The sequence below is a fragment of the Cupressus sempervirens genome, chromosome 8 (genome assembly GCF_028749045.1).
Source record: "Cupressus sempervirens isolate cs-2001-9-10 chromosome 8, ASM2874904v1, whole genome shotgun sequence".
Lineage (NCBI taxonomy): Eukaryota > Viridiplantae > Streptophyta > Pinopsida > Cupressales > Cupressaceae > Cupressus > Cupressus sempervirens.
In genome coordinates this window covers 627810199-627882287 of record NC_143125.1, presented here as the reverse complement: position 1 = coordinate 627882287, position 72089 = coordinate 627810199, and positions in this window count along the sequence as shown.

The window sequence follows — 72089 nt, the reverse complement described above, 5'->3', positions numbered from 1 at the left end:
ACCATTTTATCTTCCACTCTTTCCACAATTAAGATCAACTACTAAGGATGTGGCGAATATAGTCTCACAAATGCTTTTACTATTGGTGCTCTACCACTTGATCCACATACTCTAGGATGCCTAACACATCAAGGGCCAAAGGTAGATACTACCTTTCAACTCAAATAGATGAACCCTACCACATTCATCACCAAAGGTATCCTTGATGGCAAAGAAACTACTCCAGATATTAACACATGGCTATACAAAGAGCCACCTCCAAAGAGTGAAGAGTTACTTGATCACTTTAAACAAGAGTACCCATGGTCACATTGCCTGCCCACTAAATAATGGGATTATCAAGGAGGTGGTCTAGTAAGTTTGGAAACAAGTATTAGGCAACCTATAGAGGCATACCAAGAAAAGAAAAAGAAAGGCTTAGGCTATGGACTCCCCATAACTGGGGGCACTACAAAAGAAGGTTGTGCCTTCACAAACATCCAAAACAATCTCATTGAGGTCAAAGACATTCCTAAGGAAGTAGAAAGAAATCTTGTGACTATGTTTTTTTCTTGACAAAATTATCCTAGGAGCATCTATGCTCTACCAATTATCCCTCAACCTTATAGACCTACCACTCACTCACCCCAAACTCATTGATTGGGACCAATCAAGTGTTGTCCATGTTGATGAATTCTCTACTAAGCATGCACTCCTTAAATTCATGGGAGTAGAGACACTGCATAAATGACTAGCACCACCATCTGCATATGTCTACAAACTAGATCTAGTAGGTTTCTTTGGGGAGGAGGAAGTCTCCAGTCACAAGACTGAATTCAAAAAGGAAACAAAAAAGAAAAAAAGAAAATGCAAAACATCCTTTGGTGAAAAATCCTCTGGGGCACCATTGGATGACCAAAAAAATGAAATAAAAATAAAGGATGTATCTAATGGCAAAAACCTCTCTGAGGAACCCAAAGATGGAGATTTCATCCTTTCCCCATAGGAGCACAGGCCTCCCATATCTTCAATCTTGACAAAAGAAACTAGACCAGTCAATATCGGTTTGATTGAAATACCACATATCACACATATTGTAGCATCTCTACCACCTAAGTAGGCAGATCTTCTCATTGAAGTCCTCTATGAAAATGTTGGTCATTTTGCATGGTCCTATCAAGACATGCTAGGGTTGGACCCCAAGTTAGTAGTAAATCATCTGGTCATGGATCCAAGTGCCAAACCTATCATGCAAAAGCTTCACAAGATGCATCCCAAAGTTCCTTTGTTAGTTAAAGCAGAGCTAGAAAAATTTCTAGAGGCAAAAATCATTCACCCAATTGATTATTTTGAATGGATTTCTAACATGGTACCTATTACAAAACCTTCTGGTGATATCAGAATATGCACAGACTTCAGAGATCTCAACAAAGCTTGTTTAAAAGATGATTTCCCATTACCAAATAGAGACATGATTGTTGATCTCACTGTAGGCCATGAGCTCTCATCACTCATGGATGGTTTCTCTAGATATAACTAGATTTAGATAGCAGAGGAAGACCAACATAAGATGGCATTTACCACACCTTGGGGAACATTCTATTATAGCATGATGCTATTTGGGCTAAAGAATGTCGAAACAACATATCAGTGCACCATGACAGTCATCTTCCATTACCTAATCTATAAGACTCTTGAGGATTATGTAGATGATATTTTAGTCAAGTCTCTTAATGCCCTTGATCAATTAACTCATCTTGAGGAAGTGTTTGTTCGATTGGCTAAATATCATCTCATGTTCAATCCTAAGAAATTTTTCTTTGACATTACCTTAGAAAAGCTCCTAGGATTTATTGTATCATGGTGTGGTATTGAGATTGATCCTAAAAAGGTCAAGGAAATCATGGATATGGATCCTCCCAAGACACCCAAGCACCTTCATTCACTTCAGGGGAAACTCCAATCAGTCAAACAATTCATCTCCCAACTTGAAGATAAATGCCAACCATTTACACATCTACTCAAAAAGGATCAAAACTTTAGATGGCACCCTACTTGCCAATGCAACTTTGAGCTCATTAAGAAATACTTGGATAACCTACCTATTTTGGTTCCTCTAGTTGCAACACATCTTCTCATATTATACATTACAACTACTCTTACAGCACTAGGTGCTCTTCTAGCACAACTTGATGATGTAGGCAAGGAAAGGGCTATTTACTACATCAGTCATACTCTAGTGGGATATGAGCTCAATTACACGCCAATAGAGAAAGCTTGCTTAGCTATGGTATTTTCCACTCAGAAGTTGTGTCATTACATGTTGAGCCACACTATGCAACTAATATCCAAAATTGATTCATTAGAATACATGTTATCTCACACATTACTCATAGGAAGCTTGGTTGAATGGGTCATTCTTCTTAGTGAATTTGACATCCAATATGTTGACAGAAAGGCTATCAAAGCTAGCCTATTGTAGATCACTTGGTAGATGCACCCTTGGTTTTAAACCACCCTCTCATTATGGAATTCCTAGATGAACACCTTTGTTTGATAGAAGAACAACCATCCTAGAAGTTATACTTTGATGGCTCTTACACATCTCATGGCTTTGACGCAAGCATACTCTTGGTCACACCTCATGGAGATTACATTCCTAAATCTTTCAAGCTACACTTTCAATGTACCAATAACATCTGAGTATGAAGCCCTTGTTTCAAGGCTCAAGATAGCCATTGAATTGAATATCACAGAGCAATATGTCTATGGTGATTCCCAACTTATCATCAAACAAGCCCTAAATGAATATCAAACCAAAGATGACAAGCTATTACCTTACAAAAAGCTGGTTGATCAATTAAAGGAACATTTTACTCAACTCCAATTCATACAAATACCTAGACTACAAAATAAGGCAGTGAATGCCATGGCTACTATTGGTTCCCTTTTGGAAATACTACGAGAGGCTACACAGTATGAATTCTTGTTCGAGAAACCACACAAACCTACATATGAGAATGATGAGTCAACATGGGTATGCATCTTGGTTGGTCCCCAATACCCATGGTACCACAAAATTCATGCTTACCTACTAAATGGTATCATATCTCCCCATCTCACACATACCCAACACTAGAACCTTATTCATAAAGCTTCCCGTTTTACTATCATCACCCAAAACCTATATCATCATGGTTATCATGATACTCTCTCTCAATGTCTAGACCAAAATGAGGTTGTAATGGCTCTCAAGGAGGTACATGCTGGACTTTGTGGTGGTCACATGAGCTAGATAGTTCTAGCTAAGAAAATCCTTTGACTTGGGTATTATTGGCCGGCCTTGGAGCATGATGCATGTAAGTTTGTGAAATGATGTTTACCCTATCAACAACATGCTAATCTAATCTGGGCCCCAATTTAGGATCTGCAACCTATAGCACCACCATGGCCTTTTTCCTATTGGGGGTTTGATCTTGTTGGTCTTATCGCACCATTTTCTTTAGGACACAAGTGAATAATCACCACCCTTGATTATTTTACTAAGTGGGTCAAAGCAGTTCCCCTTGTCACTACCACAGGAGTTTAGGTGTCCAAATTTATCCTATATCATATCATATGTCACTTTGGCATCCTGGCTACCATTTTTATTAACCATGGAGGTAATTTTGAAAACCTAAATATGTAGGAATTGTGCACTCCCCTTCACATCCATCACCTCTTTTCTAGCCCATACTTCCCATAGGGTAACGATCAAGTAGAGGCAACTAATAAAACCCTACTTAAAATACTACAAATCAATCCCACGCTATGGGCATACTATACCTCATTCTGTACATCCACTGGCACAACCCCATACTCCTTGTTCTATGGTTTTGAATTAGTATTACTTATTGAGGTTGCACTCCCATCCCTTCACATTTCTCTATGGGGCCAAATAACTGATGAAGAGTATAGAGTGGCTCAACTTACTTAGCTTGATTTGCTTGATGAGAAAAGATAATAGACCTATGATCACCTCATGGTCTACCAAAATTTCCTCAAGTGAAATTTTAATAGGAAGGTCCATCCACACAATTTTCAAGAAGGCAACATGGTCCTCAAAGAGAACATGAAGGTGCAGACTAACCAAGAAAAGAAAGGCAAATTTGAGCCCACATGGCTTGGTCCTTATGTTGTCACAACATCTTTTGGCTATAGAACCTATCAGCTATCTACACTTGAAGGTGAAGTCCCGAATGATTCTACTAACATCATTCACCTTAAGAAATTCTACACCTAAAAACAAAGTTCTTAGTCAAAAACAAGTAAATAAAAACAAGCATCCAATGGTGAAAACTTAGCAATTCAAGCACCTTGGATAGGCTCCCTAGTAGAAACCTACCAATTAGGTGCCAAGTGTACTTAGCCTTTTTATTATCTATCAATGACACATGTCTCCCTCATCACCACTCCATATCACATCACCCATCTCCCTATTTTTTTCAAGGTGTTCCTCCTAGCTTTACTATTTGCACTCCCACCATGCCTCGCAACATCACCTTCCAGCATTTCGCACTTGGAAACATCCCACCTAGTTGTCGTATTATAGCTCTTGTTCATATATGCCCCATGTATCATATTTGATTTACTCTACCATTGAATCTCCCTCATCTATCATATCAGATTTACCCTACCATTATACTCTACCACATGTATCTTATCAAGTTTTTTCATCCTTGTACTTTACCATATATATCCTACCTAGCAAGTAGTATTCTGTGTATCATATCCTTGTACTAACAATTATATCCAATTCATCATAATCTTGTAAACACAACAATATCATAATCCTCATAACAATAGTTGCATTGTACATATCATGCCCCTGTAACAATAATTGTATTATAACAATGCTATCTCCTCATCCTGAGCTTTCCCCCTTCATATACATACCTACTACCATATTTTATCATATGTTCCCATGTTCCCAATCATTTTATAGTCGTGCTTGTACATATTGTTTAAATATTATTGTGACACCCTATGTCCCTAGCCCATCGTCTATAGAAAAGAAGTCATTGTCCCTTTTTATCAATATCCTATGTGTCTTAGCCTTAAAATCCTTTCCAATTGTATCTTCCATGTTTTTTAGCCCGTCAATAGCCAATCATCCTAATCTCTTTAGCAAAAGGTTACTTTTTCACACTATTTTTTTTTGTATATTTTTCTTTGGTTTCTTCTATGTAATATCAGTTGTTCCCTCCTCAAGGTTGCCATGGTCTTTCATATCATGGTGTGTTTTGATAATAGTCTTTTTCTACTTGTGAGTTAGTCAGATATCACCCTTTCATATTTCAACCATGTTTTCATTTATGATAACATGATGCACTTGGGAAATATCATTTTCTTCTAGATCCCCTAGCATTGTTCCCACACTAATCTCTCCAAGACTCATGTGTGATGCTGGGGCAATCCTTGCATGCTTTTTTGAGTCATTCCTATGTAATATTGGGGAAAAGGCTTTAATGTTCCTAGTAACCTTGGTAGGTCCCTAATATTCCTATATCAAATAAAGTGCTCACACTACATGGTGGTACTTCCTCACAAAGTACCCTACACTCAAGCTTCCCACACACCCCACATTTGTTTTCTTGTAACTTTCACTCCCTTTCCTATCATAACCCATGGCATCCTATTCCTTTACATCACCTATCTCTCTCAAAGCATCAAATTTTTCCACTATCCAAATCTTTTCATTCAAAATCCTTATCATAAAACATTGACTTGTCTACAATATCAGCTTTTCATCCTTAGGCTACCATGTCACCACCATCATAGATGATCCTTATCATAAGTCACTATCCCAACTCTAATCTCTACTATCATGACTACAAGTTTGTTGGTCACTCATTTTCCAACATCACCCTTGTTAGAGTCACTATCTCCTATGATTATGATCATTTTTTTATCATAGATCATTATCCTAATTCATGTATTGATTTTCCTATCTCACCATCCTAGTTCATCTTGTATCTCAGAATTGTCATCATTGCCTACATTTATTCACTATCTCCCTACCTCCTAGAATCTTGTATGTTGTATTATCATAGCTTATACCCTTTTATTATACCTTGGCTCTCTCTCATATCCTAGGATTCAATCTATCCTTCACTGATCACTATTTTAGCTCACTTCGCATATATTATCATCAAGCACTTATCATAAGTCTCACATTTATCTTGTAGTTTGTGTTCATTTTAGCTTGTCATCAAACTTATGCAATGGTAGTTTGTGTCCATTTCAGCATATCATAACTTTCATGTTCTTTTTTTAATTTTTTTTATGTTCTTTTTTTAATCTATCATTTTTCCTTTTAAACGTTTTCATTCATCGTTAGTTTGTGATTCATTTTACCATTATCATTTATCATTAGTTTGTAATTCATTTTAAGGTTGTAATCCATCTTTAGTTTGTGTACATTTTAACATATCATAAATCTCATGTTTTAGCTTGTTTTCATTTTAACATATCATAAGTCTCATGTTTTAGTTTGTGTTCATTTTAAAATATCATAAATCTCATCTTTATTCTTTAGTTTGTGTTCAACATATCATAAATCTCATCTTTATTTTTTAGTTTGGGTACATTTTAACATATCATAAATCTCATGTTTAACCTTTAGTTGGTGATTCATTTTAAATCTATCATCCATCCTTAGTGGGTGATTCATTTTAAATTTTTCAATTATCTTTGTGTCCATTTTAAATACTATCTCAGTATTCTCATCATCATACAACTACCTATCAAATACTAATCAAAGGAAATCACATCATCAATGATCAGATCAAATTATATTACATCATATCTACAATATCATAAGAAAATCACATCAAAGCCTATATCCCATCATGTCAGCACTATCATAGCAACTCACATCATCAAAATCACACCAAAAACATATCACATCACATGTGCACTATCATAGATAATCACATCCCATGCTATCAATAGGATCCATCACATCTTGCATCATAAACTATCAGTAATATCATATCTATCCTTAAAAGTTCCATCCTGCATCGCAAACTGTCAGCCATATCATCTCTCATCAAAATCACATCCTACATCACAAATCATTAGAAAATATCATATCTCTCATCCAATATTACATCCTACATATCAAACATATTAGTCTCCCATCTACATCTACACATACATATAGCTCACATCATAACCATACTCATACAATCATAAATCCATGACACATATCCTACCCCAAAGAATGATCTGCTCTATATATATCCCTCTCCTCCACAATGAATAAATTAAAAAAAAAAGAATATAGTCCATCAAAGTCAAAATATATAGTATCCATTTCATACATCTCACTACAACAAGTCTATGCCCACACAAAAATATACATAGATCTCAAACTTTGTCAATACATATAAAAAAATGCTAATCATACAAGTGAACCAAGCACTATCATTGGTCCCCTTGATCTATCGTTTTTGTATATGGATCCTCCTCTATATCCCTCCCTACCCATAGTTCTAATGGTGGTGGAGGTGGTGACCTCATCAATCCTTCTCCTGTCCCCAAACTCTCTACCTCATCCCTCCTCTCCCTCATCCCTGTGTCTCGCCTTTGGCTTTGTCCTGTCATGTGACTATGCCCTATATGCTAAGACCTGCCTATCCTCTATAAGTCCCCAGTGCTCCATCCACTCTCCCCTCCTCCATGCATCCTTGTATGGGTCCTACTTATCCCTGACCGTGTCGGTCACCTATAGTGTTCTATTTGGTCTGCTAGGACCACTACATGGTACCTACCTCAATAGAATCCCACCCTCTACCTTAGATCCTCCACCTCTAACCATAGTCTTCTCAACTCCTCCATCCCTCCACCTACCACCTCCTATACTCATAGGGTCACCACCTCCACCACCAGTTAGTCTTGCTCCTACTACAAGGCATCTAGCCTCACCTATACAGCTTGCCTCTCTATGCTCACCACATCCAGCCTCCCTCCATCCAACCCAACTCCATCTATAGTCTCCTCACCTCAATCCCTACCTTATTTGTCTAGCCCTATTCTACATCTCACTCCTACCATAGCTAATCTCACTCTATCCTAAGCTGATCTTGCTCCTACTATGTGTCACATGGCAATTAGTTGGTAGCATCATGAGTCTATTGTAGTGATGTGTAATGGGCTTCCCATTCGTCATCCCCTCCCCCTAAAAATAACCCTCCTCCATCACCTTTTGCTGGCCTCTATGGCCTCTACTCCCTCGCCCCCTACACTCCCTTCTCCTTTTCTATCTCCTCTCCTCTCTCTAGTTGTGCCTTTCTTTCCTCCCTCCCTACTCTCTGTCTCTACCTAACTGGCCCCTCCTCTTGTGCAATGGCCTCTTCTTCCTATCGTAGCCCTCTTGCTACATATTTCCCCTACCACACTCCCTGAGCTAGCTCTCCTGCCACCACCACTACCCTCGTGACCTATGCTCAGCCTACTATTCTTAGCCACTAGAAACCATCTTGGTACTCCTAAGTGGAGCTTGCATCTATTGCTCCACTAACTAGTCCCACTACTATGGCTCTAACTTTAGCCAGCCTCGAAGCAACCCCTCTCTCCACAGTGCAAGTCCATACATAGACACAAGCTCATGTGTCACTCATTGATACTAGTTTGGCTCCTCAAGAGCCACTTATCTCCATCCAAACTACTATAGTGCCCTATCTAGCTAGTACTTCTTAGCAATGTACTCCCACCGACTAAAAATGAAACACGCAGATATAGTGTAGGGCAGTTGTTGTCCCTTCTCTACCCATGGCCCTAAACCCATGTAAGGTCTCCATACAACTATTGCAATCTCATCCACCCAAACTATCTAGTAGTCCACATCCTCTATGTGGTGGTATGTCAATGGCTCCCCCCAAATGTATGATACTGTCTCCTCCATCTACCAGTCTCTCTGTCTAATCAGCCTAAATACTGCAATGTGCTCCCAAGCCCATACTTGTAATAATATGGGGAACCTTATGCTCCTCCCCTATCAGCTGGCTCCCTATACACTATCTGGTGTAGATCTCTATACAACTCTACCAACATCAATGATCCCCATGTAGCAGGGACTCCTGCATCTACTATCTACATGATCACTGGGATCAGCACTAATGTCACTCCAGTCCCTCCTATATCTAGGGCAATATATCTGAGACTAGCCCACACATGTAGAAATAAATGTGTCTCTCCAAGGCCGCTCGATCCAGATGCTCATCTAATTTAAACTATCCCCTCTGATTCTACAATGGTACCCCTAGACCTACCAATACTTGCACTTCTACCTCTGGGGTCATTTCCCTCATTGCCATCATTGGTGTCCCCTATACTGGTAGTCTAAATATTTGGTATACATCCTCCAGGGTCACCATCATCTCTCTTGTCTATGGGTGGAAGGTGGTTGCCTCACTGTGCCACTACTCACACAAAGCTATCACCATAGCCATATAGGTCTATGTATGGGGTAGCCTCACCAAGTATCCAAGCCCAATGCCCTCAATTATCGCTCAATCCACGGCCGTCGGTTGATCTCCTACACATAGCACTACTACTCATCACTCACGCAACACCAAGGCATCCAGCAACCACTACACACCACAAACCCAATCACATATCAATATTATATTCTATACTTTTCCTACCTTAAACTTTTCACACCTTATCTTAGCCAAACCCTATTTTTTCTACTTTTTTTCCCTAACCTCATGTTCTTGCAAATGCATTCCTGTGAACCCTAAACCTTGTGATCCTACTAGCATATATTCTCATGGGATTACTCTTTGACCTTGACCACCCTTGTCCCATTTCACCTATGTTCCTGCCTACATACTTGGCTACGTTCCTGTGCAAACTTACTCTAGCAATCTCGTAGCCCCTTGTTCTTATGAGATTGCATTTTACCCTTTCTTTCCCCTATTCAACCATATCTAATTCTCACATTGACCTCATCCTTGTCGTGGGATTGCATCCCCATAGAATTATCCATGTTTTCTTTGGGGAGACCATGATCTGGCCTAGATACCATCCTTCCCTCGTAAAATTTCCTCGCCAAATCCACAATCCTGCAAACCCTACTTAATAAGCCAATTTTACCCATTGTCCTAGCTATTTTTGTGGGATTATGATCCCGCACACTTTCCTATTGGAATTGAGTTTGCGAGAATGTGATTTTGATTTCATGAGAATGTTCTAACCTACTGAAAAATAAAAAATTACATAGAGGTTTTTGACCCTACCGAATGATTGGGCATCTGCCACACTCATACTCATCATACAACATCATATCAATGCTCTTGTCATCCAATAGTCACCATCATAGAATCCAACTTAAAGCTTCAGGTAGCAATATCTCCTCATCTATCTAAAACCAAATGATCCCTTCTAGCCTTCTTCTAGCCACTTATAGGCCCCCTTGGGTGCCTTAGCTCCCTCTTCAACTCCTCTAGCAACCCCCCATTGTCCCCCACCCTTCTTCTTCCTCTCATCTCTTCTCTTTTTTACGTATTTTTCCCTCTTCCATGTCATCTTGTCCCCCACTAGCTTACTACAACATTTTTAAGAAGTCGTCGTGCCTCGTATTCTTTCCCTATCACCTTCCTGAGGGGGCATCACCTAGTCCATTCTCTTCTTCTCTACTTGAAATTGGGGCAACCATGTTGCTTCAAAAAAGTCTTATTCACATTGTTTACATTTGAGCTTCTTTGAAATAGTGTTGTTTCAACACTAAGTCAAAGAGGGGCAAAATGTAGACACCTAAATTTGATTATACAAATAGGTAATCATATTTAGTCATTTCCTAGGACATTATTGATTGAATATTTACTATTTAATTAATTAATCATCATCCCCTAGTTTATTTATTTATTTATTTATTTATTTAACTATAGTCTAATTGATAAAATCAAATGATAACCCAAAATCAATTTATCAATTAAATCCCTATTCCTCTATTAAATTAAATAAATTCTCAAATCTATTTAATTTAATCTCATATCCCTATTTTATTAAATAAATCATTTAATAAAATATCTAAAACCCTTAAAGCACCCCTAAACCCTATCCTAACCCCTAATCCAACTCATGCACCCATACTAACCTCACTTGGCCACCTAACTAACCCATCCCATCAAAGCTAAATCACTTACCCCCAACCCCCTTTCTAAAGCTAATCCTAATCCCCCTCCTAAACATGTGCACAACCTTAAGCAATTGTTAAGACTTGCTAACCCAAGCTAAAGTCAAAATATCTCCTCCCCTCACCCTCCAACATTTATGGCTCTTACATCCCACTTTATGACTCTTACATGCCTCTTACATACTCAACCTCCCTCTTTACTCCCTTGACCAACCCTAATCCTATCCTCTCACACTCATACTCCTTGTGACAAGTGTCACTTCTCTATTGGCCCTAAACAAGCACAATCCATGTACTCCCTTTTGAGTGCATCTTGACCCTCCCTTACTACTTTATCATCCTTGCATCTTAACCATCCATCTCTCTACCCTTGGCCTATAAATGCAACCCTCTCCCTTCACAAAGATCATCCACCTTTTCATGCAATGTTATAATGCTATTTTGAGAGCTTGAAAACTACCAAAATACCATTATAATGCTGAAATCCCTCCATACCTCTATTTTTGAAACCATCCTCCATGCACACCATCCATCCACTTGAAGCTTGAGCACAATCATGAGCACACATCTCTACTTATGATGGACAAATCCACTTCATCATGGGTTATAACATAAGGAGCCTACCATTCTTGGTTTGCTTCCTTTTGTGGTGACAACCATTGAGTCCTATCTTAAGGTCCTATTTTAAGTGTTAGCTTTGTTTAGTTTTGTTAATGCTCTTGTTAGTATTAGTATTCATGTTACATTACTAGATATTAGGTGATACAAGAACAACTTTGTGATTTCAAATAAGTAACAAAAACAAATAAAATGTTTCAATGAGGGGTCATCTCCTAGAGTTTTGTTGGTTAGTATGGATTCACTCCATCATTATCTCTCCTCCAAATATTTTTTTCCACAACCAATCCAATTCCATGCTCTATGACTATTGGAATTAAGTCCATTTCAATAGGCCAACATCTACTACAGAAAATGAAGATTGAAAAGAATTTTAGAAAACTTTGGGAGGTTTTAGAGTCAGCAATTAAGGTAGTGGGAAACTTGGAAATATTGAACTATCTATGCATTTATTACAAAGAACAAACTTGACTCAAAGTTGATATTATCATTTGAGGCATGATCAACAGTCTTTCAAAAATATGATTTTCTCTTTTGCACATTGTTGATCTTCTCGATCACTCAAAAATTCCAATGGAGTTGACCTTTGGTTTGGACTCAATTGCTTTGGTGTCACCATAGTGAGTAGTCCATTTTTCATGGAAGCTTTCACTTCTTCCATATTTACATTCTCTAGTAGTTAATTGCTGCAAAATCTATTGTGTGGGCACTCCCTAGTAATTTATAGGATCTATCTATTCTTCGCTTCTTTTGGCACCGCCTCCTCCTCCCCCAATTTTTTTGGTGCTAGAAATCTACTTAGCCATAAATTTTGGTCTTGTGGATTTAAAATAGTAAGTTTACCTTTCAACAAAAAAGTCAATTTTCACCAAAAAATTTTGGCCACCTATTTTTCCTCTCTCTTGGTGTGAGGAATTGATTTTTACCCATAGGTTTTCCCAATAAACATAGCCTATTGGCTAACTATCAGCTAATTATTATAATATCAACTATACTATAAGTATATTTTACTACATAACACTTGTTAGTTCATGTAACATGTAGGATACTAGTGTAATCATCCAATTCTATTAAATGCCAAAATATTAACCAAACAACATTGACAATTAAAATATGTTCACCAAATTTTTTAAGTTTACATTTTCAAATTTATTTTTAACTACATAAATTATTTGTATCTATTACTCTATTGGCTAATAGTGTACTACACTCATATTAGTCACCTTTTTAAAAGTCAAAGCATCCATCAATAAGCAAGAAAAAATATATATTGGTTGAAGTTCTTAATATTTGCATTTGCATGTATAATGATTTTACTATTACAAAACAATGACTAGTTTGTCCTATTTCATTTGACAATATGTTGATGATAAATCCACTTGATTTTTTTTAATAATAATAATTTAACAAATATCTACAATTTTATCTATCAAGAATAAAAAAATTAATGTCTTGTTTTAATGGACTCATTTAAGATTATTATTAGTCCCTACCTTATATAATATTTTCATTAGAACCCTTAAATTAATTTACATCACATTCTAAAAATGTAAGGTTTTGAAAAGATTATTTTTAAAATTTATTTTTTAATGTATAATTTTCTATTTCTTATCAGTTGGAGACAATTTTCCTAAGAGTTATTTTTTTCATTTTTAATATATAAAATAGTTTTAAAATGACAAGATAAATATGTATTTACTAGATTGTCAAAATTTATGTAATGACCAATAACCAATAATAACATTTGGAAGCACACTAGAGAATAATAAATAAATAAAAACTTTCAAACAATAGAGAATAATAAATAAATAAAAACATTCAAATAATTTTAATACTCTGATGAGATTCAAACACCACCCTAAAAAGTGATGATTCTTAGCAAAAGAAAAGTTAAAATGTGATACTATCTAAAAACTCCGACAAATAATTGTTTTAAAAATTTGTTTACTCAACAACCCCTTAATGTGTTGTAACTCCAAACTTAGCGCAATAATCCAAAAAGGATTTTTATAATAATTTTACGGTCAAGATAGGGAGATTATTCATTTAATGATCCCAAAGTAGAATCCCTCTTCTTGAAAATAGATGAGCTTAATTTAAGATATCATGCATTCTTTGGCTTGTGGAAGATGACTATGTTTTTAGGCATCTAATAACATGGTCCCACAAGCACCATATATGGTTAGCATTTATTTTTGTTTTAAAGATATTATTTATTGATTTGAACAAGATTTGTAAATTTGTTAAATTATTAGGTATGTATATGTTTCTTTTTGGACAATTATCAATTATAGTTTCTTTTAAATTAAGGTATGTATATGTTTCTTTTTTGACAATTATTAGTCCTTGCCTTGTATAAGGCAGGGAACTATTGTTTTCTTTTGACCCCCTCAATTTCTTTTTTTTCTTAAACATGCATCATATGTTCCTAAAGTTTTTGATTATATATTTTTTAATGCATTTATCAAAACAATAAAAAAAATTATTATTAGCTTAGAACTATTTTTCTGGGGTTTAATTATAGTTTTCACTTACAAAAATCAAACAAAAAATAATCATTCATTAATTACACTAACTCTTTACATAGCAAATTTAATGTGATAAGGATGTAGTAATCAATGTCCAATTAAATAATGCTATCTTTAATGTTGCTACCATCAATCTACATCATGACATGTATGCGGTTTGGTGAAAATGAAGGTTTGTGTGAGAAAACCTCCTCTGTTTGTGCTAAAGAAACTTTAAAAAAGGATGCTTTAAAAATAAATTAAAAATCACTGAACTAGCTAGAATGTAATGGTAATCATCACCATTAGGAACAAAGTTTGATTGAAAAATCTTTCCAACTTTCATAAAATCTTTCACGGCCTCCACCTCATCTAGTGTTAAATAAAGTTTTAATGTTTATGAATTAATGTCTTGAAGTGAGGAAATGCCAAGTTTTTTTGGTTTGTTCTTAAATGGGAGTGATAGTTGTGTTTAGTAAAGTAAATGTCAATTTTTTTTTAAAATGCTAGATAGATTTTGTAATTTTTTTCTATTCCATGTGTTGTATAATATGAGGTTTGATCGTTTAAGATCTTGCATTACTTCATTCCTATGCGAGCCCATGCTCAATCCAAGTGGTGGTAATTAAATTATTGTTTTCTAGCATAAGGATCATTATAAATGTTAATGTTTGATAAAAAAATTATTTTTGAAATTAAAAGCGACCAAAAACAAGGGGGTCAGACCTTACAACCAAAATGCTGGTAACCAGCACATCACTAGCCAGAACCAATAGAGGACATTACAAAAAAAAAAAGCAAACTAAGAAGTAATACTTCTAACCAACATACTCCTATGAATAGAAACAACTAAACTATATTAGAAGTCCATAAAGTTAACTATACTACTAAAGTTCACAAAAAAACTATTGGCACAGTCAGGCCAATCCAAGTCTGAGAAATAGCTGGATACTATTAGAGTAAATAAATAATTAATTGTTAATTATTTATTCCATTACTTAAGCTTACTTAGGTTAATGCATGTAGTTGAGATTAGTTGTTGACAACACGGGAGTTTGTTCCCTTTAGCATACTTATCTTTTCCACCTCTTGTGGATGTGTGCTTAGTTGTCAACCTTATCTCCTACCTCATTCCAACTTGTTCTACAAGCTTCCATGAGACCTTTTTATTTGGTCTCTCACTCATTGTAAATTCATTCCATTTTCACATAGCAATTCTAATTTCCTATTGTGAAATATTCTCTTGTGCGGTAATTGCTTCAAGCTCTTTGCTCCCTAGGTTTCTCTTCAGCAAGCTATTTGCATTGCAGGTGATCTTGGCGCATAGTGATGAGTTGTTGAAAACATAGGAGTTTTTTCCCTTCTAGCATGTTCCACTTTTTTGTGGATGCTTGGTTGTCAACCTTATCTTCTACCTCCTTCCAACTTGTTCTACAAGCTTCCTTGAGGCCTTTATAAGCGATCTCTCTCTCATTGTAAATTCATCAATTCACATAGCAGTTTCATTTTCCTATTGTGAAATATTTTCTCTTGCATTGTTTGCTTCAAGCTCTTTCTCCTTCGGTTTCTCTTCAGCAAGCTATTTGCATGTAGGTGATCTTGGCAACTACGAAATTGGATTTCATCAAATCCTACATGGTATCAGAGCAAGCAATTCTTGTGATTGTGAACCTGAAAGTGAATCCATTAACCGATCACAAAATATCTCAAATGAAGGCATCCTGTGTCTATCACCCAAGGCATCCATAGTGGAGTAGAAAGTGGAAGAGAAGATCTGATACTATCCCCTCAACTTTCAGAGTATCAAAAAGATACACTCATCATCTATCTTGGTTTTCCCACACCCCTGCAAAAGTGTATGTAGAGATTTGAATTTCATCAAGAAGTCCTCAATGGTGGGAAAACTATTAGGTGTCAAAGAAGTCAACTCTACATCTAGTTGAAGTGCTCGAAACTCATTTACTTGGCCAAAAAAAGTCTAAAATTTTGCCATGTAGCTTTTCTGATAGGTCAACACTGACTCAAAAGTTTGAATAGTCACTCAGCATGTGACATGTGGCAGGTCTACCACATGGCACTTTGCCACGTGGCCCCTGCCACATCATCTATACTTGCCACATGGTAGTGACGGCATTGAAGCCGTCAATTTTTTTGTAGTGAAATGCTGACATCAGCATGATGTCAGCACTACATCATCCTCTTGCACCTCTCTAAGGTCATTTTGACCTACCTTTAGTTTTTTGGCCATAACTTGAGCATACAGAGGTATTTTTCAAATCTAAAAGAAGTGCCAAAAAGTTGGTTCCAAGATGGAGACACTGGTGTAGGTATTTTTAGGTTTTTGTACATTTTTATTGCCCTTTTTTTAGTTGAAGTCTGTTGGTAAATAGATTTGTTCTTTTTATCTTTCGTGAAATTATGACTCTTAATGCCCAGATTATGAACAATATCTATTCACAACAGTTGAAAAGCCATTTTATGGTTATTGGCTTTTCTCTGAATTGATAGGTAGAGCTCCTTATATGAATGATATTCAAAGAATTTTGTTTGTTCCTCCTATCTAATTTGGGGTATTTTCTTGACCCGAGAATAGCAGAGGTATAACCAAGTTAGACTTAGACAAGACTTAACTCAGGCGAGTTTGAGTTTTAAGCATCTAATTATTTTTTGTGTATTCACAATCTTATGAATTCACAAAACCTTCAGATATCTAACTATGAAAACTTGAAGCTAAACTACTACTATTAATTAATTATACTAAAGTTTCCTCTTTGAATGAACAATAAAAATGCTTATTACATTCACTCACTGTATAGTGAACAAGAGAAGTAAAACTCTATTTATTCCTCATTCCAATTCCAAACATCTAAGGAAAATGCTAACTTCAACAATTCTACGGAACAAAAAATAATTGATATTGAGTACTCTCAATTGTCTCTGCAACAAAAAGCATCTCACACCAAAAATTTGCCAACCTTTGATTAACCATTAAATTTCATACATGTAGGATTTGAGAGATGACCGTTATAATAGGAATATCAATTAGTTCATCTTCTCAGATGACAAATGGCAAGATGTCAGTTTTTCAAATTTCAAAAGTTTACAAAAATTTATAACATTTACATCATAAAACAAAAAATGAGTATCGAATAAGTCATTTAGACTTCTTTCCCTTTTTAGTTTTTTCCCTATATGTTTTGGCAGCCACTATAATTGGGATCATCTCCTCGTGACTAGGCACATGTACATTGGTGAATCTTAAGAGCCACTTTGAATGCTCCCGAGCCAATTCCTTTACTGCACCCAGCTGACTTGTCAACTCTCCAGCAGCCACATGTACGCATATGTCGAGTGTTTGCAATTCTACCACCCTATTTTGATTGCTTGAAATAATCCCAAATAGATTATTCAAGTATGTAGAGAAGTTATCCTTCATTTCCTCTATCCCAATGAGAGCCTTTCCTTGCCTGCTACTTTGTGGATCTGTGTGTAACCCTTGCATGAGCTCAAATGCTCTGTTTTGGATCTTCTTCACCTTTTCCTTTGTTTCTTTGTGTCCTTCCTCTACCTCTTGAATCATTTCTTGCTTGAACTACATGTTCTGAAGCCATTCGAACAGAGGCTCAATCCCTTTTTTCAAAATATTTGCTTCGATTGCCTCTTTTGCCTTCATTTGAATGACCATATTTAGGAGAGAAACACATTCCTCACACCTTGTCTTTTTTGCACCTAAAGTGTTATGATTAGAAGTGATATTATCCTTTTCAATTTCTAATCGAAGGATAACATTTCCAATCTGATCAATTAGAATAGCTCCATCTGTATTGAGCTTCTCAATCCATTCCTTTTCGATCTGGCCAAAATGTCTATCCTTTTGGAGTTGTGAGATGAAGGCTTGCACTTCTTCTACAATAGGGTTCTCAGTAGCAGGTACACCAGTAATGGTTGCCAATGGAACAACTAGTTGCCTAATGAATCTTTTTAATTCCTTAATCTCTGCTTTCATTCTAATTTTTGATAATTTGAGATCCTCCAATTGTTCCTCTATCACCTCGTTACTCGATCTCCATAGGCCAACTTTTGTATCATGCCTAGCTTCTTTGAGATCAATTGAATGCAGAGTGAAGTCTTCTGGCATCATATCTTCAATTTGCCCTACCTTGTTTGGCTTCACCACCTCCAGAGTTAAGTGTCCTATTTCTGGATCCTGTCCTAGAATTGACAAAGTCTTTTGCTTCTTAGCTTTCACCATGGCAGATCCTGAGCGAACTGCTTGGGATACAACATCTTTCAAAGGAACACCTTCATCTTTCCTTTTTCTCTTCTTTGCCAAAGTATCGTCGAGCCAAGATTCTATACTAATCACTTTGGAGGCTATTCCAAGTGACTCAATGTTGAACATCTTCCTCTTCACTAGAGTTGTTGTTGTTGTAGTTGTAGAAAAGGGGGTCTTTGGATCCTGAGAAAGAAGTCGAGATGAACCTAGAGCTTTCTCTTCTTTTTGGGCTTTCTTTGCAACTTCATCAAAATCAGTAGATTCGCTACTACTACTTTTATCACATCTGACCTCTACTATTTGAATAGGAGAACTAGTGGACTTTAGAAGGGGAGCACTTACAGATGGTGTAGGGCTACGATGAGGGGATAAGATAGGGGTGACATGAGGAGATGGAGTTGGAGAAGCTTGGGGAGATGGGGGTAAAGCGGCGTGTGGAGGCAAGATTGGAGTAGGGGATCCATCTTTCTACTCTTTCGTTCCCTTCTCAGCTTCAACTTGAGTTCCAATAACTTGTAGCAATCCACCTTGATAGGTTGGGGCTATTGGAACATGCTTCTCTGGGGGTTGATCACCTCCTCCTGCAGATTGGGCTGGTCTTTGAGCAGCTATGGCAGTAGCACTGGGAGTAGCACTTTGAGATGAAGTAGGAGTAGCTACGGCTGGAGAAGCTTAAGTATCTTTGCTCTTACTTTGGCCTTTCTTAGCTATCCATTCAACCCACTTCCCAGTTCTTTTGATAATTCTTGCCATCATGACATTGAAATTTTCTTCTATGTCAACATATGGTTCAGAGCTAACGGGATTATTCCTCAATTTTGTCAAATATGTATTACTATACATATTTTGACCATCATCCTCGAGCCCTTCCACATCTAAACTTATTCCATATGTCTTTATTTGATCAATTGTAAATCTGGCAAAGGCGCGGTCTCGGCTCTCCAGCTTATCCTTACAATCTACCCAATAATCTTCCATGGTTGTTACATGTTTGATCACGCTTCCAATCTAGAGCACATCCCTGGCATATCCATTAGGGTCAAACAAGGGCCTTACTACTTCATACTCTTCCAATTTGTATTTACTCTCAAATGCTTTGAGTATATTCTTTACATCTGATCTAGTTTTGCAAATGTATGCTCCAACTTTTATAGGGAATTCGTACCCTTTCTTCTTCAGACTGGTGCTCAACACGTTCACTTGTACAACTTGCCTCACGATCTCCATGAGTACGATCATATCATCTGGATACCTGGGCAGCTTCAGTGGGAATCTGTCGAACACTACAAGATGCAAATAAGAAAATGATGAGAGCTGGACGAAATAACTACCAAATTGGTTGATGACCACCATCTCTTTTGGATTGAATCTCCACTCTAGGCATCCCTATAGTTCCCTGCAAATCCTCATGGTGAATGCATCATTTACCCGGATGTATTCTGCATAACTATTCTGTAATTGCAAGCATGGATAAAACTCATAACTTTTTACATTGTCAGGGAAATACTCAATTCTAGGAAGTACCAGCCATAGTAGAAGAGAAGCCAACATGTATATCAAGAATGAGGACATATAAAAAGACTTATAAAACTTAGCTGCACTGAGAGCCCTAGAAAGTTGTTCACTGACCTCATGCGCCCAGTCAATATACTGTGTGTCTGAGCAAATAACTAGCACCAGAAAGAAGTATTGTTCTATGAAATTAAAAGCTTCTGCCTCACCGTTGAGTCGATGCAATAGAACCAAAATGTCAACAATTTTTGGTTTGAGGTTCGTGCCGAAAAGAGTTTTAGGGACTTTACTCTTAGCTCCCCTTGGCTTCTAAAACCAAGACTACATGATCTCCTTCCTCCAAACCATCTTCTTCAAAGAGTACTCAGACATGGCTCCACTCATCATCAAATCAGAGAACTCATCCCATTTTGGAATCTACAAGCAATTCACTACTGATTGTTGATTGATTGAAATTAATAATGTCTGATCAGGCAATAGAATCTACCTTGTATCTAGGTTGTAACGATTGATACATTCTAGAATCAACTCTGGGGCTTGTACTGCTACAGGAAACCTAGCTACTTCAACTAATCTGCTTCCTCAAAGTTTTTCTATTATGGGATGAATTGACTCTACTCTTAACCTCCTTTGAAAGTCTTGCATATCATAGAAGCAGAGTGAAGTATCCGTGAAAGTTGACCACTCTCACCTAATTCCACCCAAACTATCGAAACTCATGAATCTTGTTGCCATTTTCTATGATATATGATAGCAACAGCTCGAACAATTGCAATTGATACAAGGAGCAAACTCTGTAAGTTGACAATTACTTGAAAGCACCATTTAGTACAATAGTATAACAATGAAATGGGAGTTTGAAAATCTATTACTTCCCTCTTTATAAAACAACCTAGATTTGCCTGTTGAATTTCATAAATCGTGCCACATGAGCAAAATTAAGGGTAAATCTGTTGGATTGGTGGACACAGAGGTTCTAACGGATTTATCTTTGTCTTTTCACTATTTTTGTTGGCTCAATGGTAACTCTCATTAATTACCTATTTACTTCCCATTTCATTCATCTTTTGGAAAGAAAAGAACAAAGTACTTCCTTGGGCAAAATCCACTTAGGTCAATTCTGCTTGCAAAAACCTAATCAATCCATTGATTGCTTCTATTTACTCACCCAAAATAATCTGCAACCAAATCACATACTTACCATGCTTGCAGAAATGACTTTCTTTGAAATGCAAAAAATGGCCTTCGAGGGTAGAAAAACCCGTAGCGGAGAAACAAATTTCCAATTTTCCTTTTAAGCCTTCACTTTTACCTTGCTACCTTAAGTATCTTTTTTAAACCTTCGGGGAACATAAGAGAAGCTTCGTGAGAAAAATGGGGCCCGCTTAGTTACTTTACTTCTCTATTTGGGCCTTTGCAAAAAATTGCCTTTGGGGTGCAAAGTCTGCCAGAAGAAAAGTTCTTTCTGAGTTTTTTGACACTACTTATTCTTTCCCTATTTCAGCCTGTGGATAGCATTTACAGATTGCTGCGGAGTTTCACCTTCTGGGTGCGAAAACTTGCAATGAATAAGAGGAAACTTGCTTTTCCGCCAAAGCCATTGTTTACTTCCTTTTCTCTATTCACTTTATTTTAAGCTTTCGAAAAACATGAAGCTAACTTCGAAAGTGAGGGGTGGGGCCCATTGGCTTTCTTGATTCCTTTAAATATATGTCTTTAGAAAACTGAGAATTGACTTTGAAGTCCACTACGGAGAAGCTCTCTTTTGGTTTTTCACCAATGTTTATCCTGATCATTTTCCAAGTTCAAAATGGCTCTCGCAGTGAAATCATGACATCAATTGAATGATCTTTTCTTAGCATGATTCACTTTACTTCGATGAAGCTTACCAATAGCATTTACCAGTCTTGCAAAAATTTTCCTTTGGGGTGCGAAAACCTACCGAGGAGAAGCCAGAACTTGATTTCCCACCAATGTTATTTTCTTTAATTCCAGATTAAATGGGCTACAGGAAAATTGAATGATGTAGCACAAATTGAGAATCTCCATCGAGGATGGCTCTAAACTACCCCTAAGACTCATGACAATGAAGAAAATACCCACCCAGGCCATATGTGATACGGGAGAAGGGAAAAGATGAAAACTTGATGGAGAAACTTAGCACCTAAAGAAGAAAGACCTATTGACCCGACTTGACAAATCATGACTTCAGTTTACTTTCCACTTTGCAAAACTTGTATATGCTGAATAGTGGGGCAACAAAGTCTAAAGTTCTAGTTTTGACTCCAGCATGCATATCTTTTGCATCCCATGTCAGTTTTTTGAAAACTTTATATTTTTGGAAAGCTGGTTCTGTCACCTTTTCAGAAATGTGGTCCTTTCCTTAGTTTTTGGCCCATGCTCTTTCTATCATATTTTTGGAATTTTTGCTATATGGTGGATATCTTGAGTGTTTTAGGCTCGAGGATCATTTTCCTGGGATGGTTTCTTGTGTTTTGGGCTATAATATGTTTTATATCAGCTTGTTTTTTGTTTTGATCATTGTAGCTATCATTTTGAAGCACTTTTATGTATCACACTGAGATAAAGTGCCACTCTTGCATTCTAGGGGTCATGAACATTGTTTTTGAGTCAATTGTACATGCACTATTTTTATAAAGCACCATGGGGGGGATAGTTGTTTGCTATTTTAGGAATTCTCCCTTTGTCAAGTGAGTGTCCCTTCCATGACATTAGCCCCATGTAGTGTCAGTTTGACCATGTCTTTATAAGTGTTTGTACCTCTTCCTCTCTCGTAGTTCTTGGTTCATCTATAGGAGACTTCGGCCCACCTTCTTAGTTGCCTGTCATCTCACCCTATCTACATTAAGGGGGGGAGGGGGGGGGGGGGGGGGGGGGGGGGGGGGGGGGGGGGGGGGTTATGTTGTTGTTCTAATGCATCCTTGGTTCAATGGTTCAATAGTGTGAGCTTTGTATTCAATGGTTGATCCTATATACAAGGTGATTGCAGTGGCTACCTATGCATTTTGGCGAGATGGATCATCTACCATATAGACATGCTCAGTTCATGCCTTCTTCCATGGAGGTTCTTTAGATCAGTAGTTTTCTTCTTGATGGCAGAATTTTGCAGCTCTTCATGCTTCAGTGATGCTCTTCATGATCACTCCTTGTTCTTGTTTTAGGGGACAATTCCCTAGTTGGAGGCTTCTTCTGTTCTTCACTAGGTTCTTACCTCTTTTTGGGGTAGGGTTTTTCCCATGTGGTTTTCTCTCTTTCCCTATCTCAGAGGTTGCATTTCTTTGCATTGTACATGGGTACCTAACATGGCCTCATTGTCGGGATGCATTATGCATTCTACATTTTTGCATTTCTTAGTTTTGTGAGCTTAAGACATTTCCCTAAGTTGCACTTAAAGGGGGATTTTAGAGTAAATAATTAATTTACTAATTATTTATTCTATTTACTTAAGCTTACTTAGGTAAATGCATTTATTAATTAGTTGTAGTCTAGGAGTTAGTTATAAGTTGTTGACAATACGAGAGTTTGTTCTCTCCTAAGTCATACTTATCCTCTCACCTTGTTCGAGGACTTTCCACCTTATGTGGATGTATGCTTAGTTATCACACTTATCTCCTAGTGTCTTTTAGCTCATTCTGGAAGATTCCTTGAGGCCTTTATAAGCAACCTCTCCCTCATTGTATTATCATAACAATAACAACAATAACATTTAGCATATTGTAAATACATATTTTCTTGTGTTTGCATACGTGTTGTCTCTCACGTCTATTTAGGGTTTTTCCCTTGCTCCATGCTCTTCCTTCCTTGGCTTCCCTTTGACATATTTTTGCATGCAGGTGATCTTGGGCATCTTCAGAGTTAGATTTCATCAACTCCAACAGATACCAGCAAACTAAGTAACAAAATAATAACATAAAATAACTAGGATCCAATGCTCCTTTAAAACTATAGAATTATTTCTCAATTTTTGACTTTCTCTTCCCTACCAAAAGAACTCGGGACCAATCATCAGCAAGGAACTTAAAGAGAAGGTTATGATCTTCCATGTCCATCCATGTGTCTTCTTTCTTCTATGCAAGCAATTGGAGGGTGGTGGCAATAGCGTGATTGACCTTTACGGAGAATTTTGAGAAGAAAGAGAATCCTTCCTCTAAAACATTAACCTCCTACCTTTTTAGCTTCCTGTTTTGCTTTTCCCACTTGGCTATCATCATGCAAGACCTTTGGGTTAGTATAAACCTTGGCTTTTTCCTTGACCGGGGAGGAAATGGTAATGGGGGAGGTATCAGCTTTGTTACTATCTTCATAGAAGGTAATGGGTTGTAGGGTGAAGCTGGCAAAAACATGGGTAGTCTCTATAGTGATGGCATTTCCAGCCAATACCTGAGTGTTCCCTATAGATATCTAAGCATCATGAATAGAATTGTCAATTGAATTCTCACTCTTTTCTACCTCCTCTTTCCCTTTTTCACTCTTGGAGTCAAAGTCATTCTCCTCCTCCCTCTCCCTTTCACTGTTCTCAAAGCTCTCCTCCTCCACCTCTTCAACCCTAAATCTATTAGATTTTTGTTTATGCCTCACCTGAGATTAGTCAAGTCTACTAGACTTTCTCCTACCCTTTCCACATCCCTCCTCCTTTGAACCCTCCTCTTCCACCTCCACTGGTTTTTCAACTTTAATCTTTTTACCAACCTTATGTTCAAAAATCACTTCAACTTTCTTCTATTTCTTATTTTCATGGCTAGGGGAAGGCTACAAGGTATGAATTTTTATACTAGTACTAGTACTCAAGGGGAGCTCTGGTGATGGCATTGGTTGTCAACCACTACCATCCTAGGTGGGAAAAGGGCAAGATGAAATTGGTATAGGAAAAAAATCAGGCCTTGGTGAATGATGGTAAAGTTAAGCCCCTTGTTATTCTTCTTCCTAACATCACTAACCATATCCTGAAGAGAATGTAGCAAAAAAAATGGGATAGAGATAAAACCCCTATTTCTAAAATGATTCAAGATGGGAAAGTGGTAATAATAGTAAACACCATACCTACCCTCCAACATGATGTATTTCATGAGCACCAGGTAGACATCATCCCATGGAGTTGGTAGCCTATCCCTCTTAAATCCTCCTCTGTAGTGCACTCGCTCCTCACCCTCCACAAAGAAACTATTCATACTAGCCTCATTTGTCATTTTAGTAACCTTTCTCCATTTTCTTCCTCTAATAGACAACCCAATGGACATGGCTATTACTTCCTCAATTACTTGGAAATTAATGTCATTTATGGTTACCTTGCAATCATTCTACCCATTGACAAATTTGAGGGCACAATTCTCATGATACCTCACCATTGCCTGCATGTAAGGAAGAAATCCCCCTTCCTTTAACAAGAACCAAGTAGCCATCCTATCTTTGAAATTTTCAATTTTTGTGGGCTCCAACCTATTCAAATCTCCACCCATTTCTTCCCCACTTTCTTTTGAATCCCTCACCTCACTGATGCACATCTAAACCTCCTTTTCTCCAATATCTCTATTAATATTTTTAGCTCTGTACCTCTCTGTGAAGAGCAAAATAGTTATACAGGCTTATTTTTGAGACACTTCAAAATTCCATGTAAATTCATTATGAGAATCATGCATGTTTAATATCATAATTTTAACACCCCTTAAATCTTTGACACTCTGTATAATGATATTATTCATACTTTCAAAGAGGGAGTAATTTGAATTCCATAGTAAGTTACCATAATGGTGAAATTACACTCTCCTTAATTCTTATCCATTAATTTTACCATTAGTATAGCCATGTCTTCTCTTCATTCCCCTAAAACAATTATTAACTTTAGCAAATTTCAACTTTCTAAGGAAGAAATTGCAAAAATTGGCTTTGACCTTAAATTTTGTAGTCATAATTAATTAATACTCCCCCTTCGTTCCTTGTGAATCAATCACATAATGTCCGTATTTAGATTTTAAATATTTCTCCAACACGTGACTACTATTAATTCAAAACCCATGGGCACTGCCACGTCTACCACCTTATTTCGTTCTTTGTAGATGTGTTGCAGGTGGACCTTTTCCATCCTTTCCAAAATGTGTCTAATGTCCATGATGATGGTTTGAATATTCCATCTCAATTTGGACACTCCATTTACCAAATCAATAATCAATTTGGAGTCCCCTTCTATAGTTATTTCCTTAACATGCATTTTACTAATCAGCTAAAGACCCCAAAGTAGAGCCACAGTTTCAGCCAAATTGTTACTTCCACCCCCCACCTTCCTAAAGTAGATTAATAGTGCATCTCCATTCCCATTTCTCAGCACTCCACCTACCACTCCTATACCCTCTCTAGCAGCCCCATCAAAGTTCAGTTTGAGTTGGGTTAGGGTTGGTCGTTTCCATCTCATTTGTTGTCTAACACTTTTGAGTTATCAAAAAGATAAAAGTCCACTTGGACCCCTCATTTTTCAACAATCTGTCCTTCTAGCCTACCTAGTTCTTCCTTTGGTAACTTACATTTGGCTACCCTTAAATTTTCCTTAAGAAAATTTTCCATGATTCCCATCACCACCTCCCTAAATATTCTAATGTTTCTCTCTTTCCATATATGCCAACATATATATGGTGGAACAATTTTCCATAGAATAACCAATTTTGGGTGGTAGAAGAGATAGCTCTAATTATCCACAAATTGATCGAGGGTATCCTTCAGAACCCAATTTAGACCAAATTTCTCCCACACCATAGCCCAAATCTTCAAGGCATACTAATATTCAAGAAATAGGTGAGAGATACTCTCCTCCTTTTCTTTGCAGAGATAGCATCAGTTTGTGATAAAAAAAACCCTTCTTTTTAGATTATCAAGAGTTAAAATTTTACCATGCTGAATAGTTCACCAGAAAAAATTAATCTTAGGGAGAAGATTACTAACCCAAACTTTACCCCATAATAGTGGGTAGAGGTCCTTGATAAAGAGATGTTTGTAAGCCAATTTGACTGTAAATTGACCACTAGAAGTTAAGTCCCAAAATTTAGTATCCTCCTAGACCATAATTGGGGGTCTTTGTGCTCCTAATATCATTTCTAAATCCTTAATAAGTTGAATATCCTCCTGAGTGTAAGTTTCTTTAGATAGTTTCTTCCACTTCCTCCCTTGATCCATATAGTCTTCCACCTTCCTTCTCATGTCTTCTTTTAGTAACTTCATTAATCTTTTAATTTTTCTATAAACCAACGATTTCCCTCCCATCCAATTATCATCCCAAAATCTAATACTACTTCCATTCCCCACAATCCACCTTGTCTCTTCCCTTAGTAAGCTTCTACTCCTAACAATATTCATCCAAATTTTGGAGCCTATAGGAAGGTCATCGTTGAAGAGATTCCAAGTGAAAGGAGAATTTGACAAATATTTAGCTTTCATTATAATTCCCTAGTCCGTATTATCTTCTCCCAGTCTCTAGCCTATCTGGGTAAGGTGTGCTTTGTTCAGATCCCGCAATCTTCTAACCCCCAACCCTGCCTTCTCCTTTGGCTTAAAAACCTCATCCTAGTTAACCAAACTCAATTTGTTCTTCTCCTCCATCCCTAACTAGAGGAAATTCCTCTGTATTCTCTCAATTTTGTCTACCATATTTTGGTTGATTTTAAAAAGGGACAGGAAGTAAATTGGAATGCCTTGTAGAGCTTCCGAGAGCTATTGCAATTTACCAGCATTGCTTAAAATTTCCCCTTTCCATCCTACAAGATTATTTTAAATTCTTTCCACTATAGTATTCCAGAGATCATTAGTCACCTCCTTAGTGGTTAATGGAAGGCCAAGATAAGTATTTGAGAGGTTGGTAGACTGATAGCCTAAAATGTTTTTTATCTTCCTTTGTAATGAGGCATCAGTGTTAAAAAAGTAGATTTTACTTTTATAGTAATTAACTTGTTGGCCTAAACTTTATTCATAATTATGAAGGGCAGTCTTCCAAGTTTTAGCTTCCATAACTAAAGATTCTCCAAAGAGGAAAGTATCATCAACAAATTTTTGCAGCACTTTAGTATCAATTTCTATAGTAGGCTTAATCCCTTTAACACATCCTGTGTTAACCAATTTGGTGAAGGACCTCCCCAAAACCTCAGCAACCATAATAAAAAGGTAGGGTGATAGTGGGTTGCCTTGTCTTAGTCCTTTCTCTCCTCCAAAATTGCCCCAGGGGGAGCCATTTAAAAGAATAGAAAACTAAATCGATCCAACCATTGTCTTAATTAAGTTTATCACTTTGTCATTGAACCCCACTCTTTCAAGCATATCATAGAGGAAGCCCCACTTCACCTTATCATAGGCCTTGGAGATATCTAACTTGAAGTTCATACTAGGTCTTTTATTCTTTTCCATAGAATGAATAATCTCATGTGTGGTTATTCCTGCATCCAAGATTTGTCTTCCTAAAACAAATCCCTTTTGTGAAGTTCCAATAATTTTTTCCAGAAATGGTTTTATCCTATTGACTAGAACTTTGGCAAAGATCTTATAAACTATATTGCACAAACTTATTGGCCTAAAAGCCAACATACTTATGCGTGTTGGAGTTTTGGGGACTAAAGAAATAAAATTTTTATTTATCCTTTTTAGCATCTTCCCAGTTTTAAAGAAATCTCTGGTAGCCCAGATCAATTCACTTTTAACAATCTCCCAGAAGTGCTAGAAGAAAGCTGGAGGGAAACTGTCTGGACCTGGGGAGTTATAAGCCTTCATAAAAAACATGGCACATTTCACTTCCTCCTCTGTGATGTTTCCTAGAATGTGGTTGTTTTCCACCTCACCCAGCACTTGTGGGATCATATTTATCAAACTTCTTCTAATAACCTAATTTCTTGCATTATTATCCTTTATGTAAGCCTTGCTAAAATGTTCCACCACATGTCTTCCCATCTCCTCCTGGTCCTTATGTATCATACCTCCTTCCCCTTCCAATCTGCTGATTATGTTTCTTCTTTTATGATTGGAGATTGACCTATGAAAGAAAGTAGTGTTTTTGTCCGCCTCAGTTAACCATTGGACTCTTGATCTTTGTTTCCAATAAATTTTCTCCCTCAACATAATATTCTTCCATTTTTTCTATATTCCTCTTCTTCCTCAATTGCACTTTCAAGGTTATTTCCTTCAATAATTTCCCCTTAGATCTTTTTCAATTTTTCCTCCACTTCTCCTTTGATTTTGAACAAGTCTCCAAAGGAACTCTTCACCCATCCCTTGACATTTCTCTTTATATTATTAAGCTTTTCAGTCATCCTATACATGGTAGTGGCATCTAACCTTATATTCCACTATTCTTGAATTCTATCTTTAAATTTTCAGTGAGATTGCCACATTATTTCATACCTGAAAGGTTTTGGTCCACCCATTAAACCATCCTCCCACTGAAAGATTAAAGGAGAATGATCTAAAGTAGTTCTAGTAAGGTTCTCCAATAAGGAATTACTCAGATCATTCCATTTCCTTGTTGCCATTAGCCTATCCAATCTCACTTGGATAAGATCATTCCCTTTCCTATTATTTGTCCAAGTAAATGAGTTCCCCCTCAAATCCACATCAATAAAATCCATTCTAATCATAAAGTCATTAAGGTCTTGCAAACTTTTAGGGCAATCCATGTTTCCCCCTAGTTTCTTTGAATGGTAAAGGGGGGTATTAAAATCTTCTGTACACATTAATTTTTTATCTTTCATATTTTCCAAGATCCTTACCAACTTGTCATGTGTTTCCTTCCTCCCTATATTACTATTAGAAGCATATATATTTATAAGCTCCCAATGTTGAATACTAGTTTGGAATTTAGTAATTATGAAATTTATATCCTTCCAAACTTCAACCCCCATCATAGAGCACTGGTTCCACATAGTAGCAATGCCTCCTGAGGCTCCTTCAACCTCCATATGGATGTAAGCAGCACCCGTCCATACATGACTAGCAATTCTATCAAAATTGGCATTAGACATTTTGGTTTCTTGTATTAACATACAGTCTACCTTTTCCTAAAATATGCACTATTTTAGAGCATACTACTTCTGGGGGTTGTTTAACCCCCTTAGATTCTAAGAGAGGAATTTCATTTCTTACCTCTAGTTACAGTCTCCAATGTAAGTTTCTTGCCACTAGCCATGTCCCTTGCTACTTGTTTGGCCCTAGTTGCCCTACTAGTTCATCTTCCAGCTGTCCCACATGCCCCTACATCTAGTTCCCCCCCCCCCCTTCTCTTCCTTTTATGAACCTCCCATTCTCCATTATCCCCATCCTATGGTGAGCTGGGGCTTAGTTCTTTTTCAACCTTCTCAATGCTTTCCATCACTTTAGCAGCAATCTCTACTAGAGGGGCTTTTATCATCCTTATGGGGGTACATACCCATTCCTAGGTAGCACCATCTATGGTCATTGGTTCTTGGAGTCCCTCTCTATCTTGCTTTAATGGAGTGCAAGGAAGAGGGTGGTTAAATACTACTTTTCCTTCCTCCACCAATTCTCCTTCTTTAAGTTGTCCCATTGGTGAACCCACTAATTCTTCTAGCTCATGTCTAAAGGGATATTCTCCTATTTTCTCCTTTTCTACTAAAGCTTCTCCTTCCCCAAGAACAATATCCCCCTTGGTCCTCTACCTAGGGAAGTCTGCACCAAGCTATCCTCCAATGTTTGGACATCGACAATTTCCTCCACCAAGCTTGGGGTATCCGAGGATTCCCCCACCTCCTCCACAACAATTCTTGAGGAGCCTTCCTTTTGTTTATCCTTCTGCACTTGAGCCTTATAGTCCACTATGAGGTGTCCAAAATGACCACACTTTTGACAGAACAATCTTGCATTCTCATATTCAATGGGTTGAACTTTCTCTCCCCATTTGGTTTTGAGGATGACCATAGTCAAGAGGGTACTATTCAAAGCCACATTCGCACAAAATTTGGCATATACCAGTTGTGATTTTTGCATAGTAACTTTGTCCATAGTAACAAAATGCCCAAAAGAGCTCCCCACCCACCTTAGGATCTTCTCATCCCAAAATTCTAGGGGTAGTCCTGGTAACCTAACCCAGACTGGAGCTAATCTATTAAGCTCAGCACTAGCATCAAAACCCAAGTGCCACCTTGTCAAGGCCAGATAATGCTTCCCATAGTACCAATTTCTCGAGAGAATGAGATTGATATCTTCCTCTGACATAAATTTATAACAAAAGAGGCCACTTGGCATTATTGAAACACCCACACTACCCCTAATTTTTCATTTTTGACTTACCCATTTATGAACCATCTCGATTGTAGGTCTAAAGGCTACAAATCTGCCCACAACACAAAGTTTAAGGCCAGAGCTAACGTTGTCCACTAAGGTATTAGGGAGGGAGATCACTAGCCTATCTTTTCCATGAGTAATCTTGGGATCCTCCTTTGACACATTAGCCACTAAAGAGCCCACAAGTGCATTCTTCCAACCTTTCAGTGTCCCATCTGTCATCTTCTGACCTCCATCTAGTGGACAACATCACCCAAGGACCCACCACCCACTGTCGTGTCCTCCAAATCCCTGTGCAAAGCTAGCACCATCTACAAATTTAAGCAAGGTGGAGGATCTGAAGGCCAAGGGCCCACCATTAACGAATTCAAAATTCAAAATTCAAAACTGAACTGTAACAAGTTGCAGAGTGATTGCTATTTACTTTTTATTTCTTTTTTTCCCAAGGCACAATTGTTAGTTCTACAAAAATATAAGAATAAAAAACTTACATATTCTAAACAGATAATAATGAAATTACATTCTAACTAGTATGTAAAAAAAAAAATTGTACTCTAAAGAACATAAGAAATTGACTTCCTTCCACAACTATTTAAGAATCCAAAGATCCATAAGACAGATGACTTTTGTGGCTCTAAGATTAATTTGAAATGTTATTATCTTGTTATTATTAATTTAAAATGTAAATTTATGTTGTCCAAAATATTTGATCAATTCACAGAAATATGATAACTAATGTTTTTTAAAGATTATTCAATTAATATTGTTGAATATTTTATTTATCTCATTTTAAATGGGTGTCTATATATATAGTGATAGTATTATTTAATTGTATCTTAATAGTATATTGTATATATTTATTTAATATTTTAAATCATTTAATATTTTGACATTCTATTTTTGAAGGGGTCATGACATTGTTGATATTATAAGTCCTTGATAAAAGATATAGTGCAAATCTTCAATTTAAAAATGTTGTCAAATCTATAATGGTAAAAGATAAGATACAAGTATTTTAATATTTTTATTTTTTAATAATTCTATTAAAATAATTGTAAATTAATTATTAAATTAAATAAAAATATGATTTGATTTAAAATATTTGATAATGAAATTTATAGGATTATATTATACATAATTATTGGAATATTAAAAATATAACTTTTTAAACTAATCTTATTTATTATTATATTTAATATAGAATATAAAATTGCATATATTCTTCTGTATAATTTTTTAGCTATTTTTCCTATAACAAGATAGAAGCTGGTAAACTAGAATTGAAATTTTGACAACTAACTCATAGTAATCTTCATATCTTTTTATTACTTTTAAATTGCAGAAGGCAGGGACTCATGCTCTCTTAGAGCTCTTGTTAATTATAGTTTCTTTGGAATCAAATCAATACAAATGTTTATATCAAATTTAATATTATTTTAAGTAATAAGAAAGTATTTCTTCTCAATTAAATTAGTAATATTTTTAATCAAATATCATTCATTGTTCATAAATTTTTGTAATATAGTACGTATAAAAAGCATCATTTTATCTTGTACTTATTATTGACAAAAGTAAATTTGAAACAATATTTGTTATGTAGTTATAATGATAAAAATATACAATAAAATGAAAAAAAAATTAAATTTAAACAAATTTTATAATATATTTATGATTAAATAAAACATTACATTTTCACATGTACATTAATATATTTTTACTAACTTTGTACTTTCACTCATCCACTTATATGGCTTAAAATTATTTAGATTATTTTTTTGACTTATTTATTGTCACATAAAACTCTATATTTCTTTGTTAGGGGTTAGAAAACTCTATTATGTAGATTATTTTTGTGACTTATTTATTGTCAAAAAATACACCTATGTATTTGGACAAGTTAGCTATTTCAATCCCTTGATCATTATGATTGCAGCACCCTATGCCTTCTTGAGCCAGATTTCCTTTAGAGGCTTCATCAAAATTGAGCTTGACAGAGCCTTCCAAACACATTCTAATCTTTTTAATTTACCTAGAGTTCGTCATCACCCAGAAAGGGAGGAATTTTCAAACTAGTCCATCGACTTCTCATCCTTTCATCCCAATGAGTCATCTTAGTGTGTTTGGGGAGAGAATTAAGAAATCTAATTTAATTTAATTTGATCATAGAAACTGTAGTCTTTTCCTTTAATTGTTCAACAAGCATCTTCTTATCCTGGAAGATTCTACAGTTCCTCTCCTTCCATAGTTCTATGGGAACTATGGAAGGAGACATAATCCAAAGGCTATGATATATACTTTTTGTTCTTAGTAGAGGCCAAGAAGTCAACATACTCCTAATAAAATTTGGAAAAGCCAACATAACTCTTAGTTGCAAGCATAGTCAATTCCAACATGAGCTTGAGTAAAGGCAGTTAAGAAAGAGGTGGTCAATGGATTCCTCATTAGATTCACATAGTGGGCATCTACTACACCCCCAAATCCAAAACTTTTAAAGCCTTTTTTTTGTAAGGTCCCTTTGATGAAGGAAAATCCATGAGAAAAATCCTACCTTGCAAAGGCAGAACTTATCCCAACACTGATGGAGAGGGAAAGGAGATAGAGAGAATCTTTGAAGAGATTCAAGATACAAATAGCACATTTGTGAGTTGTACTCTCTTTTTTTTCTCCTATCCCATATGATTTGATCATCCCCTCCCTTAAAGGAAATCACTATGGATCTTAGAATTAAGTGAAGAATAAATTGTTCTTCTAAGGGATTGTCTTCAACATCAAGATTCCTCCACTTTTAGTGCAATCCATCTTCTCCAAAAATCACATAGTCCTTCACCTTTGTTCTCCATCTCTCTACCAAATAAGATTTTCCTTTTAGCAAGGAAGGACAATGAATTAGGGGCTTATAGACACCCCAAAATTATTCCCAAAATAAAGCCTCCTTTCTATCCCCTAGATTCCATGAGAGTTTATTCTAAATAATATTTTTGCATTTGAAAAGGTAATTCCATAAACTTGAGCCTTTGGGAGGGTTTACCTCCCTTTATATATTGACCAGATTAGAGGATGAACGGTATTTGTGGGAAAGAATCCTAACTTATTTGAGGTTAGGGAACCTAACCATCCTCCATAAAGGTATTTTTGGGAAAGAATCCTAACTTATTTGAGGTTAGGGAACCTAACCATTCTCCATAATAACCTTTCTCCCAAGGTTGTTCCTTAATATTTGATATTTTTTTATAGTAGCTACAGTGAGACTTTTACATTATTGCTAGACCTTTAGTCTATCCCTTCTAAGTTTCTAGTTTGATGGTTTTTTATTGTAATTTTATCTAGTTGCTTTTCTAGGAAGCCCCTAGGTAGATCTCTTCTCATCAAGCTTCCTAAGACTCCCACATTGTGTCTTTTTTGAGTTTTCCTTGCTCTACTTCCCCTTATACCTCCATGTAATGCATTCCATTGCATTAAGGTCTTAGGTGATCTAGGTATGGAGGGGATGTTGTATGAGCATCTTCCTAATGAGAAGGGAGTGTTACTTGTTTTTATGATTCTATTCCTACCTCAGAAGGCTTGTTCCCTTCATATTCTAAACCATTTAGCTAACTATCCACTTTGAACTTCATCAAGTAGGAACCTAACAAATAGAATCATGAGAGCATTTACAGATGTGTACCTACTCATTTTACAATAAAAAGACCAAAAGAATTGAAAGCCAGGTCTAAGAAAGTCTCAAATCAAAGTCTTGAAGTCAGAATTCATTTCTATGTAGAGAAATGGGGTTGTATGTTTTCAACTACTCATCTGCTAGAAATGAACATTTTCTATTCTGTTCTTGAATGCTAAGGAAAGCCTACTCTCCATTAAAGATTTTATGCATTAAAGTGGGACCTAGGCATGATGTTGAAAAGAAATAAATCTAAGCCTTTGTTATGCATCACTAAGATGGTGAATCCATGGCCAAGATTTCATTTTGAGGATACATTAGGTAACTAGCCAAATCAAAGGAAAATGCTTTGAAGTGGTTCTCCCTCCAGAAAGTGATGGTCTCAATAGTGTTTTTCCATACTTCAAAAATGTTCAAGGTTACTTCTCTAGAAGACTAAAAAATAAAGAACCATAAAATTATAACATAAAGAGATTCTGTAGAGATGCCAGAAAGATGCTTCCAAAGAAGTCAGTAGTAAAGGCATGCCTCAAATATAAAAGAAGTCAAGTGCTCAAATGCTTAATGTGGAGAATCCATTCGATGGCTTCCCCAAGTTAGGTTGTGAAATTAAGAAAAGAAGCCTTGTATGAAAAAAAAATAAACAAAGTGTCCAAGGTATTGAAGAAGTATTTCTCATGCCACAATCTTAAATCAAAGAAGAAGGAAACCATGTAGAAAGATATGACTATGCTTTATCCTCCACATATGAAGAATTTTTGTGTGAGCCCTTGATCTGAATTCCAAATTAAATAGGGGAGTTCTCATCAAAGTCAAAATCATCTAAATCAGTAAAGTGGCTAATCTTGTTGCTATATGAGCTTTAAATAAATGACTTCAAGTGAGTAATGTGATTATTGAATTTGTGAATCCTCATATGGGTAGAAGTGGAAAGTTTTAGATGGTCATTAACTAGAAAATTTATTACAAATCCTACCATTACATCTATTAGTTGTGATTTACTTCATTTTTGTGGCACCAACATTTGGATTTCTACATCTATATGATTAAATTTTGTCTAAGCTTAGTTCTCCATTCTCTTAATGGATATTTGTCTAGCAGTTTTCCTCCCTCTATGAAATTATAAGCAAATGGAAATCAGAGTAGTAGGATATGATTGATTAATTGTCTTGGAAAGTGAACTCAGAAAACTTCACAGATACTTCATTCAAAGTTTACAACTTGGGAAATCTCCAAAGAAGGCTTAATTCTCAGCCTATTCACCCAATAACCTAGAAGTTGAAGGAAAGTGGATTGGTTAAAGCTGTTGGATTCCTCATGGTTGTGTAAGAACCAAAGCTAGTGAGAGAATGTATTGAGAGATATAATCCAAAGATAAAGAAAATCTTGCTACCTGATCAGTCCATCCTTCTCTTGATAAATAAGGCCTTGATGCAATCTGCATTTGGAATTCCAATGAAGGAAGAATATTATGGCATATATTTCTCATCCTATGCATCAATGTTCAATGAAAAGAAGACTTTGAGAAGAGAGGATATGCAAAGAACCTAGTTCCAAGCACTTCATTCCAAAAAGAGTAAAATTTTTAGGACACTTTTTGGAACTAATTTAAAAAAAGAGATTGTGGACAACTTGGCACTAGTGTTGAGATTGAAAGGAAGGGGGGAAATCTTAGATTTCATCAAAAATCACTTCTTAGTCCATATCATATGTGTCGATAAAATACAGATTGATTGGGCTGAGATCATATGTGAAGAGCTTACTATCCATCATCCAAAATTGGCTAAATGAAATGGTACCACAACTATATGTGTTTTGTCTTTGAATGCATAGCTGAATTCTTTGCAAGATGAATGGCACTTTGACTATCTATAAATAAATAATTATCCTATTGAGGGTGTCCTAATTCTTCCAAGAAGAACTAAATCCATATCATCTCCTTAGCTACCTCTTTAGCAGCAACATACTCTACCTCTATAGTGGATAAAGCATTAAGCTTCTGCAATTGAGAAACTTAGCTTATTGCTGCCCCACCAATAGTAAATACATAACCTATAGTACTCCTCCTAATATCAATATCCCCTACCAAATCTGAGTCAACACAGCCCTATAAATTAGTAATAGAGCCCCCAAAATATAAACACTTACTAGATGTTCCTCTCAAATATATGAGAATCCATTTAACCACATTCCAATGCTCAATTTTTGGATGACTCATAGACCTGCCAATGACTCCCACTACATGTACAATATCTGGACTAGTACATACCATAACATACATCAAGCTTCCTATAGCTGAACCATAAGGTACCTTTGACATCTTGTCCTCCTCTTCTTGTGTCTTGGGACACATTTCTTTAGTCAAATTCAAATGACCAAGTAAAGGTGTACTGACAACTTTAGCATTCTCCATAGATAAATGTCACAACACCTTCACAATATAATCAGCCCAAGATAATGTCAATTTCTTCTTCTTCCTATCTCTACAAATCTTCATACCAAGGATTTTTTTTTCTACCCCCAAATCCTTCATATCAAACACATGTGATAACTAGCATTTCATCCCCTTAATATGATCCATGTTAGACCCAACTACAAGCATATCATCAACATATAAACATAAAATAATGTAGTTTTCATCATCCAACCTCTTAAAATAAACAAAATGATCTGAATGACATCTGTTATATCCATTCTTATGCATAAGACTGTCAATTTTAGATACCATTGTCGAGGTGCTTACTTCAAGCCATATAAACTTCTCTTCAATCTGCACACTAAGTTCTCCTTACCTTTGACATCAAATCCCTATGGTTGAGACATATATATCTCTTCATCCAAATCACCATGAAGGAAGGTTATTTTAATATCAAACTACTCCAAATGCAAATCTTCAATAGCCACAATATTTAAAATAGTATGAATAGAAATCATTTTAACAACAGGAAAGAATATCTCATCAAAATTTGATGCCTTTTTTCTATGCAAAGCCTTTTACAACTAACCTAGCTTTAAATCTTTTCTAACCTCCATCCTCTTCTTTGAACCTATAAACCCACTTATTCTATAAAGCCTTTTTACCTGCAGGCAACTTGCATAAATCCCATGTCTTATTTTTAAGCAAAGAGTTCATTTTTTCTTTCTTTGCAGACTCCCACTAAATCTTTGTATCCACCTACACAAGTTCATCATAACATTTAGGTTCACCAGCATCAGTAAGTAAAATAGAATACAAGGAAGGAGAAAATCTTTGTAGAGGTCTACTCATCCTTTTTGACCATCTAACATTCACTAGGGTGTGTGGTATTTGTTGTTACGATTATTGCACATCATGAGGAATTGCTAGAACATCAACTTTTCAAGTATCATCTAGCACTACATAATCATTTTATTTCTTCTCATGTTGCTGCAATAGATCTTTGTATAGCACTTTCTCATTGAATATGACATCCCTTCTTCTTAAAAATGTATGATTTTTAAAATCCTAAATCCTATAACCAAATTCATTAATGTAATATCCAACAAATACACATTTCTTTGACTTAGCTTCCAACTTGGTTCTATTTTTAGAATCTATATGAGCAAATGCTTCAGAACTAAAGGTTCTAAGAAAAGAATAACTCACCTTCTTAGCAGTCCATGCTTCCTCTAGAATACCACAACCCAAAGGAGCAGAGGGAGCTCTATTAATCAAATATATAGCAATATTAACAACCTCCACCCACATGTTTAAGAGAAACCCTCCATGCAACCCCATGCTTCTTGCACACTCCATTATAGTCTTGTTCATGCATTTAGCCACTCCATTTTCCTATGAAGTCCTTAGAACAATTTTTTGTCTATTAATAGCATTAGTGGAGCAATAATATTCAAATTCATGACTACAATACTCACCACCATTATCAAATCTGAGACATTTGAATTTCTTTCCAGTCTCATTTTCAACCAAGCATTTCCATTTCTTAAAAGTTTGAAATACATCAAATTTTTGTCTAAGGAAATAAATCCATACTTTTCTAGTTGCATCATCAATAAATGTAACATAATAATGAAAGCTACCAAGGGAAGATACTTGAGCTGGTGCCCATAAATCTATATGCACAAGCTCCAATTTCTCACTTTTATTTTCCTCTCCAATCTTCACAAAATACACTCTCTTTTGTTTTCCATACACACAACTTTCACAAAAATCCATATTAACACATTTCAGACCTAGTAAAAATTTCTTTGAAAGAAGTACTTTCATACCTTTCTCACTCATGTGCCCAAATCTATTGTGCCACAATGTTGTCTTAGAATCTATAGTAGCTATTTCTTCTCCCTGCTCAATTGTAGCAACTATTCCTGAACATTCATTTTTCTCTGAAACAATCAAAGTAGAAAGAACAATATGACCTATACAAAGATATAAAGTGCCTACTTTCACACCTTTTGCTACTACAAGGTAACCTTTTCAAACCTTCTAATTTTTATCATTAAAAGTAACTACACAACCCTCATCACAGAGTTTCCCTATTGAAATTAAATTCCTACTCAGGCTTGGAACATGTCTTAGCTCATGTAGTAGCCAATGATTCCCATTCTACAACTTAATCTTAACTCTACCCTTTTCAACAATCTAACAAGTTTCATTATCTCCCAAATAAACAAGCCCAAAATCCCATTGGACATAATTAATAAAATAACCTCTATGAGGTGTGGCATGAAATGAAGCACCAAAATTTAAAATTCATGTATCATCAACACTTTCTAATGAGAGAAGCAAAGTATCCTCTTTGGATTTGTTGCTTACCACATTTGCCTCATTTTTCCCTTTTGGTTTATCTCCTTCCTTTCTCTTTTGAGTCTATCAATCTTTCTTCTTATGCCTTGATTTCTCATAGTACCAACGATCTATCAATCCTCTAGATTGAGACCTCTTCCCCTTTGACTTTCCTCTTGATTTCCCATGATTTCTAGAATCATTTCCTCTATTAGTCATTTTGCCTCTACTTTGTATGTTCAAAGAACTTCTTAATGTAGATCCACTAGATGTTTTCCTACAATTTTCCCCATACAAAATAATAGTGATCACATCATCATATTTTAGGGTACTATATCCAAAAATAAAATTACTCACAACCATTACCAAGTCATTCGAGCTTTCAGGAAAAGAACACAAAATCAAGAGAGCCCTAATTTCTTCATCAAAATATATACCCATAGAAGATAACTAACTAGTGATAATATTAAACTCATTTAAATAATCTACAATAGATTCACCTTCTATCATTTTCATATTAAATAATTGCTTCATGAGAAATACCTTGTTTAAAGCAGAGGACTTTTCATATAGTTTCGCTAGGGTTTGCATCAACTCTTCTATTGTCTTAGCTTTTGTAATATTAAATGCCACTGATGGTGCTAGGCATAATCAAATGCTTCCAAGTGCCTTTCTATTCAAAAGATCCCTATCATCATTTCTCATAAATCCCTAATTCTTAGTTTTTCCTTCCAATGGTTTCCATAAATCCTTCTAATAAAGATAGTCCTCCATTTGCATTTTCTATAACTGATAATTCTACCCATCAAACGTGTCAACCATCAGTTTACCCTCATCTACCATTTCTCTCACTCAACCATGAGACTTTCCTATAGGGGACCACTAAAAATAAATGACTACGATCTAGCTAAAAAAAATAAAAATGAAAGATGACGATCTAGTTCTGATAACACTTGTTAGGATTAACATCAAATAGAAATAATAGTTACATACAAATATAACCAATACAAGAAAATAGTAGATCGCATAAAAGAGAACACAAGACACCAAGATTTAACATGGTTCACCCAATCCCTAGGCTATGTCCACCAATAGCAAATTCAATATTATTATTATCCAATGATTACAACCTGATTACAATCTATAATCGTTTATAGCTAAATATTGTTGCAAGAAGCTACAATATCACCATTCATAATGAAATCCCTTACCCTAAGCCTTTTTATACAAGATTTTTCCACTTACAAAATTAGGCTAGAATAATAGAAAAATAGTAATTAACACCTTTTACAATATAAGGGCATATTTGGACCTCGCAAGGGTAATGCCCCTTGACCCTGTCTTGGGGTTGCTACCCCCAAACCCCTATAGAAATAATCTAGAGGGAAAATGCACCAAATAAACCTCTAAGTCTGATTAGGCTCCATATCACAACAAGAAGTGAAGATGTGAGGAAGATACCCTTTCCAAAGTCCTCATCACACAAGCAACCTCATCTCAGCCACATGTTGGAATTAACAATTGGGAAGAATACTTCTAGGGGGGTGAATCAGAAGTATAAAACTTTTAACTAAAATCATTACATGCATGCAACATTTCTAATTGACATGAAAGTAAAGTCATGCATAAAAATAGATAACACAATATTTGATCACCCATAAACCCTCCAAAATGACAAGGTTAAACTAGGGTGGGGAGGACGCCCACAACTTATCACTACAGCAATATGTAACTTGTCATAGTTATAAAATTTGACCAACAGTAATGATCTACCCTGTGAGAAGTCTACCCTATTAAAGGCTCCATCACCCTATTAAAAGTGTACCTTTTCTAAAGGATTTACAAAACATTCACTTGGAATGTCACCCTGTTAAAGGATTTACAAAATGGTTGTTAAACCAACCTATTTTCATAGGATTTTCATTCTCCTAATACAATTGCTAGAAAGTGAAGTAGAATGTGTTGACCTTATCACTTACAATCTTCAATTACTAATTTCATATTGATGTTTAGTCCATTTTGATCTAATCCTCTTTGATCTAATATGATTTTGTATGAAGTGTTGATACTCTATTATGTTGTTAACTGATCTAACAATTCCCCTATTTTGTTAAGTCACCTTGAATGTACCCTTCACCCTTCTATTCTTCACTCTCTTTCACTCTATCATCCTCTCCTTATCAATTCTTAAATTATGGAGCTTTGTCCCTCTCAAAAGGTTTTTGTGACTTAGGGTTAGGTATGACTCTACAGCTGAGATTCATCCATTTTGCCTCTTTAGCATTACAATTATTTGATTGGTTGCATGTAGAGTACATAGTAAATTTAATAGATTTGATCTTATCTTTAAGATTCAAAATCTGTATATTAGTTTTCATGCAACATGATTTGCATCTAAGTTTGTGCAAGCACAAACTCATATGTCAATATTGTGTCACTCAACACTTGTTGATTACTGATGCTCGGCACATATAGAAATTTTTTCTTGCTCAACACCTATAGTTTACTCAACACATATTGAATTTCTAGCTTGGCACATATTGTAACTTGGCATCTATATTATACTTGGCATCAACTTAGAAAGTTTCTTAAGTGTGTTGACACTCAATTGTCAAAACCAATCTGAGACCAACAATCTCCCCCTTTGACATGAGTGTCAAAAACACTTAACTATACATGATGAATCTAATCTCTTCAAGTATAATATATATTTTGTTTGACATATATACAAAACTTCAAAATTGTTCAAAAGTTTGTGAAGGACTTTATACCTCAAAATTTGTAATTCTCCCTGAGTTGATGTGCCTTTGTTGTATCCAAAACTTCTCATGCTTGATTTGTCTCATATTGATTCTGATAGTCTTTATCTATGCCTTGCCTTATCATTCTTTCTCTATCTACTCTATTCTAACTCTTCAAAATTTGTAACTCCCCCTTTTACATATCTTCCCTTGCAGTTATAGTTTCCTTTTGGCTTTTCTATATCTTCTCCTCAAAATTTATCTCCTCCTTTTGGACACTTATGTCAAAGGAATCTATACATGAACTAAATATATTTTCCAAAAAGGATTTGTTCACCTCCATTACTATCCTCATAGTACCATCCCAATTTTTTAGTGCAATTTCCAATAATTTTATCAAAATGGTTGACTCTACTACAAGGTGAACTAGGCCTTATAATGTAGAAAGATTGGAGTCTTTCTTTAATATGTTTTCAACATAGTCTAGTTCCTTTTGCAAAAATTTTATGTGTAGGGTTATGGGAAATTGTATCTGGATTAGTTTGGCCTTTGTATTTGCCTCAACTATTGTTAACACAACTAGTTCCTTATAAATGTGTGAAGCATAGTGTGAAAATGATTCTCACTCTAAGCTAGATCTCTTGGTAGTTGCATAGAAGATAACTTCAACTCTCTTTCCAAGCTCATAATCCTCTGGCTAGTTTCTTGTGTGAAGATGGAAGGATCACATAGCTTTGTGTACAATGAGAAAATGTTCTCAAATACTTCCTTCACTTTTTCAATTTTCTTAGCCAATTTGACTTGTGAAAGTGCAATTTTAGTAGAGATTTTCTCATTTACCTTCACCTAAAATTTCCTTTCTAACCATTCTAGTAGTTTGGCATTTGTGTCAAGGTCTTCATTTTGCACCTAGTCCACTATATTTGAAAGTTGTTCCATAATTGGTCTTGTTTCTTTAGGTATTTTCAAGCTAAAGGCATCTAGAAAGATGTCCTTTATTTCATGTAAATCTTGCCTTTGCTTGTACTCATTTCTTAGTATTTCCTGCTTCTTTTTTCCCTCTAATGCCTCTCGCATTAGATTGATCTACTCAAGAGTAATATTATCATAGTCATACTTGGGTATGAATATGTCCTTATCTAATGTAGGGTCTCCATAGTGAAGTACCCTTGCTACTCTTGTTGAGCTTGATCTTGGTGTAGATATTTGTAGTGGCATGGCATCAGTGCTTGGCTTCTAAAGCATTGTTGGAGTCCCTATTGTAGGAAAATTTACCAATGTTTTTATTGTCTCTTGCTCCTTCTCCTTAGGACTTTCCTAATCCTCTTCAAATATTTCCTTATCAATTACTATGATCTATGGGGTTGCACCTTGTACTTGTGCTATAGAGATAGATGTATCTATCTATCATGTTTGCTCCCTTGTAGGCTCTTTCTCCTCTATACTCTATGTCTTTTGTTCAATCATCAAGACTTGAATTGTCGAGTCAACCTTTACAGATGTGTCTACTATTATTTGCACTATTGGTCATCCACTTGTGGCTATAGGGATCTAAGAAGGTGGTTCTTGTTGATTCACCTTATCTCTTGTTATTTCTATTACAGCCTTTTGCAGTTCTTCCACACTGACCAAAACTAGATTTGTACACAATTGTGCTTGCAATGTACTTTGGTCAAGAATCTTTTTTGAGATCCTCTAAAGTCAATGGATTGATGTTCTAACTAGAGTTGTCAGGTACATCCTTTATAGTTATTTTATGTAAAGGTGTGGTTGTATCCTGTGGAGGGCTCAAGGGTGGCAGTTGTGTGTCTTATACACTTTATTCTTGTTGTTGCTCCTAAGCAATTGCCACTTTATCTATGCTTTGTTGTGTCTCCTCCACTATGTTTTCCCTTGTCTCTTTCTCTACTTCCTTCTCCTTGTCATTCTCTTCTTCTTCATTGTCTTTATCTTTAAGGGGATCCTCTTCTCCTAGTTTCATTGTTGTTAATCCATATATCAACTTCCATATCTTTGTCGATTTATTTACAACATCTTCAATGTTATTCTAAAGAATGTTGAAGGCTCTATACTTGGGAGAGAATTTTCTCCCATGATTTTTTCTTGCTTTATTGATCTAACCTTTTGTTATCTTAGGCATTACCTTGGCTAAGGTAGATTCTCTTATTTCCTTCTCCATGTTTAGGCAGTAATGCCATTTATTTTCAATAATTGAATACAAATCTTTTGGTATTGAGTTGTCAAGTTCAAGTGGAGTTGTCTTGAACTTGGACATCATGGTGTAGACAGATTCTTCCACCATGTTTTGCTCTTCTCTACTGAACTTACCAAAATCAACAATTTTCAAGCTAGTAAAGTTAGCATTATCCTTAATATTATCACAGATGTTCTATAAATTAGATTTAGATGCATGACTTACCACTTTGAATTGGCTTATGTCCTCTAACTCGATCTTCTCTTCATCAGAGTCAAGTTGAGCAAGATATTTTCTTCTCAACTTTTTCTTTGCTAGCCCTTATTTCTTTGTTGCCTTCTTCTCCTTGTCCTATTCTTTGACTTGCTGAGTGATTTCCCTAATGCTTTCTCTTCTTATGGGCCTGGTAGGGGTTGGCTTGGCAACTTTCTTGGGCTTTGTAGCTAGTTTGGTGGTAGCTTTTCTTTTCTTTGGCTAAGGTTTAGTAGGTGCTTACTTGGCTTCCTCTTCCTAGACACCTTCTTATATGTCTTCTCCCATGCCTTGTGTTAAGACAAGTGGCCTTTGATCCTTCTTTCCTTCTTCCATATCTTCTTCTTCATCTTTTTCTATTCCTTCACCAAATTTGGCCTTTAGCTTCTTCACTAATCTATCTTTCTTTTTTAAAACTAATGTTGTTTTCAATTACATCTCCACCTTAGATCTGATAGCATCATAAGTGCCAAAGGGTTTAGCACTTTTATCTACTTCCTCTTAAAGTAAAGTTGTTATTGTTGCTGAAGCTTCATCAATATTGATTTCATATCCAAGTGGCCTTATCCATCTAACTCTTGGCACTGCACCTTGAATATATATATATATATATATATATATATATATATATATATATATATATATATATATATATATATATATATATATATATATATATATATATAATGTCAACTAGAAAATAGATGTGATTGATGTGCTTCTCAACTAAGGAAATAGGTATCCTAAGCCTCTTTTTCATAGACTTCTTAAAGTCTTCAAAATAGCTTGTCAAAATTGTTTCAAAACTTGCCCCCATTTTCTCTATCTATTCATTGATCTTAACAACAGCTAATCTATTTTTTTTCTAGCCTATCTTGCCAAAGGAATGAAATTCATTCTAAACATAAAAGAATATGCATATCAAAATTGATCTAAATTTGCATTGGGCACTCTTGGACCTTCTTATGGCTCTCAAGTTCTCCATGAATTGTTGTAGTTATAGCTCAGCTAGGTCATATGTATGAACCTTCTTCACAATCTTATATCCTAAGTCAACTGCAATGTAGGGCACACACTTCAATCTGCTTGATTGATAAAATTTGTGAGAGATAATTGTAATAGCAAATTCTATGAGAAGGTCCTTAATTTTTTCAATTTTTATACCCCTCTTATTCCATTGAATACTAGTGTTCTTTTTTATACCCTATGAATCAATGAATGATTCTCTTGGTTATCTTTATGGTTCCTCCTTGTAACCATAAGTAGTCATCATGAATTCTACTTAGAACAAGTTTGATCCATTTTATTTTAAAGACTATAGGGAAGTCTAGGGCATGGGTAAGTCCCTTTTTCTCAACTATTTTGTATTCTTCCTTCAACACTCTATTGTCACATAGTTTATTATATGCTTCCCTAATCTCCATGTCTCCTATCCAACCTACTTTGTAATTATATCATTTTTGAATTTCTTGAACCGTGACTACTTTAGGGGAATGATGGATAGGGTGTCAGCTAGATCGTTCTTGTAGGCTACCTTAGGGATTGGTTTGAATTCTGGCTATTTTACCTCCCTACTAACTAGTTGAACTTCAAATGGCTCCTTATCCTTGGGGTTTCTAGAGCTAGATGCCATTTTCATAGACTAGGTTTTAACAAATTCAAACACTATGTAGCTTGGCACTTGAATAAATGCATTTAGATCCATGAAATTGCTCTGAATCTCTACTCAAATTTGTTTAGAAGTTTTTCCTTTGCTTGAAATCACTTCTTCACTCTGGTCATTCTTTTCTCTACATTCGAATGATGAAAATGGTCAAAAAATCAAACAAATACCCTTCAATACCTAGCATTAAATGCTTAATTCTCATTTAGCTATTAACTCAACTTGTATGTATTTTCCTATGTTACTTGGCATCAATGCAATTTTCCTTTTACTCGGCAACTGAAGGATTTACCCTTACTCAGCATCAACTAGCATAGTTTTACTTGGCAGCAACTAATCACTTGGCTTCCACTAGTTTTGTCCAACAACTTGACACATAATATGATTTCACTTGGCAACTAAAAGTAACTTTTCATATTTAGAAATAATATGAAAGCTTTTAAGGATAAACTTGCATCTTTATTCATGCTATTTATATCCTTTGTAGTACTGACTTGTCTTGGAGCTGATGTATGATAGAGCATTTAAATATCAATCCCACATACCTTCATCCAACTGATGTTTGTCAGAACTGACTTGTCTTGTCTTGGAACTAATGTATGCTCTTTATATCCTTTGCAGTACTGACTTGTCTTGGAACTGATGTATGATAGAGCATTTAAATATCAATCCCACATACCTTCTTTTGCTTAGTTGGATGAAGTGTGACCACTTACCCTTTTAGGTGAAGTGATCCCTCCATTGGATGTGCTACTTCCATCTCTTCTTTTCCATTCCTTGTTTATCTCTCCTCTAATGTGTTCAACGTCGGCTTTTCTTTTTCCTTTTTTGAACTTAGAGTTGGTTGCCTTTGACCTAGTTGGGCAATACTTGTTGATGTGTCCTATCTTTAGGTAGCTAAAAAAAGTGGTTTGACTCAACCACCTATTGTAGTTTCCACTATAGTGTGTTCTTATGTAGTTTTCAAGAATGTGTCCATATTCTTGATAATAGTGATAGCTTTGCCTAGTGTTGTAGTACCAATTGTAGTGATGTTCATGACTATTTTTCTTTGCTAGTTGGTTTGTTGTCCACATAGGTTTGGATCTACATTCAAAGGCTCTATGTCCATACTTTTTGAAATTGTAGCAGTGACCTTCAAATCTTGGTATCCTGATGGTGCTAGTCCTGTAGTCATGTGCTTGATGACCTTTCTTGTTGCACTTGTGATAGTGACCCGTGTTTTTAGGTTTGTCATGTTGATTAGCATTCTTACTCCTACACCCATTATAGGTATGTCCCTTTTTACCACAAAAAGGACAAGTGGGTTTTGTGTTCTTACCTTTGTCACTTCTTTCTTCTATAGTCTTTGATGACTCTCCTTCTTTAGTGTTGGTGTATCCTAGTCCTAAAGTGTCATTACTAGATCTTGGTGATTTTAGTAGCTTATTCAAAGTACTTGATGGCTTCATTAATTTTGTTGAATCTTTTTGCAATTTATTTTTCTCTTTTCAAGTCATTTTGTAGTTTTTCATTCTACATCTTTAGTGTGGAGATCTCAATGTCCTTAACGTTCAACTCATGATGAGCATTCATCATTTGGCTTAGGGTGTCTAGCTGCATGTTGGAAACTCTTTCAAGCTCACTTGACTTTTCCTCTAGTTTTTTGGCAAGGTTTCTCTTGTCATCTTCTATAATAGCTTTATCTTTGATGGCTCTCTTCTTCTACTCAGTCACTTCACAAAGAATCATGGCTTGTGATTCTTGTTCAATCTTGAGAATTCTAATCTATTATGCTTAAGCTCTATTCTTCTCCATTAGGTCTACAATTACTGCATCATACTCCTTAGAATCTCCATTGTCAAACACTTTAGTGGTGTCAATCTCCTTGTACTATGTATCATTCTCAGCTATGGCGATGTCTTTTCTTCTCTTTATAGATTTCCTCAATTCTTCCCTAGCTTCTTCTAGAGAATGTAGAATGAGATGTATTTCAATCTCCTGATTCTCTATAATCTTCCCAAGTTTGTAGACTTCCATTTCTAGATATTTTCTTCAAGTTGTAAGGCTTTTCCTTGTAAGAAATTTTCTCTGATACCAATTGTTGGAATTTACAATTGGGAAGAATACTTCTGAGAGGGGGGTGAATTAGAAGTATAAAACTTTTAACTTAAATCATTACATGCATGTAACATTTTTAATTAACATGAAAGTAAAGGTGTGCATGAAAATAGATAACACAATATTTGATCCCCCAGAAACTCTCCAAAATGACAAGGTAAAAATGGGGTGGGGATGACACCCACAACTTATCACTGTAGTAATATGTAATTTATCAAGGTTACAAATTTGACCAATAGCAATGGTCTACCCTATGAGAGGCTTTTCCTATTAAAGGCTCCAACACCCTATTAAAAGTGTACCTTTCTAAAGGATTTACAAAACATTCACTTGGAATGTCACCCTATTAAAGGATTTACAAAATGGTTGTTAAACCAACCTATTTTCATGGGATTTTCATTCTCCTAATATAATTGCTAGAAAGTATAGTAGAATGTGCTGACCTAATCACTTAATATCTTTAATTGCTAATTTTAGATTGATGTTCAGTCCATTCTAATCTGATCCTCTTTGATTTGATATAATTTGGTATGAAGTGTTGATACTTTGTTCTGTTGTTAGCTTATCTAACAATTCCTCTATTTTGCTAAGTCGCCTTGAATGTACTCTTCACCCTTCTGTTCTTCATTCTATCATTCCTCTCCTCAATTCTCAAATTATGGAGCTTTTCCCTCTTAAAAGGTTTTTGTAACTTAGGATTAGGTATGAATCTATGGCTAAGATTCATTCATTTTGCCTCTTTAGCATTACAATTATTTGATTGGTTGCATGTAGAGTACATAGGAAATCTAATAGATTTGATCTTATCTTTAAGATTTGAAACTTGTAAATTAGCTATCATGTAACATGATTTGCATCTGAGTTTGTGCAGGCACAAACTCATATGTCAATATTATGTCACTCGACACTTGTTGATTAGTGATGCTTGACAAATATAGAAATTATGTCTTTCTTGGCACCTATAGTTTACTCGGCACATATACTGGCTTAGCATCTATTAGTCACTCGATAGTTGAAACTTGCTTAGCACTATCTATTTGTTCAGCATCTGAATGACTCGGCATATATTGAATTTCTAGCTTGGTACATGTTGTATCTCAGCATCTATATTATACTTAGCATCAACTTAGAAAGTTGCTTAAGTGTGTTGACACTCAATTGTCAAAACCAATCTAAGATCAACACCACAATCAAAGAAGATGAAGAAGTAGAAGAAAATAGTATCATTGGTCACTAATTCTTCTATTGATCATATGTTGATGGAGATAGAAAAATCTTAGGAGGGCAAGTTTCATGAGCTTACTGCTAATAATTTTCATATTAGAACAATTGACATTGGTATTCCCATGTATAATTCCATGGTTAACATATGGAAATCAACCAATGAGATGATCAAAGATATACTAGAGAGCTAAGGGTAGAGAAAGAGGTACTCAAGGCCTTGAATAATGAACTGATGGATTACATTAGATATTCACTTGGAATCATCTCTACAAGTACATTTGACCCAAGTGCAGAGGAGAAGAAGAACTTATTTTTGAAGCTACAACATGAGAGGCAATTTGGTCAAATTGGTCATGCATGGATTAATCAAATAAAGGCCCAAAGTCCCCCTCTCACTGATAACCTTGGAAACCTATTGTTGTATATTGAGAAGTTAAGGGAAGATTATCTAGTCATCAAACTACAATGCACAAAGCATCAAAGAGCTTGACAAAGCAACTAGCCTTGTTAAAAGAGGTAATTGATATGAAGACCAACGTCGGCATGACCCATGGGATTCTTAAAATAGGTCAAGAAGCATTACTTCACTAGAAGCAACCATTATATTTCATAATGGAAAGCTCAATAAGATCTAAAAATTTGATTCAGGATGTGCATGATCTAGTGTAGAAAGTCATGGAAAAGATATTTGAATATCTAAAAACATACAGAATCGTATGTCACTAGTAATGGTCAATTGGTGGACATTGAGAAAATGAAAGCCAAATTTCTAGCATTTGTGGAGGAAGCCACCAATTCAACCAACTTTCCAATTTCAAAGATCCAAGAGCTTTCAATGGTAGATTCCATCCTAATGCGTGCATCAGAAAACCTTCGATCAAATATCGCCAGAGTGGAAGAGTTGACAAAGATGCATGATTATTGGATGATTCAAGATGATAATATCATGATTTTAGGTTTCAATGAACTAAACAATGTAACTGATGCAATGAAAGCATATAGAGCTAAGGTTTTGACCCCAAAGAAAGCTCGATGCTCTGGCACTCTCTATGAGAAGTGTCACCTACTCTTCTTTCTCAAATTCTTCTATTATAATTATTTTTGGCATTTTTTTCTCTGTAGGCTTAGATTATGTAATGGACAATGACTCAATCAAGTCCTATTTTTAGCATCCTCTATTTAGAGATTCTCTGTAATTCAATCATTGAATGTAATTGGTCATCCTTAAGAGGTCTATATATGTAACTTTTTGAGAAATTAATGAGATCGGTAAATTACTTTATGGATAAACCCCTGTAGTTGGGACTACTATGTGAGAATCTGAGTTTACATTTTAATTTTGTTTTTCATTTAGTTTCTCTATGGTACATGGGATGAATGTGCTGTGAATAAAAATTGAAGATTGCAAATAAACTTGGTTTTGTTTCTTTATTCTAGTGGATTATAAGCTTTACTTTCTTCATTATAGTATTAATTTATTCCCCTGTTCTATGCATATTAGTTCATATGCATTTCATTTATTGTATGAGAAGTTCAGGATTTGATCAATAAAGTAGCTAAATAGCTAACAATCTAGGTTTTGTTAAATCTTAGTCACTTTAGCAATTTGAGCATTGGCAAACTAATCATTCTTTTTCCTCTGATGTTGTGGTAGGTAGTCTTTCATTATTTCAATCTTGCATCCAAAGAGAATGGATTTCATATTAGGTGTTGCATTTGAAAGTTGCCTAGATTGTTTGAAGTATTAAGCAATCTAGTTTTACCTCTTTTTCTCTCTAGTTAAGATCATACCCAAAAACCTAAAACAAATTCATTTCAAATATTTGCATCATAAGGGATTTGTACCTTTCAATTTAGGGGTCCCTGATAGATTACTATATTGTCTGATTCTGTTGATTAACTATTTTGTTTTCCATCACTATTGGGCACATTAAGAGTCAAGGTACAAACTAAGAAAATAAGGAAGACAAACTGTTAACCAACATACATATACATATTTGGTCATAGGAAAGAAGGGAAAACTTATGTTGATATGTCTTCCCCTACCAGCAAAAGGTTCTAAGTAGACCTTCAATTCTAAACACTTTTCTATTTGGGAGATCCAAACATGAAATTTTGTAAATGGGTTGCACTGACAAAATAGAAAAAACCATAATCTTCCTACCTACTAAGGAAAGCCACTTACCTTTCCAACCAGCCATTTTTACTTTTAATTTTTCTACTAGGGGATCCCATAGTTTAGAAACATTGTGACCCAAATTGGGAGGGAGACTTAGGTATCTGCAAGGCAAGATACCTTTGCTAAAGATTAAGATGGCACAAATTTGAGCTTCCAAATTGGTGGCAATGTTGAAGAAAAAGATCTATGATTTATCTCTATTAATCTCCTAACTTAACACCTTGGTATATTCTAGACATAGGTCACTCTTGTTGATCCTTCTCCAAATAACATTATATCATCTACAAAATGTTGATTTGTATATGGTTCCGACCCACTAGTTATTGAGATACCTTTGATGGCTCCTTCCATTCTTGCTTGCATAATTAACCTCCCTAATACATCAGCCATTAGAATAAATAGAAAGGGAGAAATAGGGTCCCCTTATCTTAGTCCATGAGAAACACTAAAAAATCCTACTAGGATGCTATTAATTAAAATAGATATTTTTGGAGTAGAAATAAATTCAAAGATTAACTCTATTGATTGTTTAGAGAAACCATAAGCTTCAATACATTTGCATAAAAAGTGCTAGTCTAACTTGGCATATGCTTTCATAATATCTAATTTTATGAGCATACTAGGTAACTTATTATTGTGAACTAAATGAATAACCTCCTACATAAGAATAAAGTCATCATATATTGATCTTCCTAAGACAAATTGTGTTTGTTCCCCATTTATAAGAGTAGACAAAAATATTTTGAAATCTACTAGCCAAAATTTTAGTAAAGAGCTTGTAGAGAGTACTACATAAAGGTATGGGTGTAAAATCATTGAAAGATTCTACCTTATCCTTTTTTTGGAATAAGGGCTATAAAAGTATTATTGACTTCTTTCATTAGTTTTCTAGAGTTCCTAACTCCTTCCAAGGCTTTCATTACATCTTCTCCAATGAAGTCTTAGCATTTCTAAAAGAAAAAGGTTGGAAACCCATCAAGACTTTGAGACTTGCCTGGATTCATTTTTAGGACTTATTCAACCTCTAGTTTGGTGATCTTTTGCAATAAGATTTTTTTTTGTTCCACAAAGAATAATCTTGGGATATTAGAGAGAACACTCCTCTAAGCAGTCAGACTAGAACTTACACCATTATTATAATTACCTTCAAAGTAAGAAATGGCTTCTAAGTTTGATATCGTCCACTAAGTTCTTTGGATTTCCATCCATTCCTTTAATGAAAGTGATTTGTTTAATAGCTCTTATATTCTTAGAGCTATTGTGAAAATATTTGGTATTATTATCTCCAGCTTCTAACCATGTTTCTCTCAACTTGTTCCTCCAAAAAAATCTTTTTTAGCTAGAACTTCTTCATATTGTTGTATAAGCATTCTTTCTTCAAGGAATTGAGCCTCTCCCATTCCATTTTCTATAACTTTCTTATTTAAAAATTTCAATTTGTCTTCTAGAGCTATCTTATCTTGAAAGATATTTCCAAAGAATTCTGAGTTCCACTCTTTTAACTTGTGTTTTATTAGTTTGAATTTACTAACTACATTGAACATCTTGGATCCCAAGACTTTCACTTCCTCCCACCATCTCCTAATAAGATAAATATAATTATCATTTTTAGCCACATTTTCTTGAGTTTGAAAAGAAAATTCCTACATAATTTATTTTCCAAAATTTTAAGCTCTATAGGATAGTGATTTGATCCTGATACTAGTTTAACTTTAGATTGAAATGAAATTGATACCACTGACAAATCTCCATGATATAAAAACTTGTCTAATCTTTTATTAATATTACTAAACCCCTTCCTTTTATTATTCCAACTGAAGGTATTTTCTTATCTAGCCAACTCAAGTAGACCTAACCTATTTACCCAATTTTAAAATTCTTTTGATGCTAATGAGAGGGTGTTGTTGCCTCCTCTCTTTTTTGAAGATCAAAGACTACCATTAGAATCTCCTCCTTGAATAGATTGACCTTCATGTTCTAATATTAGTATGTCTTCCAACTCTTTCCATAACCTAACTTTATCTCCATTGTGAATTAGACCATAGAAATTAAAAAATTTATAGAGAAATTCAGATCTAATTCCTTTTACCATTCCACTCATCCAATTTTTATGAATTTCTATAGATGAAATCGATACATTTCTAGGATCCCATATTTTTGAAAGACCTCCAAAAGTCCCTTTAGTAGGGTAATAATTTATCTCCCTCTAACCTAATGATCTATTAAACATATTTATTTCTTCATTATTAGGTTTTGTTTCTTGAAGAATAATTATGTTAGCTTTAGTGTTAGTAATGCAGTGTTTTAGAAGCCATTGCTTGTTAGGGGCATTAAGGCACCTAACATTCCAATTTAAGACATTCATGGTACCTTGGGAAGGGACATCTCCTTCCTAGTATTAAGAATATCGATTTATTCAATTTGACCCTTAGCTTTCCTATCTTTTAGATGTACTTCTTGCAAGGATTTATGCCCTCACTTTCTTAATACTTTTGCACAATTAGGACCTCCCCTACTTGAGAGGATGACCCCTAATTCTAAAGGACCTATAAAATCCTTATCCAACTCTACTAACCCTTCTTTAATGGCAATGCGACTTGTCTCCCTTTCCATTTCCTCTACTTCCTAGATTTTAGAGATCAAAAAAGATTTTTGCAACTTGAGTTCCTCCTCATCACAAATCTCATCAATGAACTAAATCATAAGATCTTCAACTACTATATTATCCATGGCTTCTATAAAGATGTTAACTTTTTCTTCCTTTCTTTTTGGGTTTTCACTTAGATTTCCTTGAGAGTGAGTTGCCTGACTTAATAAATCCTTGCTTTCCATTAAATAATCAGGTTATTATGGCTTACTGGTAATTGGGGTGGAACCTCCAGAGGGTCAGCTACCTCATCTAGATTTGAAACAATGATGGCTGAGTTGAGATGAGGATGGTAGTCTCTAATTTCTACTTCTTCTTCCTCATCCTTTTGGTGGATTGACAATTTTTCCTCTTCATCACTCCTTAAAGTTTGAATATTTGCTATCTTCCTTATTTTATCCCCAAGATGGGGTTGAGATGAAGCTAAATCCTAATAACTACTGAAGAGGCCTTCATCCAATTATGGTTTGACAAAAATAATTTTATCATCAATATTAATATCTAAGGTTTTTAATTCAATAGTACTGACATATGTTTTCACTATAATAATTGGACTAGATGTAGCCAAATCTAATTCTACCAAACCTGCATAAGTTCCAAAAGTAGATCTAATTGTTCTAAGAATATCCTCATACAAAAATTCAATTCAAAAATTTGGTAATGAGATAGCTTTTTCTACCTCGAATTTAGCCAAATATTTTGGATTGAAGAAGGGACTCCAATCTAGGAATTTAATAGGATAACCTTTAAAAACTAAAGTATTACCATACAAAAATTCATCCTTAAGATCTAATTTGTTACAGGCTAAATAAATAAATTCATTTTCCATTACTGTTAAGTTAACATGCTTACCTAGAATTTTTTTAGCCAATTTTCCACATGATCTACCTCCATCCCTAGACTTCACCAATGAGCAAAAATGCCTTGGTCTTGACATCTCCTCTAAATGTATCCCCACCAATTGGCTTGATAATAGATTGTCTTCTAGTTATGTTTTCATACTTCCTTTTGGCATTTGAGATTATCTATAAAGCCCTAAGATAGGGCATCCTCCTTTTTTCAGATTGTCGAGGTTTTGTGGAACCTTTTTTTCTTACTTCCTCCATTTTCTCTCAAAGAGGGCCAAAGGGGTTTGAAGACCATTGTTTCCTACTAATACTTAGGTTTCACAAGGACAAAATGTTTATGATTAGCCATAGATTTGTTCTATCTCTTTCTTGACCTATGGCATCGTACCATAGTCCATCCATCATTCACATCTTCTCCCACATAGATATGAAGTAGAGATCTATAAAAAGGGAAAGCATATTTTGTTCTCTAGAAATTTTCACTCTATCTTCAATAATGTTGGGCATTTGGACAAGAGTTCCCTTGATTTACTAAAGCAAGAGAAGAGCACATTTTTGTCGAATTTATTAGATTGACATCCTATTAGTTTGGTAATTGTTTGACCCAGTCGTGTTTAATAGATTCAACTTGGAAAATAATCCATAGAGAACATTTGTAGTATTCTCAAGTTTGCAAGAAGAGAAATTAGACAATCCTTACTAGAGTTGTTTATTTCAAAAAAAAATTGTATGCTCTTCTTATGATTTAATTATTTTGTTCAAATTACCTTATCTGATGCTACTTAATCTAACCTTGATTTAATAGGAAAATATAGGGCTATAAAATCTTAATGTTCCACACAAACACCAAAAAACCCTAATTTTTAGCACATCAAATGACAAAGCTATAATAATGTAGATCAAATTTTGCAAATAAAATTCTCTAAAATAGTTAACTATATAAAGGTAAGATTGTCTTCTACCAAAGAAAAAAAAGATCAATATAGTAATTTGTAACCTAAAAGAAAACCAAAAGATGATTGAAATTCAAGGGGCAAAGAAAACTTAGCTAATAGTCAGGAAAAACTTCAAAAAAATTATTGAGCCCACAAAAATCAAAACCTCTCTCAAGTAGGCCTAGAATATTTTCATTTTTTATACTTGATATGATCTGATATTTGATCCTTGATTCTTTTTTCAATATTATGCACAACAATTTCTCTAATTGAATTCATAAATAGTTTAGAAATTGTGCAATTTTGTTTGAAATATTCTTTGGCTTTTGTGAGTCTCCAGATAATACTTCTCATGTTCAGCTTTGTGGTTGTATTTTGTTGTATTCACAACTGGGCAGATGATCTTCTATATTTTTATTATGAATCATCTAATGTGTGTAGTGTTATTCTTATAATTATGATTTGACACAGTCTTATTCCCATTTTGAATGCCTCTATTTTTTGTCATTGTTATCCTTTTTATAATTTTTATTCCATAGTGCCAAAATAGCTATTTTGGTCTTAAAAATTGGTATAATTTTTTGGGCAATAGGTTGATGCCAATAATGTTCTTTAACCCCTTCGTTGTAAGCACTACAGGCAAGAAGCCCCACTATTTCATCAAGGGTCAAATTCAACAACTCTCAATTAAGAACCATAGTAGAGAGCGACCCTATGGAGACTTGAACCTTGGTTGTAGGAACTACAAGCAAGAAGCCCCACTATTTCACCAAAGGTCAAAGTCAACAACTCTCAATTAAGAACCACAATAGAGAGTGACCCTGTGGAGACTTGAACCTTGGTTGTAGGAAATTGTTACCTCCATTTTTAACTTATGTTTTTTCCTATTTATTTAACTTTTCATTTTTTAATTGATTAAGATTTATGTTTTTAACTTATATTTTAAATTAGTTTAGTTTTTCACTTTGAAATTTGATGTTTAGTTTTTTTAATTTATTTAGCCAATAAGATATATGGTGGAGCAATTGTTATTTTTTAATATATTTTTTTTTATTTTTCTTATTGATTTTTAATATAATAGAATTTTTTGGTGGAGAATTTTTTTATCAACAAAAGACTATTGTTATTTTTATATTAATAAATTTAAAATCACCAACATGTTTTACCCCATTCAAAGTATAGATTCTGGGGGAAAAAGAACGAGGAATACAACCCCTAGTCTAATCTAGGATGTATACATCATGTTTACATATAATTGCATCAATGAGGAGTCTGGAAAGGTATTCCTTTCCTAATATTAAACTAATGCTTAAATTTTCACACTTGTGTTGTACCATAAAAATAATTTGATAATTTTCAGATTTATATATGCCTCTTATTTATGGAAGAGCTCTTTAGGGAGGCATACCTCCCTTAAATATTATACTTTTATCACATCACTATTTTTTATTTTATGCCCCCTGTTTTTGTTAATAACTTTTGAATCTTCATTTCTTTCAACAATAGCAACAAAGTTTTGCTTATATTTTATCATCTTCATTTTGTTTGACAATGAAAGATGTTCTTGTATTTCTCCATTTGGCTAAGATTAATGTTAGTGGTTCAATTTGAAAGGTTATTTTGCAAAAAAAAAAAATTAAAGTAAATAATCCTCAGTTTGATGAATGTCTTATAGTTATGAAAATTGAAAACTTGTCTTTTGAATTTATAATATATTTATTATGTTGTAAGGTTCTTTTTGATACTATGATGAACTAGTCTATCCTTCAGACATCATTATTATAGAGTTACCAATTTTCTAAGCATCATAAGATTTGAAAGAGCCTTTCTTTATAGAATATCAAGTGTGGTCTGAACTTTAGTTTGTCAAAAAAAGAGTCATGATTTTGATGAGAGAATCGCAGGAGAGCCTGAGATGTCATTTATTAGTTTAAATTAAAAGATATATTTAAGGAGTAGCTTATCTTCTAAGATTTAATTTGGAATGAAGTAATGAGATGTCTTTGTCAATAGAACAAATTTTAAACTATGTAAAGATGCAAAAACTTATCAATGAACTTGTGCCCAAGATGGGGCCTAGATGCATATGCATCTTACTAGTTGATAAAATCTTCATCAAAGTAGAAATAGTTAACATCAATTTGGCCTACTTTAGTCTGGACACCTTTTAAATATAGAAAAATATTCTTATGAGTTTAATGTAATATGCCTTTATTGATTTGATCTTGATATGATACAATAACTAAATAGACTATAATATTTCATGTTTTGCCTAAAAAATATAGCAATGCTAAGATAGTGTATACTACTTTACATTCCACCTCACATAATAGTGTTTTAGAATTAGGTTGTTTAAATAGTAGATGAATTTTAATTTACATTGAGCCCCTATAATGCAAATGATGAGATTTTGTTCATATATTGTTAATTTTGATGGGTTTGCAAGCACAAATTGATGTTAGGTCTATATTAACTATGAACAGAGTATAAAAATATACAAAAATAATATAGATTCTTATTAGTATATTTGTATAATAAATCTGTATAAATCAATTAAAAGTAATGAATATAAATTTAAAGTTCCATTCTAGTACCTAATACATTTATCAGGCATGCCTTTACAAAACATCTCATTTTATAGTAGATGCATTTGTTGTTAACTTGCTTAATATCTGTACCTTGTATTTGTCATATGTTTCACTGGTAACTAAACTCTCTATTAAGGGTATTATTTGATCATTTCTTTAAAGTTTTCTTCAATTTTGTCCCTTTTAAGAATTTTAATTTTTAATCTATACTATCAATTGCATCATAGAATCCTATTTATTTTTTGAGACCCTAATAATTACTCACCCATTATTGATTCTAAAGAATATTTGAAATGCAATGATAAAACATGGATAAAAATAGAGCATGTTCCAAAATGACCTCATAGGATACAAATGGATTAAAATTTACAATAAAAAATATGATTAAGATGTGTCTATATATCAATAAAGTTGTCAAGATCCTCTTATATTGAAAATTAGTTTTATAAATTCACATATGTGAACAGGGGTGTAATAAAAAATGTTTGATAGCCCTAGAGATAAATGTCACATTGATCATACAAAACTAAGGTCTAATAGGGTTAATACTCTTATAGTATAGGTGTTATTCAAAGCTTGTTGACACAAAACCAATACTCAAAACCAAAAAAAAACTAGGGAGATATCCCATAGTTGCAATAAGATACTAAACACAGAAGCCAAAATATATAATCTTTATCCACTCAAAAATAGTAAACATCCATATGGTTTGGATAGGTGCTACCAAAAAAGGACTTAATTAATCCTCATGAGCATCGAACGATGATGATCTCATCATCTGCATTATCTCCTAAGGGTTTTACGCCTTAAACAATCTTGACCTTTGCCATGTTGTGTTTTTTCCTAGTAGCTATGCATAAATGGGGAAGGTTGAGCTTAATCTTGTTCTAATCCCAAAGATCCATACTAGGAGGAACATTAAAACCTAACTTTTTGAGATATGCTTTGAGCCAACTATTATCATCTTCCTTGATAATGTTACACCATCTTAGAGGAATTGGAGGCTTAACTCCATTTCTAGCCAAGATTTTTCAAACACCAAAGGGTCCCTAATTGAAAGAATTAGGTGCTTGGGTACATTAGCATGTTTTAGACTACCAACGAGCCACATCATGTAGTCCCTAGGTTATGGGATCTCCATACTATTGTTGATATTGAAAACATCATTATGCAATCCTTTTAACCAAGTTTAATCAAAGATTATTTTACAAAGACAAATGGTATCCCAAGGATTGACCTTGGACTAAATAAGATAGGGAATGAAGCAACCAATTACTTCACTATTTTATCTCCAAGAGTAGCTAAAATTAAGATGGTCCTCACCAATTGCTCTGTTAACCGCCAACCATGTGATATTATCTACTTTCTTCATTATTTTTCTCCACCTCTCCAATTTGATGACACCTATAGAAGACATGGTTATCTCCTCATAAGAGTGAAAAAGGATTATAGTAGAGTCCATGACATTATGAATCTTTACCATATTATAGAGACAATTACTATTATAGACTATCTAGAGCTACTAGACTATAGGCTTATACCTAAAATTTAACTAATAACTCAAAAAGGGTAGAAGAAAAGGATATGTAATCTTTTAGAGATATCAAGATGCTTCTTTAATAGAAATGAGAGATTCTGAACTCATAGAAAATATAGATCATATCAAGATATCAAGAGAGAATGCAATCATGATAAAACCAAGCTAGTAAAAATGATCCAAGTTGAGATCATTATGGGGAGGTATAATTAGAAGAAATCTAAAAAGAAGGAAGTCACAATAATATGAAAGGGCACCATAGATACTAAACTTAAAAATAAAAAGAGATATATAATGACACTTTAGGCTTAGCTACTCCATGATCCCATCATGATATAGCAATAAGAGAAAGGGGTGAACCTTGAGTGAAGACAAAACCTTCTATAAACATATTTAAGTCAATATAAAGGAAAATAAGATAAACTAAGACTAGGGCAGGCTACAAATTGAAGAAGTATATAACTAATGAGTAGAGGTTCAATTTGATATTAGTTAAAGTACCCAATATATTGATATAATGTGTTTATGATTTGGTAATGATTACTAATTTAACTTTAACATGTTGGTCACTTTAACCATCTAAATGTGATATGGATCATTGTTAGTCTAAGTAAAATTAAATATAAATTAAAAAGTGCAAATAAGAATCCAAGAAAGGGTAGAAAAAGTACATAATGTATAAGGGATAGGGTCTTATATTTTCCTACCAACTTGGGATTAGTTTACTCTCTTTTAGAAAGGTGGATTGCTATAAACAATATCTTATTGTTTTATCATCAGCTCCAAGATCCTTGTATATATGTTTGAATTCTATTATTGAAAAGTGTTCAAGTTGTTGTAAGGTGTGATCTAATATTAAACTCAATTTCTAATTTGGAGATTACCCATTGTCTATGCCAAGCTATTAGTGGTGTTACCTAGGGGTTTAATGAGTTGACCTCTAACCTATCACATACTATCATGAATAATAAATCATGTGTAAATTTATCCTAGGTTACCTTTGGAAGCCCCATCAAAATTAAGTTTACACCATCCATCTTCTGGGGATTCCCATCAACATTTTAAATTATTAGCTTTACTGATCTTTTCTCCTTTCCTATACCAAGGGGGGATAATCAAACCCATAAAATTCTTACACATAAGGCCATCCCATAGTGTAAAAAAAACTTCAACTTGATTGGATTTTCTTAGCCAATGTTTCAACTATTCATGCTTCAATTTTATTCTCCAAAGATTTAGTTGTCAATGATTTGTCTTGGGATATCCTTATATTTCATTCTTTCCATAACTCTAAAACTATAGTTGAGGGACCAATGAAATCCTTGTATAAAAAGTTTGCTAATTAAGTTGGCCCTTGTTGCAAGAGCTACTTAGATCGTGAGGGAATGCAGTGTACCAATTTAAATTATTATAGATATTTATACAACATGTGAAGGCTAAGTAGAATGTGATCTACCTATTCTAATTCCTATTTACATAAAACATATCTTGATGGTCCTTCATAGCTTGTCTTCTGAAACCATTATGTTGATAATATGCATTTCTTCATTGTTGCCCATAAATAGTTGCCTCCTTTAGGTAAGCATGAATCATGTGAACAAAGTTGCAGCAAATAATTTGAGTTTTGTCAATTTAATAAATTGATTATATGATTATATCCTTCTTTAATCTTATATTTATCATTATTGGATCCACACCAAATAATTTTTCCTTTCCTAATTTTTAAAGTAAAATTTATATTATTAAGGTAATCATAGTATTTCCTAGATTCTTCATTTGACAAGGTAATGCCATCCAAAGATCTCCACTTCCGTCCAAGCACTGGTGAGTTATCATCAGTTTCAATATAATGTATTCCTAATTCATGGGTCAATTTAGCTTGAAATAAGAGGAGCATATCCACCCCATGGGTCTTGAATCATAGTGCCTATAGTGAGTTCTAAAGGTAGTTTTATGAATATCTTCTTCCTTAATTTAAAGTTTTTCATAACCTAATCTTAGCTTAATTTTGGAAAATGCTGCTTCCCCACTTATTTTATCAAATAAATCATCTATCCTAGGGAGTGGATATCTTATCTTGATGGTGAATTTGTTAAGAATTCTATAATCAATGAACAACCTCATGGTTCCATCCTTTTTCTTGACAAATAGCACTAGGGCTCCCAAAGGTGATACACTTGGTTAGATAAGTTTCTTGTCTAGTAGATCTTGTAACCAACCCTGTAATTAGCTATGTTGTGGTCATGCAATATGATGCTCTTGATATGGACTCTACCCTAGGTACCAGGTTATGGTGAAATAAAATACACTAAAGGGGGTAGGCCAGGAAGTTCCTCTAGAAACACATCTTTGGAGTATCTAGGATATGGATATTTTTCTTCAAAAGATTCCTTCAATTTTTCTCTAATCTCCCCACCTTCAAAGATGTAGTTATCCTAATAAGTGATTTCTAGGGGTTTTAACAGGTCTTCTATCTTTATTGTAAAAATTTCACACCCCTTCCTTATGCATCTCTTAAGTTTCAAGGTTGATATTTGACAAGGTTTCACTTCATGAATTATCGCTCAAATGCTCATAGGATTTCCCTAATTATCCAAAAATTCTAGTGTCTTTGCAATACAATCTACCTTTTCTTTGTTCTCACTAAGCCAATTTATTCCCATGATGATATTGTAGGACCCTAGAACTGTTACATACAAATTAATTTTTGTAGAGAAATTTGGAAAGTCTTCTAATGCCTCAAATAAACATTGATCTATGAAGGCTTTTGATTGGTTTTCATTTTCAACAGTCCAAGGTTAGGCCATAAATCCTATTCTCTTGGGAAACCTACTTAATAGTTTGGGGAGATAAAATAGTTAGTAGCTCCGATATCGATTAAAATAGAGATAGATTTTCTATAAATTGTACCAGGGGCCTCTATGGGACCTAACTGGTAGTCTACATGTTAGTTACACGGTTGCATAGATCCTTTGCTAGAAAACAACTTGTTGAGGAGGTAAAGTAAGTCATGGTTGCTAGTTAGAGATACCCTTATTAAGATAGTGTTTGGCATAGTGATCTCTTCCACAAGTGGAATGGCCTTTAGGTGGTCCTTTTCTATCACCTCCCTTATTACCACTTTGACTATTGGAGTTGCCTTTATAATAAAAAATTGTTTCCCTTGTATTCAAGTTTATTGGGCTTAAATTTTTTGAAACTCTTCTTGTGTGACGCAAAGTTAGAACCATTGGTACTCCAATTTGCTTTTCTTTTATTATCATAGATAGAATCATCCCTTTTAACATTATATTCATGACAAATTGATCTTTCAAGAACTTCCTCCATAGTTCATGGAGCAAGAACATTAATTACTCCCATAATCCTATTGTCTAACCCCATGAGAAACTTTCTAACCTTTAGGTTCCTATCCTGCTAACATGGGGGAACATATTTTAGGAGGTGGGTAACCTTCTTCTAGTACCCTTGTATTATCATATATCCTTGCTTAATATTCTAAAATTTCAACAAATTCTAGTCACAAAAGGTTTGGGGAAGCCATATGTTCTTGAAAATGGAGATAAACCTATCGCATATGATATCACTAGTCTTAAGATTTAGTTCTATTTTGGTATTTCCTCACAAATTCATTGCCTCTCATGAGAGGTGGTGAATTTCCCAAAATTATTTTGAGGTTTTAGAGAAATTTTGATCTCAAAGTACTATTCCATCTCAGTTAACCAAGCCTCACGGCTTCACCAAATTTGGATCTATAAAATCTAGGAGGTTTTATCTTTTTAATGTCAGTAGATAAATCATTGATATCTCCTCTTTATTCTATTTTTAAGATTATTCCCTAGGAGTTCTAGTTTCATGTTCATTACAAGATGATATCTCCTACTCCATTTGAGAAGGGGTAGAGGAATGTGTGTCCTCTTGACCTTTCCCAAGTTGAGTCACTAGGGCATTCATTCTTTTCTCCATATTTTTCATTCTAGTTTAAATTTCTTATAAAACTTGGACCAATAGGTTTGTGGGGTTTGGTGCAATGGAATTATGAGGGACAAAAGTCTATGGAATGGTCCCACTAGACATCTCATTCTCTATGTTCTTTTTGTTGTTTTCCATGATTTTTGTTTTCCTAAAACATACAATTGGTTCTTTTTATCAATATTATATTTTCATGCATTTACTCAAGAAGGGAAAGGAAGTTTAGTTATTTTATCAAACAATACAAAATTGCATTTATTTTATTACAAAATAGAATATTTTCTCTTGTTGCAAATATGGCTAATCTTATTTACAAAAAAAATCCTCTTCTAAGAATACATCACAATAGCTTACATAGATCTTTATAAGAAATGGGACACCTAATTCTATTGTGTTCATTTCCATCTTTGGGTATATTGTTCCTTTACAAGATTTACAATAAATCATGAGTGGATTTTTTTTCTTGGCATTCCATGCCTCAATGATTTTGGTTCTAGAGATTTCCTTCTTGGATGGAGTTCATCTAGATATTGCTCTCCTAATTTGGGGTAGAGCTTGGGCTAATGTCTCATTATCATTGGGTATAGAGTAGAGAGAGTAGGCATACTTTGGCATGTTTTAAATTAGATAAAATAATATAGGGTGACAAGATCTCTTTCAAGGAGTAGTCTAGATATACATCATGTTTTCTATTTAACGCAACATTTTCTAGTTCTCTAGCTAGGATAGTAATGAGCCCAAGGTCCATTGTTGAACCCAGCACTCTGATACCATATGTAACATGCTAAAAATGTATACTAACTTAATAAAATAGAAATATCTAAAACAAACATTTATTTTTAATATAATATGAAAGATAGTTTCAATTACTTGTGCATGGATATTGTTTTCCTTTCTATTTATACATAAATAAGTAAAGAAGTAATTGAATTAACTGATGTAATCCAAGTAAAGAGAAACTAACTATATTATCTAAGTTTAATACTTAACTAAAAATGCAGAACATAAATATAAAGTAAAGTATCCAACTTTTAGATGATTGTGTAAGGACTTTGACCTTGAGTTGTGACAACCTTGGCTATCAGAGGAGAGGAGAAGCATTTCCATCAAAATTAACCTCCCAACCATGGACCCTTAATTATCCCACGCAATCTCTTCTAAGAAATTCCCTCCCTACCCTAGGAATTAAGCTTGGGGTACCACTGTCTAGCCACTGAGCATCATGGTGTTTGAACGTCGACTAAACAATCAAATAGGCTTAAGATACCTTCCATACACCTATCTACCAACTGCTAGCACCCTAATCTTTAGTGATATCATTAGAAAGCATGCCCCTAACCTAACTTGGCCAAGGATTTTTGAGGGAAATATGTACTTGATCACTCACCTCTTGACTTGACAACAAGACTACACTAAGGACTATAATGAGATGACACAAGTTGTAAAACAAACATAAATACTTTCTTGAGTTACTGGTGGAGGTTTTTTTTTTAATATATAGGACCAATCTATAGTTCATTGATTTCCATTCTACATGCCTCATCTCAACCATGGTGGTCTTCCTAGATTATCTACTTGGTGGATATGTAAACATTTGTAATCACAACCAATATTCATGTCAACTAACTTTGGCTTTCACAAAGAAGCATGGATGTTTTATTTTATGTGTGTGTGTGTGTGTGTGTGTGTGTGTGTGTATGACATTATGATGTTTGTCATAAAAGATAATCGGATGCTAAAGAATCTATTTATTTAGACCATACATCTTCCTTACTAGCACTGGCATAGTGAAATATAGATCAATGTTAAAGCATTATGCATAGTCAATGCATCAACCATTCGAATCCTAGTAACATGTAAAGGTAATTTGATTGAAAATTAGTATAGTTTTGATTTCCAAGTTACTATTTCTTATCTTAGGAAATATATATTAAATATTCCTATATAATTTCTACTCTATTATTCATGAGCTTGGAGTCAAATAATTTCATAAGCGAGAGAATGCCACATTTCTAAATTACTCTAAGTGTGCATTAAGGGAGAACATCAATTCATTTCATGATTAATCCTAATTAATTCTTTATGATCAGCTTCAAATATGCTTCACTATAAATTTGAAATTTGAACATAAGTTACAATAATGATGATTGCATGACCTGAATAGTGGTTGATACTTGCATGACCAAAATTGTATGTTTAAGCTCAGTTATCCAAACACCAAGGTTATGGAAGCACAATTAGCTACTTCCTTTAGATTTGGCACTACAATATTGGTTTTTAATTGAACTCTATCACCTATAAAAGGTGTGAATGACTTGCAAGAATGATGGTTAAGAAAGAGAAAAATATAGGAAAAAATATATATGTCATGTGGTTTCTGTAGAGACAAAAATGTTATATTAAAATGAGCTTTTGTATTATACTTAGCCTTCTCGGTTGGATGCTCAGTTACAAGCAAGATTTTGCAAAGGTCGAAAGGAATTATGAGGCATATAGACATCACTTCAATGTGGCAAAATAAAAATAAATATTAATGTGGCCACCCAACAAAATAATATAGGGTTGATAGAAAATATTATAAAACTATAGCCACTCAAGAGGAAAGATAAATTATTGCCAAAGAATAATATTTATCCATGTTATTTACCTTATTATAATAACATCATGTACCACCTACTTATACTTGTGTATGTATTTACTATGGCATGGAAATATCACATGAAGCTCTAAGATGATCAATTGATGCAGAAGCATCCTAGGTGTAAGAGCAATGTTGCATCAACCAAAAATATTTTGTTTTAGGTGTTGAATAAGGGTTGACTTAATGCAAATTTTTTGTTTGTGGAGGATCACTAATTAGTAAGTATGTCATACAAGCTCAAAATGTCCTAATTTTAGAGGTGGATGTTCATCTTGGATATATCAACCTATCAATTGAGGCTTAATGCCATATCATGTGTATTCATGGATTTATTGTAAATTTTTGGATTACAATTTTGGTATATAAACTTCAAGGTCACCATTGAAGGCCTAAACATGCTTGTATGAGGCCCAAAAACCTAACAAATAGATTCTTGCATAAATTTGAGCTTGTAGATCATAAGTTGAGGTTTCTAAAAAGTGGTTATAATGGCCAATCAGAGCAATGGTTCAAGAGTTATGGCCTTCCAAATTTGGACGGACAAAAACTTCCAAAATAAATGTCAAAAATATATTTGGTTGACTCTATATGTATTTTTAGGGTCTATCAACCTAGGTATTAAGTTTGAGTGTCTAGAACCTTCCCAAGTGTCATTAAATATTCTTTTTAAGAAATGCTTGAACATTGTCTAGGATAGCTCTAGGTGATAGTTTGTAGCTTTGTCTTGTAGATTATTGTAATGAAGGCACCCATGTGGGTTAGCATATTGTAATGCTGAATTTTATAAACCCACATTTGTCAAAATAATAATAATTCCATATTTTGTTCTCACCCATTATTGTTATTTCTTTGTTTATGTTATGTGATTGTGGTACTAAAGGGAGCATCCCTCATCATCAATTCATAAGGTAATATATTTAATTAGATGCTCAATGATCTTCCTTTTAATAATGCATTTTATTGAATGAGTAGCTCATGGTAGTCCTTAGTATACTCTTTCTTGCCTAGATGTTTTCTCCTTAGCCTTGGTGATTAGAATTCATACATGTTGACTTACAGGTGAAGTGGTGTCCCTTGCCCAATTCCTTTCTTGGCAATACTTCCTCCCTGTGACATGCTCCTGCAAGAAGAAATTCTCCATAGTGATATCATATTTCTCAAAATAATCATAGTTACCATAACAAGTTATTAATCATAAATCATCATAATGGCTAACTACCATTTCACTTCCCATAAATGAATAACCAAAATTTCAATATTTCAAGATAATAATATAATAACATCATAAAAAATAATTAACATGTCATCTTTACATGAAATTCTAATGATTAACCAGCTTACAATTGTACATGATCATAACTAATTTTAACAGTCAACTGACTTCACATGAAAGTCCAATGACTATATAAACAATTTTAAAATTGGCAAAAAATAGGATATAACACCCTCTTGTTGTTCTACATAAAATTATTATTAATTTTATTGATATAAAAAAAGTTATTGATGCTTACCCATTGGGAGAAATCTTTTTGTGATTGTGATATGTAAGTGGACCCCTCTATACTTTCCATTGGTATTGAGGATTACATTAAAGTCTCCTGTTATTTAAAGATAAGTTGTATATATTTAGATGGTTATTTAATTTTATACATAATGTTGTTTTTTTTGTTGTTTAAATTGGTCCATAAATATTATTCAATATAAATTTAATATTAGAATTTGTGCTTCTAACTCTACCTGAGATCCCTTTTTTTGGTTAATAGGAGATCTTCCTAGGATCTCATATTATTGTTACCCTCTTGAAGCTCCTATAAATTTCTTCAATTTTGTTTGCCATATTCCTATTTTTTTATTAAATTTATTTGCCTCTTCTATATTAAGTTTAGTGTCTTGTAGTAGTATTATATCTAAATTAAAAAATTCTAAATATCTTTAAATTAATATTTATTTGTTAGGGGCATTAGTGCCCCTAACATTCCATATTGTTAGACTCGTTGTTCCTTAGCAATGTACTTCCCCTTCCCTACATGAAATAATTTTGTTATCTTAGCTTGGATTTCTTCATCACTAGCCTTGCTTCTAAGATCCAAAAGGGATTTTCTACCTCTCTCTTTTATATTTTCGGATAACCTTTGATTTCACTAAACCATCATTTACTATTACTAGACCAAGTATACCTTACGAACTAGTATTGTATAAATAATCTACAATACCTCCCTCCACATTCTCCTCTTCTTCTACTTCTTCCCTTAGGATTTTTCTATTTACTTGTTAAAGATTATTATATCTTCCTTGTATTTACCTACTTCAACTTCCTTTTTGAAATCCTAATTAGTATCTTGTTGTTAAGCTTGTTGAATAAAGCTAGTAGCCTTTGACCTTGTGCAGACTTGGTCTCTTATTATTTAAGATCCTAGTGCTTCCTTCAAATTGTTAAAATAAACTTTATATTTTCCTATTGTGTCATCTTAAATTGGACACAATCCAATTTAATGAAGGTTTAGCACCTATTTAATGCGAGATCATCAATCTCCTTGCATCTTTCATCTTTTCTTCCCTTTTATGTACTTCTCCTAATCAAATTTGGGGTAAGACCTCATAGATCCTCTTTAAAGATCCTATTTTCATACTGTTAAGCTTGAGGTGAGATATATTTTCCCTAGGTCCTCCCTTCCCTTCATCTATCCACTTGGAATCTACTTTTTGCACCAAAATAACTATATCTCTAACTCTCTGTTTGATTTTGGGGATCCAGGACCTATTTGGGATCCCAAAGGTTTTGGGCCCTAGTAATCAAGGGTCTAGTGTGCCTCTAATCCATTACAATCATAGTGCACCCTTGATGGGACAATCAAGGAGACAACATGCACCCTGATTGGGCCCTATTTGTTAGGATAAGACCACAGATAGAAAAAATAATTACATGCAAATATAACCAATAATAGATTGCACAGAAGAGAACGCAAGACACCAAGATTTAACATGGTTCATACAATCCCTAGACTATGTCCACTAAACAACAAGTCCAATATTATTACAATCCAGTGATTACAACTTGATTACAATTTGTAATCCCTTATAGATCAATACTGTTGCAAGAAGCAATTTTTGCATCACACCTTATTTTTGCCTCTTTAGGGTTAAAATTAGTTACAACATGTAGGCCATAAAATGTCAATAAAATAGCCCAAACCCTATCAAGGAATTATGGAGTATGTACAGTACTAACCTGATTAGTCACTACAATCTAACAATCTCTGACTTGGGGAATGATCAGGCTTCACACTAAACAATAATCTACCACTTGGAGACTGATCTTGTAGCTATGTCACTACTCCATGAGACTCCCACTGGATCAAACCACCTTGGACTTAACTATTATTTTATTTTGTTGAGTCTAGAAGACCAACCAAATCTGAAGAGGAGTTTAGCTTCTCCCTTGTCACTATCTTTGTAAACATATCTACTAGATTATCATCTATATGTGTCTTGTCCATCTTTAATAGTTCCTCATCCAAAACTAATCAAATGAAATGGTACCACAATTGAATGTGTTTTGTCTTTGAATGCAGAGTAGAACTCTTCATAAGATGAATGGAACTCTGGCTATATGTACACAAATAATGATCCCTTTGAGGGTGTCCCAATTCTTCCAAGAAGAACTAAAGCCATATCATCTCCTTGGCTATCTCTATAGAAGTAACATTCTCTGCTTCTATAGTGGATAAAGCATTAACCTTTTGCAATTGAAAAACCCAGCTTATTGTTGCCTCACCAATAGTAAATACATAACCTGTAGTACTCCTCCTAGTATCAATATCCCCTACCAAATCTAAGTCAACATTGCCCTATAAATTAGTATTAGAGCCCCCAAAATGTAAACACTTACTAGATGTTCCTCTCTAATATCTAAAAATCTATTTAACTGTATTACAATGCTCAATTTCTCGATGACACATATACCTACTAATGACTCCCACTACATGTGCAATATCTAGCCTAGTACATACCATAGCATACATCAAGCTTCCTACAGCTTAAGCATAAGGTACCTTGGACATCTCATCTACCTCTTCATGTGTCTTTGGACACATCTCCTAAGTAAACTTCAAATGACTAGGTAAAGGTGTGTTGACAGTTTTAGCATTCTCTATAGAGAAATGTTGCAACACATTCACAATATAATCAGCCTGAGATAATGTCAATTTTCTAATCTTCCTATCTCTACAAATCTTCATACCAAGGATTTTTTTCTGCCCCCAAATCCTTCATAGCAAATGAATATGGTAATTGGCATTTTAGCCATGTAATGTGACCCATGCTAGACCCAGCTACAAGCATATCATCAACATATAAACATAAAATAATGTATTTGTCATCATCCAACCTCTTAAAATAAACACAACAATATGAATGACACCTACTATATCCATGCTCATTCATAAAATTGTCAAATTTTAGATACCATTGCCAAGGTGCTTGCTTTAATCCATATAATTTTTTATTCAATTTGCGCACTAAGTTCTCCTTACCTTTGACCTCAAATCCCTATGGTTGGGCCATATATATCTCTTCATCCAAATCACCATAAAGAAAGGTTGTTTTAACATCAAGCTGCTCCAAATGCAAATCTTCAATAGCCATAATACTTAAAACAATGTGAATAGAAGTCATTTTAACAATAGCAGAGAATATCTCATCAAAATCAATGTCTTTCTTCTATGCAAATCCTTTTACAACTAACCTAGCTTTAATTATTTTCTTACCTCCATCCTCTTCTTTCAACCTGTAAAC